The following is a 72,089-nucleotide window of genomic DNA, read 5'->3' on the forward strand; positions in this document are numbered from 1 at the left end:
AAGGGAGGCAGCTCAGATGGCAAGGGGCTCAAGGCCAGCACAAAGAGTGTGGACTGCACCTGGTGGTATACAGGGAGCTGTTCATTAGACCTCTGGAGAACAAAGGTAAACTCTGTGTCAGATTAGTCATGCCAGAGTGAGGGTTTTAGCAGTGTGACCTTGTAAGGAGGTAAGCCAAAAAACTAGCACAACTGGGTGGTGGTGGTGTTATTTTCTTTAGAAGATGGAAGATGAGACAGCGAGCAGAACTCTGAAACTTCTCAATAAATATATGTTGAACGAGTACGTAAATAACGGGCAGAAAGAATAAAAATATATATACAACATGGTAAGCAGCCCTACGAAGGTATTTTACCAAAAGGAAAAGCAGATAAGGTCACTATTGTTTTCTTTTAAACCTCTTTTCTTTCTCATGACTGTTTACCTGTGTTTGCATGTAGAATCAAGTAAAAAGGCCATAACCTTCCTTTTCTGTTCTTACACACTTGAGCCTCTTCCTGGCTGTTCTCAGGGCATTGAACAGTGTCACCCTTTACCTCCAGCAGGGACTTCCAAGCTGATACAGAAGGAACCTAACAGATGATTGAAACTGATTTACTCATGTCGTGGAGGAGGAAAGCAAACTCCACAAATGCCTTAGAATTCAGACATTTGCCCAAGGTCACTGTGCATGTTCCTCCTATCTGGACATTTCCTACCGCTCATATTAGCGTTTACCTTTAGTTCTTTAGAGCTGAGATATACAGAACGTGCATATATTGAGAAAAACAAGCAAACATGCTTCAGTGTCTCATAGATCTTGAGCATTGACTCTTCCTAAAAGAAATAGACTACAAAATTGAGAAGTGAGGGTTGTGCCACACGAGGTAGAAGATTGGACTGATTAAGTCAAAGAGACACACAATAATCCTATTCAATCCTTAGGAGGTAATAAAACCCTTGGAATCCATTGTTTCAACTGGGTGACCTACCCAAAGACAGCCCACCCATTTACAGATGAAGCCCACAGATAGTGAATGTCCCACAGATAGTGAATGTGGAGCCAAAGTTGTTGTTGTTTTTTTTTTTTTTTTTTTTGAGACGGAGTCTCGCTCTGTCACCCAGGCTGGAGTGCAGTGGCCGGATCTCAGCTCACTGCAAGCTCCGCCTCCCGGGTTCACGCCATTCTCCTGCCTCAGCCTCCCGAGTAGCTGGGACTACAGGCGCCTGCCACCTCGCCCGGCTAAGTTTTTGTATTTTTAGTAGAGACGGGGTTTCACTGTGTTACCCAAGATGGTCTCCTGACCTCGTGATCCGCCCGTCTCGGCCTCCCAAAGTGCTGGGATTACAGGCTTGAGCCACCGCGCCCGGCCGGAGCCAAAGTTTATACCCAATTCTTGTGATTCCAATTAAAGTCTTCCCAATGTTCTTCAGGTGAGAAGACCTAGACAGACAGGGAGGAGAAAGGAACATGTCCCAGTCACCATCAATGAATACAATGTTCATTCATTTATTTATTCATTCCATTAGTTTTATTGAGAGCTTACTTTGTGGCAGATACCACACCAACCATGTAGAGGTGTCTAACCTCAAGAAGCGTGTAGAGGTGCCTAACCTTACGAATGCTTTGATGCATTTTCTACAGTCTTTTTATATAAACAATGAGACTCTTGACCATCTCTTCTATCTTCCAAGTTAAAATGAGACCAAATTGCCCTCTTGAAAATTCATTCTCATCTCTCAAGAACACCAAAATATATTTCATAAGGCCTATTTAATGTGTCAGCACCCAAGGCTCTTTCTCAACTATCTATGGACAGAGTTTCTTATTACTGCATTAGGGCCACTACCTGCCAGTCAAATCATCCATATTATCTAGCTAATCATCTAGCAATATTGGCCAATCATCTAGTAATACTGAGGGTCTGTTAGGAAAACATGCAAATATACATGAAGAAGTAAAACATAATACTTTTTATACCCTAACAGGCATTCTAGCTATTCCTCCAACATACTTGATCATAATAATCCTCCAGGATAATTGTTAAAAGTAGAAATTCTGGCCGGGCTCAGTGGCTTACGCCTGTAATCCCAGCAATTTGGGAGGCCAAGGCAGGCAGATCACCTGAGGTCAGGAGTTTGAGACCAGCCTGGCCAACATAGTGAAACCACATCTCTACTAAAAATACAAAAGTTAGCCGGGCATGGTGGCAGGCACCTGTAATCCCAGCTACTTGGAAGGCTGAGGCAGGGGAATCGATTGAACCCAGGAGGCAGAGGTTACAGTGAACCGAGATCATGCCATCACACTCCAGCCTGGAGAACAAGAGTGAGGCTTCATCTCAAAAAAAAAATTTAAAAAAGTAGAGATTCTAGGACACTGCAGGAATCTTCTTTTATTTCAGTCTGTCACCCAGGATAGCATACAGTGGTTCAATCTTGGCTCACTGCAAGCTCTGCCTCACCATTTCAAGAGATTCTTGTGCCTCAGCCTGCCGAGTAGCTGGAATGACAGGTGTGCACCACCACACCCGGCTAATTTTTGTATTTAGTAGAGACATGGTTTCACCATGTTGGCCAGGCTGGTCTCGAACTCCTGACCTGAAGTGATCTGCCCGCGTTGACCTCCCAAAGTGCTGAGATTACAGGCATAAGCCACCATGCCAAGCCAGTGCATGATCTTCTGATTCAGACCTGCCAAGAGAGGGAGTCTCTGGCAAGTCCAGAAAAGCCTGGAAAATCTACCTTAGACCATGTCTACCATTATAGAAATCAGAAAGGAGAACTCCAGGTATTCAACTCAGGATCCTCAATTTTGAGGAATATTTGGAAGCAGGAAACACCACAAGGTGTTTGAAGTTTATAAGTCAGGTGGATGATGGGCCTGGACAGGTCGTCAAGGCAAGACAGGGTGAGGAGAGGGTCTTGTGAATGAGGCAGGGAATGGGAAGGACCAAGGAGGACTCAATGAGGATGTGGATGTCCTCGTTGATTCATTGAATGTTCTCATGGATTCAGGGAGCTGGGAGGCCAGGCAAGAGGTCCATAGCTCTGGAGCAAGCAGTTCAGTTGGCCCACAGCCACTTTACTCATATACATATTTACTGACCTAATGAAAAGTCAGGTAGTCCAAGCCCACCTGACCTTGAGCTGCTCGTAAACAGAAGGGCTGGCTTCATGCCCACTGTTGGCACCACCAGGAACAAAGTCAGCCCTTGGTAATACAGGGAAGGCCATTCAGAGTTTGTCAGGAAACCTAAGCTCCTTTGTGGCCCTCTCACAAGCCTGTTCCTTTTGTGGCAACTGTGAGGAAAACTGGTTGGAAGGTGTTTACGAAGGCTCTTGTCAATAATTCCAAGGCTCCCTTGCCTGCTTCTTGCACCTTTAAAGATATCAGAAATCCTCATTGTCTCAGCCCTGAAACAGACTTTTTGGTTTTTAAAGGAGCCCTCAATGCTTTGGTTTGATATTATCCAATAGTCACAGCTGACTTAGGAATTCTGAAGCTTTGCAACCTTGACAAATCTATAAAAATGGAGTATATCTCATTTTAAGAACAAAAGCAGGGAATAATTTTAATTAATCAACTTAAAAAAAAAAAACGCACGTGCATGCCTGTAAGACTGCAAAGTAAAATCTCAGAATATTAAAGAAGGAAGTAAATCTCTTCATGGATTCCCCAAATACTCCCAATGTATTTATATCCCTTCGCATTAAATCATCTGAAAATTACTTTCACGTTAAGAAGCTCACTTAAAAATGAGGTAGAACTCATTATTCCCAATTTACAGAAGATGAAACTGCAGTTCAGAGTGGTTATGTAACCAGAGTGGCAGATAGGACGATTTGAGCTCAAAGAAAGAGGTACCCCATGTGACATAACTTGCAGGATTTCCCAGAAATACTGAGAGTGTTCTGATAACTGCTGTCTCCAACTTGATCATGAAAGTAAGCAACTTCTCTTATGTATCTTTGCCTGCCTAACAGTGAGCTCTGAAAATGGTGACTGAATAAATGATTTTAATGATTGTATCCTTAGCCAGTCTCTGAAAGTCACTCCTTTGTTTTAAGGCTTTTGGTTGATCCTCCCAGACAGTCTCTTCTCAGGGCTTCACTCCCACCAAATCACTTGCTACCAGAGAGGAATCCAGTGAGCCCTCTTCTCTCTTTCCCACATATGACTCAATTCGGCAATATCTAATCTTTCAAAATATCTCACGTGGCATCTCAGAGGCATGCCCTTTGAGATATGAATAGTCAAGTAAGTCAGGCCACCAGAATGTTGTAATACTATGGCATTGACAAGTAGGCAATTAGACGAGTCACTGGGCCATTATTGTGTGATGTCCGAGCTCCTTTGCCCAATCATTGGGTCCCGGATGGGTGGTAGTTATGCATAACTGAAAGTCAGCTGCAAGATAACTTCTTGGCTTGCCTGTAAGAAATCCCTTCCTGTTGGATGGGTCCATGAAGCTGCTTCTGTATGTGAAACCTGGCGAAAGAGAGAGATATGATCTCAGTTCCTTCCTTCAGGGGCTGGAGGACACCATTCATAGTCAGGCAAACTGCTCCTGAAGGAGCTTCCCTTATGAGGGACTCTGTAGCTGCAGTCCACCACCTGGGCTTATTTCTGTCAGTTTCCAGCTTTGTCACTTTTGTTGAGTCATAGCAATTTTCTAAGCTTCAGTTTCCACATGTACTTAAGAAAAAAAAAAAAGAGGAATTCTAATGCCACTTTTATCATTGGGTTGCCATGAAATTTAAAGGAAAGAGTTTGTGTGGAAAGGCTGATAGCCCAGCGCTTGACACATTATATGCTTTTGACAAATGTCACTTATTTATTATGGATTTTTTTCAAATTTAATGGATTATCTGGTAAAGATGTGCTACTTAGGCCGGGTACAGTGGCTCACACCTGTAATCTCAGCACTTTGGAAGGCCAAGGCTGGCAGATCACTTGAGGCCAGGAGTTCAAAAGCAGCCTGGTCAACAGGGCAAAACCCTGTCTCTCCTAAAAATACAAAAAGTATCTGGGTGCGGTGGTGCACACCTGTAATCCCAGCTGCTTGGGAAGCTGAGGCAGGAGAATTGCTTGAACCCGGGAGGCAGAGGTTGCAGTGAGCTGAGATCGCACCATTGCACTCCAGCCCGGGCAACAGAATAAGACACTATCTCAGAAAAAAAAAAAATCTGCTATTTATCAGTTAGACAACATTAAGTAGCGTGTGTGAGACATTTTTGCTCTTTCCAGGCTCATAGAACCTGAACTCCAGGAGTAACCTCAGAGAACCCCCAGAGAGCACTTTTTCCCTAAGAGGAAGCAGAGGTCCAGAGGGGTGGCACTGTCCAAGTCACATCAGTGACACACCAGGATTAGCATTTGGCTTTCCTCATACCTCATCCCCATTTGTTCTCCCACACCATCTTCTCCTTTCATGGTTCACACTGTTTAGTTTCTAAGGAAATACCTCTTTGGAACCTAAAAACTTTGTTGCTAGCAATGAAAACTGTCAAAGAATAATTTCTTATATGCTGTTACTCTTATAAATCTAAGAACTAAACTCTTTAAGAGTTTTAGCACAGATTTCTGATAGGCAAACCATAAAAAAATCATAAAGTGGGGGGGGGCATACCAGGAATGTTTGAGGATAGAGAATGCACACGTCTCAACTTTCCATTGAGACATATTGTTTAATCATATTTTAATCCAATATTTCAAACCAAGGAGATGTATGACTTCATGACATTGTTGGGAGTGTGAGGGGGGTGGTGATTACTTTGTAGAAATGCTTCACTGGGACAGGTGTGAGCATTAGAACATTAAGATGTCACAGTGCCTTCTCTCATACTGCAGCATGACCTGAAGTGCAACTGTCCTGCAGAGAGGAACCTCAGCTGTAGACCTCAGGGCTTGCAGGTCCTCTCTGCCCTTGTGTGGAGATAGTGCCTCCATGGGGATACGGGTTATGCCTGGCTTTTCTACTACTGCATTTCCACAGCCTAAAGCAGTGTTGTCTGATAGTGAGTGGTCAAAAATAATTGCTGCTGTTGTTGCTGAGAGGCAAGTTTTAGGATAGAAGACACTTCTTAAACATTTGGTCTCATCATAGAACTTAATAGGTCAACAAGAACAAAAACAGCAACAGCAAAACAAACAGAAGAAAACTTGGCTCACCAAGTCTGGACTCTGTCCTCCATTCTCCAGGCTGCTGGGTTTGTCTGCCTGCCTTGGCAGATCTAGGTAGCATAATTGTTTGGGTGTGTCACTCCAGCCTGTTTCTGGGTGTCACGCTATCTTCTAGGAATTCACACAATGAACAGGTTTTGGAAGAACACCAGCTTGTTCTCAGACTTCCTTTTCTCATGTTGTTTTTCAGAATTCAGGTCAGTTTCTATCTCCACATCTTCCTATCACCTGTTACTGGATTTCAGCTTTGGTTTTCTCCATGGGACACAGCACAGACATTGTCATTGGGTCACCATCTGATTTAAATCACTTCTTGTCTCATTGTGAAAGGTGATCAGTTTGACTTACACAACAGAAGCGATTGGTGTGGAGTCAAGAAACCTGAGCACAGGCCCCTTTGGGAAAGGGGTTAAGTCTTTAAAAAGGAAAACGAGGGAAGAGAACTCGATGGCAGGCAGTAGCACATTGTTTACATGAAACATGGATTCCATTTTTTTAAAAATCTGTTTGTTGGTGTCACAGTGATTTTTGTCTTTATGTTCATGGAGAAACCCAATCCTGTGGTCAAGATGGCTGGGAAAAAAGCCTTTCAGTTTCAGCCTTCAGGTGGGTTGGGGAACAAGGTGTCGAAGAAATTAGTCGGAATTTCTAGATACTTAAAAGGTGGTCTTGTTCTTAAGCTTCCTGACAATGATGTTTTGGTTTCATTATCTCCCAGCTCACTGCTTCAAGCTCACCCTTTCTGGCTGCAGCCTGAATGTTTTGGAACAAAGTTATTCTCATGACTTCTGGAGCCAAGTTCCTCATTCAAAAATATTTTTGAGTGTCTTGTATATGCCAGGTACTGTTCTAATTGCTGCAGGGACCAAAACAACCCCGGAGCTTTCAGTCTCTTCAGGAGGAGACAGACAATGAATAGATGAACAAACAAATGAATGGGAAAAAGACAGGCAATAAGTAGATGAACAAACAAGTAAATATTGCAAGTAGTGCCTGACACAGTGAAGAAGATACACAAGGAAAGGGGAAGGGAGTGGCAGGTTGAGGGTGGTCTCCTTTGAAGAGGACCAGGAAAGGCCTCGTCAAAGGATAGCATATGAGCTGAGATAGGGATGATGCAAGAAGCCAGCCACCAGAGGGCCAGGGAGACAGTCTTCCCTGCAAAAAGCAGGTGCAAAGATTCAAGATGCAAAAGAGCTTGGCAGAGTACACTGGACAATAGGAAATGAGGAGGAGAGGCGAGGGGAGGAGCCTGAAGAGAAGCAAGGAGCCCATTCATCAGCCAGCTGGGCCCTGCGCAGAAGGAGGGCCCAATGCTCCTCTAACTCAGACCCGCCCCTGAAAATTCTATCTGAGAAGATGGCCCCTCACATGTAAACATGTCATAGAAGATGACTGGCTGGTGAGGTCTTGAGAGAGAGACAGACAGATAGAGAGAAAATAAAGTCTAGAAATGTCTTAGCTTTGTTTTGTTGTTTACAAAAATTAAAAATTGTTTGTGGCCAGGCATAGTGGCTCACTCCTATAATCCCAACACTTTGGGAGGCTGAGGCCGGTGGATCACCTGAGCTCAGTAGTTCAAGACCAGCTTGGCCAACATGGTGAAACCCCATCTCTACTAAAAATACAAAAATTAACTAGGCATGATGACATGCACCTGTAGTCCCAGCTACTTGGGAGGCTGAACAGCGAATTGCTGGAACCCAGAAGGCAGAGGTTGCAGTGAGCCGAGATCACGCCACTGCCTGGACGACAGAGCAAGACTCTGTCTCAAAAAAATATATATTGTTTGAACCCCAAACGGCAACAATCCTCCCCCAAATCTTATGTATCTTAAGATTCTGGTGAGTGGCTAAATAGAGATGTCTTACTAAAATTAGTGGAATACAAAGCTGAGCCTGGAATAAAAGAATTTGACTTTTTAATGCTCCTCTGAAGTGGCAAGATAGTGCCATAGGAAAAGCAGCTTGGCCATGTTCTGCCTTTTAACTGCAGTGTGGCCTTGAATAAACTACTTAACCTCTCTGAGCTTGTTTCCTCTTTTGTAAAATCCTCACATGGTTATTATGTGCAATTCCATGAGATAATAGTGGATGCTCTGGTAACATTAGTTTTGGTTCCTCCGTCATCCCTTCTCTGCCATGTAGACAACAGGAGAGTGAAGCTCAAAGAGAAGACTGATACTATTTAACAGAGAGAGAAAAAGGTGGAAATGAAGGCAGGGATTTTGTCCTTGCCCAGAGCTGTGCCTGGAATATAGTATTTGTTCAATAAATATTCCCTGGGTGAATGTATTCTTAAAGAGCCAGAACGCTCTACAGGAAGGACTAAGGGGGTTTCACTGGTGTGGGCTCATTCCCAGTGGGTTTGGTTTGTGGCTTGTGTCACTTTTTCTGGTTTAAGATATAGCCAGGGAGTGATAGGAGGGCAGTGTGGGGAGGAGAAAGAAGGAAAGATGCAAATATTTGCCCTGAGAGAGACCTAACCTCCAGAGGTTATCCTCAAGGCCAGAGAATTATTCGATACTTGGCTCGGTGGACTTGTTACTTTACAAATAATTCAATAACTTTCATTGTTTATGTAACATGCAGAAAATAAAGTAAAATGAAAAAATCAACAATCCTCCACTCAGAGATAAATTGCCATATTCATATTTTGTTTGTTTAAACATCATTGAGATCCCCATGTGATCTCAGTCATGTAACCTGCCTTTTTCAATCACTATGCTGGAATCTGGAAGGTTCTTCATCAACACAATCTTTATGACAATGTAATAGTTCAGGCTATGAATGTAGAATAATGAATTTCACTAGCACCCTCAGGGTGGACATTCCAGTTGTATCCAGTTTTCTTATCACAGACCATTTGCTTTTTTAACATCACATTATGAGCCTGGGGAAAGATATGAAAGAGTAGATATGTATGTAGATGTGAAATTGTGTATTTAAGAATCCAGGATGAGCTCCACCAGCCCCCTCCAAGCAGCAGGCATCTCTTGGTCAGGGCTGCCACTCTGCAAGAGCTGCCTTCATGAAAGACCGTACCTGAGACCAAGCCAAGGACCATTGTCCTGACCGATATTGGAATTCCCAGACTCCTAATGGGATAAAGGGAGAGTGAGTGGGAAAAGGGAATCCAGAGTGAGGTTGCCGACTCAACATCTGCACAGGTGACCTATGTGTCCTGATCGAGCGTTGCTTTCTCCAAGACTAGAGTATGCAGGTAGCCCACCTCTCCTCTGCACTGGGGCTAGACACCTGGGACCTGCAGTTTTGTCCACCACTCTCTTATTTGATATCAAAATGCACTCAAGCTTAGTTCCATAAACGTGGAGTTTCACAAGAGCTGAAAGTACAAAAAAAAAAAAAAAATCTATCTGTAGAATGGCTGTTGTCAAGGTTGGGCAGAAGGTTGATTTAGTGTAACAGCACACTCTGTTCCCTCCCACCTCTTTCTGGCCCTCTCTCCATGCCAGAGAAAGAAAGGAGCACTATAATATTCTTTGCTCCACTTCAGCTCCAGACAGGGTGTGCTACTATGATGATATTGGTCACACTGGACACCTGTACCTATGTTATGTATCTATGGCTTGGGGACTAGAGTTGCTATGTTCCTCTTTACTTACCTAGTGCTTAGCATATTTCTGGGACCAGAGAAGGTTCTCAAAAACTCTTTGCTCCTCTTTATTTGCAAAGGGGAAAAGAATTAAAGCTGATTTTTAAAAAGTGAACACCATGTAAATAAAGTTAGTGCTATGGCCTTTAGAGGTTACACAATTCCTGCAGGCCCATTGATTGACATTGTTCACAAACAGTTTTTCCAAACCATCTCTTGGAATTATCTTCAGAGGCAGCACGAAAACAAATGTGATGACTCAGTGGAATCTCCTTTTTGACGACTGCAGAATAACTCAGCCTGATCCCTCATTCTTCACTCGATTTGGCTCTGCACAATGACCAGTGCTGTCTAAAAGCTAAAGTTTAAGAATTTGTTGGCATGTAAGTTATTCTGCTGCAGGGCTTTCCGGGAATTCCCAAAGTGTTTGGAGCACTAGCAGCAGGGCTGGGTTAATGGGAAATTTCCCATCCAATCTGCTGGGAAGGAGTCCAGGTCCATATGCCTGGAACAGGTTGGGAGGCTTGGTGATCATGTCACTCCCATAACACACACGATTTGCCTGCAACTTAAAAACCACTTTCTAACATTCCCCAAATAATTCACCATCAACTTCCACCTAACCTATTCATTCTATAAAGTATAACAGAATTTAATGGGCAACTGCTCTGTCTTTGTTGAGCTAAACAAGACAGCACAATTATACTCTGTCCCCAGGGCCACACCATGAAAAGTAGAGAGAGACACAGACTTATTGCTCTTAATGAAACCCAAGGGAGGTGTCTGGGAAACTCCCTTGGGAAAGAATGACTTTGACAGGAAGTGGCTTCTATGGAAAATAATTCCTCTCTAATTTAAAGCTTCTTTTCTTCTGATAAAAACAAAGCCTTTAACAAAATTGTAGGAGGAATAATTCATGGGCTGTTATGGACTAAGTTGTGCCCACCTCCCCATACTTTTTATGTGGAAGTCCTAACCCCCAGTGCCTCAGAATGTGACCGTATTTGGAGGTAAGGTCTTTAAAAGTAAAACGAGGTTTTTTTTATTTATTTATTTATTTATTTATTTTATATATATTTTTTGAGATGGAGTCTCACTCTGTCGCCCAGGCTGCAGTGCAGTGGTGTGATCTCAGCTCACTGCAACCTCTGCCTCCTGGGTTCAAGCACTTCTCATGCCTCAGCCTCCCAAGTAGCTGGGATTACAGGCGCCCACCACCTTGCCTGGCTAATTTTTGTATTTTTAGTAGAGACGGGGTCTCACCATATTGGCCAGGCTGGTCTCAAACTCCTGACCTCAAGTGATCTGCCTATCTCGGCCTCCCAAAGTTCTGGGATTACATAAAATGAGGTCTTTAGTGTGGGTTCTAATCCAACATAATTGGTGTTTTTATAAGAAGAGGATATTTGACACAGACACGCACTGAGGAAAGACATGTAGAAGACCACCATTTGCAAGCCAAGGAGACAGAATCAGGAGAACCTGCCCTGCTGACACCTTGATCTCAGCCTTCCAGCTTCCAGAGCTGTGAGTAAGTAAACTTCTGTTGTTTCAGCCACCCAATCTGTGGTACTTTGTGATGGAAGTCCTAGAAAACTAATATACCAGTTCTTCTAAATGGCATGTTTGGGTGATAAAAAATTCAGAAGCTCTTTCTTCCTCAATGCAAGCTAAAATAGAAGACAGCCAGCAGGGCTGGACGCGGTGGTTCATGCCTGTAATCTCAGCACTTTGGGAGGCCGAGGTGGGCAGATCACGATGTCAGGAGATGAAGACCATCCTGGCCAATATGGTGAAATCCCATCCCTACTAAAATACAAAAAAATTAGCCAGGTGTGGCAGCGGGTGCCTGTAGTCCCAGCTACTCAGGAGGCTGAGGCGGGGGGATCACTTGAACCCAGGTGGCGGAGGTTGCAGTGAGCAGAGATCACGCCACTGCACTCCAGCCCAGCGACAGAGTAAGACTCTGTCTCAAAAAAAAAAAAAAAAAAGACAGCCATAAGCATTTTCCAGGTTGACTCCAATTTGCCCCCTTGTTTTGAAGGGAACATTTTGCTTTGAAGTGACCATGGTCAACAGACAAACCCAGCACAGAGGGTGGCCGGGAGCTCCCATGCCCTAGCATGGCTGGACCCAGCTCCACAGATTAATTTATGCCTGCAGCTGTGGGTTTTAAAATCCACATGGGATCCCATCCTTCACCTAAATGTAGGAGGAAGAACACAGCACCTTCCTTTGGCTGTTCCTGGAACACTCAGGAGGAGCATGAGGAACGTCTTAGAATCAATGATACAAACCAGTCATAGATTGGTTTATTCCAGCCAATTCCCCTATTACAGAGCATAGGAATATTACTTGGACTCTGTTTCTTGAACTCAATAAAGTGATAAAATCCATTATCTTTATTCAAATACAAAAGAAACCTTGAGATTTTACGACTCCATAACTACTTTTACGACTCCTGGCATAAGAGTCACTTTGGAAATCAGTCTCATGCTCCAGCCTCCCTGACCTGTGGCAGACTCTACTGCATTCCTACAACCAAGTGGCCAGTGAAGATGAAAGCGATTCTTTTGTCTGAGGAGCTGGTCATGGGAGCGTATCAGCCACAGACATGCCCTCAAGTAGGAGTGGCGCTGCCAAAGCATTGTAAATGTGTGTGTGGCATGTGTGGCATGCAGGTGTAGTGTGGTATGTGTGTGAGGGGGTATGTGAGTGGTATAGGGTGTATGTGATATGTGTGTGTGTTGTGTGTGTGGTATAGTGTGTGTGGCTTGTATGAATAGCATGTGTGTAGAGTGTGGGTGTGTGATTATGTGGGGAGCTGAGTGGGTGTGTGGTGTGTGTGAATGTGGTGTGTGTGAGTGTGATGTGTGTGGTGTGTGTCATGTGTGGCATAGGGTGTGTGCAGTGTACATGAGGTGTGTGAGTGGTGTGGGTGATGTGTGTGGTGCAGGATGCGTGTGATGTAGTGTGTGTGGTGTATGTATGTGAGGTATGCGTGTGTGATATGTATGTGTGTGTGGTGTATATGGAGTGTGTGTTTGTGTGGTGTGTATGTGTGTGTGGTGTGTGTGTGTGGTATATGTGTGTGTGATGTATGTGTGCTGAGTGTGTGGTGTGTATATTGTGCACACATCCACATATGTGCACAATAGGTGACTCACTTGTGAGTCAGGAGGACACAGCCATGCTTTTCTTGCCTATATACACCACATACATGTGTGTATATAGCCTCTGAAGGGCAGCAGCCAGCTCACACCCCATGCCCTGGATGGCCAGAAGGCACGGGAGACCACAGAGCATACACATATGTGATGTGTGTATGTGGTGTGCATGGTGTACATGTGGTGTATATAGGAGGGAAGTGTATGTGCTGTGTGTGCTGTGTATACTGTGGGTGGTATATGTGATATATGTGTATGTGGTGTGTGTGGAGTATATTGGGTGTGTGATATGTATGGTATATATTGGGTGTGTGTGTGGTGTGTGTGGTATACATTGGATGTCTGTGTGGTGTGTGGTGTATATAATGTGTAGTGTATGCAATGTGTGTGTATGTGGTGTGTTTGGTGTACATTAGGTGTATGTGTGGTGTGTGTGGTGTCTGGTGTATGTAATGTGTGGTGTATGTGATGTCTGTATATGTGGTGTGTGTGTATATACTGGATGTGTGTGTAGCATGTGTGGTATATGTTACATGTGTGGTGTATGTGATGTGTATTTGTGGTGTGCATGGTGTACATTGGGTATGTGTGTGCTGTGTGGTGTATGTGATGCATGTGTATGTGGTGTGTGTGATATGTGGTGTGTGGTATATATTGGGTGTGTGTGGTGTGTGGTGTATGTAACATGTGTGGTGTATGTGATGCATGTGATACATGTGTATATGGTGTATGTGGTATGTGGTGTGTGGTATATACTAGGCGTGTGTGTGGTGTGTGGTGTATGTAACATGTGTTATGTATGTGATGCATGTGATACATGTATATGTGGTGTGTGTGATATGTGGTTTGTGGTATATATTGGGTGTGTGTGGTGTGTGGTGTGTGGTGTATGTAACATGAGTGGTGGTGTATATGATGCATGTGTATGTGGTGTGTGTTGTATGTGGTGTGTGATATATATTGTGTGTGCGTGGTGTGTGGTGTATGTAACATGAGTGGTGGTGTATGTGATGCATGTGTATGTGGTGTGTGTGGTATGTGGTGTGTGGTATATAATTGGGTGTGTGTGGTGTGGGGTGTATGTAACATGTGTGGTGTATGTGATGCATGTGTATGTGGTGTGTGTGGTATGTGGTGTGTGGTATACATTGGGTGTGTGTGGTGTGGGATGTATGTAACATGTGTGGTGTATGGTGTGTATGTGGTGTGTGTGGTATGTGGTGTGTGGTATACATTGTGTGTGCATGGTGTGTGGTGTATGTAACATGAGTGGTGGTGTATGTGATGCGTGTGTATGTGGTGTGTGTGGTATGTGGTGTGTGGTATATATTGGGTGTGTGTGGTGTGTGGTGTGTGGTGTATGTAACATGAGTGGTGGTGTATGTGATGCATGTGTATGTGGTGTGTGTTGTATGTGGTGTGTGATATATATTGTGTGTGCGTGGTGTGTAGTGTATGTAACATGAGTGGTGGTGTATGTGATGCATGTGTATGTGGTGTGTGTGGTATGTGGTGTGTGGTATATAATTGGGTGTGTGTGGTGTGGGGTGTATGTAACATGTGTGGTGTATGTGATGCATGTGTATGTGGTGTGTGTGGTATGTGGTGTGTGGTATACATTGGGTGTGTGTGGTATGTGGTGTGTGGTATACATTGGGTGTGTGTGGTGTGGGATGTATGTAACATGTGTGGTGTATGGTGTGTATGTGGTGTGTGTGGTATGTGGTGTGTGGTATACATTGTGTGTGCATGGTGTGTGGTGTATGTAACATGAGTGGTGGTGTATGTGATGCGTGTGTATGTGGTGTGTGTGGTATGTGGAATATATTGGGTGTGTGTGGTGTGTGGCGTATGTAACGTGTGGTGTATGCAATGCGTATGTATGTGATGGGTGTGTGGTGTGTGTGTGTGGTAAGGGGGTAGCTGCTCACACTCAGAAGCTGTCTGCTGTCCCCTTCCTAAGGAGGGCTGTACACCAGTTGTCCAGGGCAACTTTCTGGGTGCCCCCCAAATCCTGCACTTTCCCTCAGCTGGGAAGCATAAGGCAGGAAGGGGAGGGGAGGTGGGAAGAACCTGGGACACAAAGGGCCTCTGTTGCCCTTCCTCACTCAGGCACAGTCTGGGGAAGACTTTGGCCACAGCCCACACTAGAAGGCTGTTTCCCAAGCCTGCTGGAGCCTCTGAAGGGCAGCAGCCAGCTCACACCCCATGCCCTGGATGGCCAGAAGGCACGGGAGACCACAGAGCATACAAACAGGGCAAGAGGAAACCATCTATCAATGACCAGGGACCAGAGGAAGCAAAGTTCCAGCATCTTGCTCACGCTCTCCAAGGCGCGGAGGTGAGTCTCCCTTTGCTGTGCTCAGCATTGGATCTGGGTTCCAGGGAAAGTTGTGGATCATCTCAAGCCTCAACTCCATACCCTGATGACTTCACCTCATGATAAGTTCAAGGGCTGTGCAAATAAAAGGGACAGACTTGTTGACACGGATCTGATCAGAATGTGTTACCATGGGAATCAAAACCAGATCAGTTCAACAAACACTCTGTGAGTCTCTACTAAGCATCAGGCACTGGGTCAGGTGCTAGGTACTCAGGAACAAATAAGACAAAGTCACTGCCCAAGAAAATTTCACAAGAAGATGGGTGCATAATCTCCAGATTAGTGTTAATGTGGAATAATGCCCAGGGTGCCTGGGGATTAACCCAGGAGTTTAAGAAAAGCTTCCTGGAGAGTATCATGTCTGAATTCATACCTGAAAGATGAGTAAGACCCGGCCTGATGATGACAGGTAAAGAGGAGAATCCCAGGAGGAGGCAGGGTTGTAAATAAAGGCATGGAAACCTAGAGCCCCATAGCATGTGGGGAATTTCAGCAGCTTGGTCTTACAGGAGCACAGTACGTGAGGTGGACAAATAAAGGGGCTGTGGAGTCAATAGACGGGTCAGAGCATGGGGAGGAGCGTTCAGAGTTGCAACTTAGGGTATTGGTAAGACTGAACTGTGGCAGGTAAGAAGACCACCTGGAAGGCATGGGAACTTTCTGGGTGACAAAGGTAGCAAACCTGCTCAGGTTCACCTGGATACAATGGAGCACTAGACTGCAAGAACTGATGCCTCAGTTTGGATGCTCCTGGAACAAGGGATCAAGTGCATGATTGTCCCCACTGCCTTGGGGAAGAAACTCCGCGAGAGGCATGATGCATGACATCCTCTAAGCTGTAACTGTACAGACTCCAGACACTTCCATTACTCACCCACAAAGATTGGTTCAACTACTGTGTGGGAGAGAACTGCCTGATCACAGGGCCTATTGCAAATTAGCCAACAGAGGCATCGTTCCCATTTAGAACAGGCAGAGAGGAAGGCTCACTTTAAGCCAAGGGGAAAGGCTGACATAGAGAGGGAATTAATGGTATCTCATAAACATAACAATATCTCCATGATGTGAGAAGGAATCAAAGAACTCCTCAGTTAAGCAATTCCCCATTGCCAAAAGCATCCCTCTGGAAAGCCTCAAATATTAATAGAATATTTCTCCTCTCTTTCTCTGTGAGTCCACCCTCCTCTCCATTTGAGATGCCTGAGTATTGGCCCTGATGCTTGAAGAGTGATACATACCACTAGCTGATGCAGGGACATTACTCTGAGCCATTTTTTTCACCTGCTTTTTCTTTATGTTTCTGGAATGACTCTGGAATCCCCTGCAGCTTCTCTCTTAATCCCCCAGGAAATACTGAACTTATCTCTCAGTCTCTATTTTCACTACTTAGTCAAAAGTAGGCCAGCTTTTCTTCTTCTTTTTTTTTTTTTCTTTTTCCAAATTTATTCCAGTGGAAAATGAACATGTAACAAGGGATAAGTGTTTATAGTCATGTCAACCAAGTCAATAGGAGACAAGAAAAATGCCAGTGTTTGGTAATGTTGCTAAAGAAATGATGACACCAATACAAAGAGGTGTCTAAAACACCCATCTTTCATCCAGGTAAAACAACAACCCCAATCATCGATTGTCTACCTGAATGAAAAAGTTACTGATTCATTAGTACAGTTCAGTCAGTTGGTGCACTACATACACGACATAACCCTCTCTGCCTAGCCTTTGTCTTGTGACTCCTTAGTGACATTCAACAGAAGACCAAGTGGCTTTGACTATGTGAGACTCTGAGCACCTTCAGAGAGGGGGACAGACCCAGAGATTAAGGCCATGACAGAGTCAATGGGTGTGAAGCCAAATTAGTCACTGATAGTTTGGTTGTGTCCCCACCCAAATCTCGAATTGTAGCTCCCATAATTCCACTGTGTTGTGGGAGTGACCAGGTGGGAGGTAATTGAATCATGGGGGCAGGTCTTTCCTGTGCTGTTCTCCTGAGAGTGAAAAAGTCTCATGAGATCTGATGGTTTTATAAAGGGGAGCTGCCCTGCACATGCACTTCTTGCCTGCTGCCATGTAAAATATGCCTTTGCTTCTCCTCTGCCTTCTGCCATGATTGTGAGGCCTCCTCAGCCATGTGAAACTGTGAGTCCATTAAACCTCTTTCCTTTATAAATTACCCAGTCTCTGGTATGTCTTTATTAGCAGCATGAGAGCAGACTAACACAGTTATCAAGAATGCCACCACTTAGAATCCTTCAGGGAGCCTCATGTCATCATGGCAAAGTTGCCATTTTCTGCTTGCCAGCTCCATCCTTACTCAAGTTTCACTGTCCATCATTTGAGTGACAATATTAGAGGCTTGTAAGGAAGTGCCAGGCATTTTCTAGTCATGGAATCTTGAATTCAGGACCCTGCAGTTTTAAAAATCAGTAAAGAGTTTGAAAAGTCAATCACGTTACTTTTCTGGGGAACATCCAGTATCTTCTTGTGGCTATGTGGAGCGTGAAAGAAGCTGAGCATATGTGGCACTGTGAGACACCATAACCATGAGAATAATTGCACCTGTTTTCTGGGCTCCTCCACGTGTCAAACACCACCCAGAGGTTTATATTTATTAGCTTGTTTGACCCTCATCACAGCCCAACAACAATTATATTATTATTTTCTTCACTTTATAGACTAGGAAACCGAGTTGCAGAAAAGTTGAGAAACATGCTAAGCCTACACCTTAGTCAGTGGTGAAGCAGGGATTCAAAACCCCACAGTCATGCTCTCAACCAGTCCTGGTTTATCTGCTGCATCTGCCATTCTCCAGGTGTCACCTTGAGAAATGTTCTTCATCGTTTCAAGCCTCTATTTGCTCATTAACATCACTGGATAATTAAATTTCCCTCATTGATCAGTTGTTAGGATTGGAGGGGATTATGCATGCTTGGCACAGGGGGCACCCCCATATTGACCCCCCAATACATTACCTGTTTCTATCACTGTCTCTAGCTGCCCTTTCCAGAGTGCCCAGGCACATCATGGTTAAGGTGAATCACAGGTTTGAATCATCCTGACTCCACGCAGCAGGGTCACAGTGCCTGCTGTCCATGGGCTTTGGTCCTGTGACTTCCAATCCCAGCATGAGTATGAAACCACTGGGCATTTCCTCTCTCCTGGCCCAGCTTAGGGTTCACACCAGCCTCTAGCGATGTCTTAGTGGCAATGGAGGTGACTGCCTGTCCTTTAAGGGGCTTCTTTAAAAAACCTGAAAAAATGTGGGGGTTATGTTTCAAAGCCTATAATTTTAAGTTAGATGGTCTCAAAACTCAATTTCTGAATTTAATAAATTGTTTTCCTCAGTACCAGCTGCTCTGAAATGACTCCCATGCCTCCTGATATAATTTCTGGCTCACTAGATAGCCTAAATATTGAAGTACATCTATACCTCTCATACTCCCCAGATTTACTGAGAATCCATCCAGTCATTTGTGGATGATGATAAAATATTTATTTATATGAATAAGTTATTTATATAAATATGTAAGATAAGCACCTTAAAATTTTTCTCAGTAGGCTTAGAGATGAACAGAGAGAGTCGGTGACAGAGCCTTGTATACATTCTGTAATGAAGTTTATAAAGACCCAACATTGGTTCTTCCAAAAACAATTATTTAAAAATAACATGTTTTTCCCATAGGCATCTTTTCCTTCCCATTTTTTGTCACTGTAATTATTTATACTCCACTCCCTTTAAAAACAGCACTCTGCTTCTTGGTGGATACCAATGCACTTTGAGAAGAAGCAGGAACACATGTATTTCTAAATAATGAACTTTGGAGAAATTAACAGGCAAAGGATCAAGTACTACTAATATAACAATGAAAAGTGAAATTAAACCCAAAGAGAAATGGCTACTTGGCTGGTCTGCCTAAAAGGGAATCAGTCTCACTTTAAATCAGATCACTCATTTTTTCTTCAATATGTTAAAATGTAAAAATTTAAGATACAAATTCAAAGAAGTAAATCCATCTACATTTTCAACATCCCACTTATATCTTAGCCTATTTTAAACTTACTTCTAACTCTTTACAATTTTTTTTAATTATGTTTTCTTACTTAAACAAATACACATAACTAAAAGAATTCAGACAATTATGGAAAAATACATACATAGATAAAAGTGAAAAAAATATTCCTTCTCTTAGAATTGGCCACCATGAACCTTTAGGAGGTCACTAAGCACGTCAGAAAAGAGCAGGAGCCAGGCAGGAGCCAGCCTGACTGCTTCTGGGTCTCTCCTGGTCCAGTCACGTGTGTCCAGGCAGGACACAACGATGTCTCAGTTTCCTCATCTGTAAATGAAGATGATGATGATAGTATTTACACCACAGGGGTTACTGTCATGAGCCAACCCACGTAAAACACCTAGGATATATGTGACGTAAATGTTAAATATTATTACTATTTTTAATATTATTGTGACTGCAGGTATCTTTCTATGCATATGCAGAGCTAAAAGGATAGCGAGTTAGGAAAACTGTTCTAAATATTAGACCATTCTATAGATTGTATTTTTATCAAAATTATTGTATTAATTTTAGCTGAATTTGAATTGAAGTTGAAAATGAAAGGACTAACTAGAGAGGCACTTCCCTTTGAAATAAATGTCTCTTTACCACAGAAGTGTTATTTCCAAAAAGACGTTTCTAAAGTAAAAAATGAAGATTAAGGAAAACAAAGTAACAGTCAGATCCATTTAAAGCAAATCTTTATGCTTCAGTTTTAGACGTGGGCTCGTAGCAATTCTGCCAAGATCCAATTGTTTGTTATTTTAGAACATTTTAAAATAATTTTTCAGGCACATCATGTCTGCAAGATGATCTGAACCCATAATTCTTATGATTATTAATAACAAGTTTTATACTTAAATGGATTCAATCCTTACTACAAAGCCATTTAATATATTTTCTCCTGCTCACTTTACTTTTTTAAAAAACGCTTTGGTTAGATGAGACTTACACAGAGCTATTTGTTGTTTGTTTTGGTTTTTATTTTTATTTATTTTTAAAAATTGTTCATTTATTTATTTTTATTGAGACAGAGTCTCTCTCAGTGCCCAGGCTGGGGTGCAGTAGTGCCATCTTGTTTCACTGCAACCTCTGCCTCCCGGGTTCAAGCAATTCTCCTACCTCAGACTCTTGAGTAGCTGGGACTATGGGCAGGCACCATCATGCCCGGCTAATATTTGTGTGTTTTATACAGACGGGGTTTCACCATACTGCCTAGGCTGGTCTCGAACTGGACTCAAGCAATCCACTCACCTCAGCCTCCCAAAGTGCTGGGATTACAGGCATGAGCCACTATGCCCTGCCTTGTTTGTTTTTTAATTTCCAAAATGGTTCCAAGATGTTCACTTGAGTTCTTTCATGTTTGACAATGTTTCCTTATTACTTTTTGATTTTGAAGGCACCTTGACTATGAATAACCAAGTGACTCTTTTAGGAGTCTTTTTGTCTTAAGACTTCGTATTTTTTTGGTACAAGCAATCAGTGTAGAAAAGCCTGAGGCCAGTTGAATTTTTTTCTTTGTAGTAAAAATTTTACTTTTCTGCCTGGATTCATGGGAAAAAGAGTACTTATAAAACACAATAGCTTAAGTAGTTAAGTGTCTAAGTATTAAGAATTCTGGAACGATTTTTTAAAAATATGGTCGTTATTTGTTCTTTCAGAAAACGTTAAATATCAAATATATTTTTCCATTTGTAGGGTTTTTTGTTTTGTTTCAGAGACATCACTTTACCTTATGTTGAATGGTATGCAAACATATTAGTTTCTCTCCTATTTTAATATTTTTGCCTTTATCATTTACATCACTCAGTGACATTTATTAGGTCTTTTCTTCACATCACTAATATGATATTTTAGACTTTTCCCTGTTCTTTGGTGTTTCTAATTTATTTTTTTTTAATTATTTTTCATTTTCTTATTAAGGCATTATTTACATGCCATAAATTCACCCTTTTAATGCAGAGTTCTTTACGTTGATAAGCAGTCACGTAACCACGACTGCAATCAACATATAGAACAATCATTCATCTTCAGAATATTTGCTCACACCCTTTTGTGGGCCCTGGCAACCACCAATCTGTTTTCTGTCTGTATCATTTTGCCTTTTCCAAAATATTATATAAATGTGATCATATATTATGTAGACTTTGGCTTCTTTCATTTAGTGTACACATTTGATATCCATTCATGTTGTTGCCAGCACCAGTAACTTGTTCTTTTTATTGCTCTATACTATTACATTTTATGGATGTACCACAGTGTGTTTATCCATTCCTCTCTTGAGAGACATTTGAGTTATTTCCAGTTTGGGTTGATTGCAAATAAAGCTACTATAAACATTTGGCTGTAAGTTTTTGTGTGAACACAGTTTTCATTTCACTTTGGTAAATCTTTTGCCTCTTTTACAATTGGATTTCTTGTTTTCTTATGCAATTTTGAGTACTCTTTACATATTCTGAATATAAGTTCTTTACCGCAGAAATGATTTGCAAGTATTTTCTCCCAGTCTGCAGTTATCTTTTCATATTTTTAACCAAGTTTATGTTTGAGTTCAGTAACAACTGGGTTTTTGCTTATGTCCTGCGATCTGAAAGTTCTCTTCTATTTAACTGCCTTTGATCATTTTATCTTGAGCTAACCCGAATGTTCATTCTTACTAAATCGCTCTGTAACATAAAACGATTGCTAATAATTTCCTTTCATCCCATGTTTTCTTCTAGCTTGGCTTCCTCTAATTTTTCACACCATATTCCTGTGGTCCCCACCCCCACATACATGGTACTTTTGCACCTAAAAGAGGTTGACTTGGTCATCATATTGCATTTTCCATCTGGCTTATGTTTGCCCAACTCTGATTAGGCACGTTGTTTGTTCTGATAAAGTCTTGGTTACTGTTTTCTCAGTGATCTATAATTTTCAGATGAATGAATATATCATAGTCCACTCATTTTCTCTACCCCAAGAACATGTTAGAAGTTCAGGGAATGCTAAATGAATGCTGCTTTTTAATTTTCCTTTCTTTCTTCTTTTAAAAAGAATGCCTGCATTCAGCTCTCCTTTGAAGCATTTGTTAAATATTCTTTACCAGGACTCATTTCATCTGGTTGGTATGGGAGTAGGGGGTGGTCCTACTCCCACTGAGAATACCCCCAATTCCTTGTGTAGCTGCCATGTCCTCTCTTTGGATAAAGAGAGTGACTGCTCTGTTGATCACATGTCTAGTTTCACACCTGTCTCTCCAACAGCCATCTCCACTTATCTGTCAGATAAAGAGCTCCTTTTCTTTATGTGGTACACATAAAGAAAGATGTGGGTACTCAGTGAGAATTTTAAGGGTTCTGACAGCTTAGTGTGGCTTCTGAGGGTGGAGAGGGGTTATTCGGAACCATCCCCACTGAGGTCATCCTGTCCTCTCCAAGACTTTCTGTTTTTTGCCTTTGCCATCAAGCTTTGGACCTTGTGGCTCCAGGTTAAGCTTTACTTCATTTGGTTACTGTTGGTCCAAAACTTCAAAATGATTTTTATTACTCATTTGTGCCTTTTATTAGACTTAGGAAAGGAAAATTGCAATTCACTCCTTACTTCTGGCATTAATAAATTCAAGCCAATGCTTAAAATATTAAAATACTTCTGCACCTATTGGAAATAGTCACTGTGCTAACCCCACCCATGCAACCCCCAGAATCCTTCTCCATAGCCTTGGCTGCCCTGGCTTTTGCCCCCTAGAAATTCCCTACCTCACCTTCTGTTGATCCAGCTCCCAAAGGGCTGATGCCTGGACCATCAAAGGACTTCTAGGGCCCTGTACCAGTACTGCTGGTCACTGATGAGTGTGCCTGCATTGGCTGGTACACAAGTGAGACTACATGCTAAACATTTTCAGTGTCACCCCTACCTGTGATTACCTCTCTCATGACACTCTTTTACCCAATTCTGTCATCACACCTTTGGCTGTCTGTCTTCTCACAGTCTGGAATATGAGTTCCTTGAGGGTAACACTTCAAGTAGAAAAAATTTATTTAACCTCTTTTACATGCCATGTTCATCTTCCATTTAACTTTTCCCAAGTTATAGCAAAGTTGGTATCCTTACCCCATTTTACAGATGAAAAGCCTGAGGGCCAGTGAGTTTTGGCAGCCTGTGCAAAGTTATTTTGCTAATAAGGGCCTAAAACAAGATTTAGATTCAGCCATGTTCCATCAATTGCCTAGGAAAGATATTTCCAGTGGAATGTTTTTATAAATAATACTATGGAATAGGAGCAGCCTCCATATGATAAACAGGGTGACATTAATTTCTTACAACATGCATGCACCTGAGACTTTTTTTTGAGGACTTAAAAAAAAATCTTTATATCTGTTAGAACATAGCAGACTGCATGGTTCCTAGTTGGCTCAAATAAATGATTGTAAAATTAAGGCAAGCAAGGATGAATGAATGGATGGATTTACTGATTGATTAGTTGATTAATTACTGTTTCAGAAGGCACATTATTGGGAATATGCAAAGGCAGTGTAGTTGAATTGAGAGGCAGTATGTACAGCATTTTAGAGCATAGACTATGGACTTTCCCATAGTGTGAATAAAATAGAATTTATTTGATAATTCTCTATTAATAGACACTTAAGTTGTTTCCATTTTATATTATTCAATTAATAATGATGAATATCTTGTATATATTTTGGGAAGCATGTGTAGATGTTCACATAGGTTACATTTCTAGAAACAGAATCATTTGCTCAAAGGCATATGCAAGTTGAACACACTTTGATACTTTCAATTTCCTTCCAAAGTGTCTCCTACCATTTTATACTGCTGCAAACAATTTGTGAAAGAGCCATTTACCCACATCTTTACCAAGGATGGTTACATTTTATCTGTAATTTTTTGTTAAAAATATCAGTGCTTCTTATACCAGTCAGAATGACTAGTAATAAAAAGTTCAAAAATAACAGATGCTGGCAAGGTTACAGAGAAAAGGGAACACTTGTACACTGTTGGTGGGAGTATAATAAATTAGTTCAATCATTGTGGAAAACAGTATGGCGATTCCCCACACAGCTAAAAGCAGAACTGCTATTCAACCCAGCAATCGCACTACTAGGTATATACCCAGAGGAATATAAATCATTCTACCATAAAGACACATGCACGTAAATGTTCATTGCAGCACTATTCACAATAGCAAAGACATGGAATCAACCTAAATGCTCTTCAATAACAGACGGGATTAAGAAAATGTGGTATATATACACCATAGAATACCACACAGCCATAAAAAGCAACAAGATCATGTGTTTGCTTGAACATGGATGGAGCTGGATGTTTTTATCCTTAGCAAACTAACACAGGAACAGAAAGTCAAATACTGCATATTATCACCTATAAGTGAGAGCTAAATTATGAGAACTCATGTAAACAAAGAAGAGAACAACAGACCCGGGGGCCTACTTTAGGGTGGAGGGCGGGAAGAGAGAGAGAAGCAGAAAAAAAATAACTGTTCGGTGGGTACCAGGCTTAATACCTGGGTGATGAAATAATATGTACAACAAACTCCCATGACATGAGTCTACCTATATAATAAAATAAACTTTTATTTTATTACCTATATAACAAAATAAAACTCAAAATATACCTATGTATAATAAATATATGTATATTATATATAATATATGTATATTATATCTACATATGTTATATAATATATACTGTCTATATATTATATATAATATTCTACATAGCTAATATATTTCTACATAACTAAATATATACTATACATATGATCATATATTTATATATAATACATATATAATACATATGATTATATACATTTATAGATAATATAAATATACATTATATATAATATGTTATATAATATATAATCTATAACGTGTATATTATATATACACACATATATTCATGCCTTATAGCATTAATTTACATTTTCTGGCTTACCAGTGAGGCTGAACAAAATTACCACTATTAATATTGTTCTTTTTTTCTGTTAATTGCCTATTTATACCTTTTGTTCATTTTTAACTCAGTTGTTTATCATTTTATTAATTTATATTATGGATGTTAATCAGTTGCAACCAATACGTTGACCCAATGATGCCCCTGATTATTCCTGTTATTTTACTTTGTTAAAAAAAGTAAACATTTTTAATCTAATGATTGTTTTAGGGTGCAGAAGTTTTTGGTATTTTTTTTTTGTAGCCAGTTGATCAGTTTTTTCCCTTGTGGCCTCTGAGAAAAATAGTGATTATAAAAGTATTCTTTTAAATTTTCTCCTAATAGTTTCATAGTTTTGGCTTTCATATTTAGATCTTAAATCCATCAACATCTTTCTTTGTGAGTGTGTATGTAATGAGAGCAAGAGAAAAGAGAAGAAACAGAAATAGATGTGTTCTAATATCTAACTTTATTTTCTAACTTGTTCCAACACTGTATACAGGTACTTTTGCTTAGAAAAAAAAATCAAGAAACCACTGAAAACTAACGGGAACCTTCTTTTTTTTGAGATGGAGTCTTGCTCTGTCACCCAGGCTGGAGTGCAGTAGCGCAAGCTCAGTTCACTGCAACCTCTGCCTCCCAGGTTCAAGAAATTCTCCTGCCTCATCCTTCCGAGTAGCAGAGACTACAGTCATGTGCCACCTTGCCGGCTAATTTTTCTATTTTTAGCAGAGACAGGGTTTCATCATGTTTAGCCGGGTTGGTCTTGAACTTCTGAGCTCAGGTGATCCGCCTGCCTCAGCCTCCCAAGGTGTTGAGATTACAGGCGTGAACCACCGTGCCTGGCCCTAACTAGAACTGTCTAACAAGAGGGTTTTTAATGTAGCTAAATATAAAAGGCTTTCATTAAGTAGTCATAAGCAATCTGTAATTAATGAGAGTGTTATCTCTGTCCAGTATCTAATTATTTTTTGTTTTTGTTTTGTTTTGTTTTTTGAGGTAGAGTTTCACTCTTTTTGCCTAGGCTGGAGCTAATTGTTATCTTTGTAAATCTTGACTTACTGCCTTGAGCAGGGCTCAGTGCAATATTAAACAGCAGCACTGGTAGTGTACCTTTGGTTTATTCCCCATGGATGATAAGGCTTCTGTTATCTCATCAGTACATATGATATTTGTTGTAGCTCACTGATTAATAACCTTCCTCCAGTTAAGAAAGTTCTATTCGATTCCTCTAAGGACTCTAAATTCAGAGAGCCCTAGTCTTGACTAACTATTAAATCATACATCTACACTGGCCTCTCTGAAAATGGAAGAATAGAACAGTTTTCTCATAAGTCTTCAGTTAATTGCCTATTGAAGACTTACTCTCTCCCAGGGCCTCCCTGAAATCTGGGATAGGAATTAATCAGAGGTTCTGCAGGAGGGCTTTACTCCCACCTGTAGGGCTCATGTGTCCTCGGCTTTGCTGTTTTGTGTTCCACCTTCCCTTTATGGCTTCCAGCTTCAGAGATTCCTCACTGTTCTCATCTGCAGGGAACATACCTCACAGCTTTTGGCATGGCATGACTGTGTATTTATTTTTACTCCTACGTTGCTTCTGTGACAAATGGTGGAGTATGATTCAACAGTTTTATATATTGTAAAAATGTAACAAAGTATTCTAGATCTCCCTCTTCTCACAGTGTATCTCAGAAATCTAACTACATAAGAGCTGCCTTGTTCTTTTTAATGACTGCATAGTATTCCCTTGTATAGCTGTCTCACAATTTATAATAAAACCAGCCTCCTACTGAGAGATCACCTTTAGGTTTCCTCCAATATTTTGCTATTACAATCAATCCTGCCACAAAGATTCCTGGGTAAACATTATTTCACACATGTAGAAGTTTATTTGTAAGAAAATATCTATAATGAAATTTCTAGGAAAAAGGCATATGCATTTTTAAGTTTAAAAGATATTGCCAGACTGTCTTCCATGTAAGTCATACCACTTTATAATGCCTATCTGGGAACATTTTTCATTTTCCCCTTTAGGTTGTCTTTATCTTATTGATCTGTAAAAGCTTCATATATTTTTGAAATTAGCTCTTTATTGATCTTATGAATTATAGACATTTCCCCTGTATTTTTTAATGTTTCGATTATTTTTAGCTATGTGGAATTTTTCTACTTGTATGAAGTTGAATTTATCAGCATTTTCATTTGGGGTCCCTGCTTTTGTGTCATGCTCCAGAAGGTCTTCCACACCCCAAGATTGCTTTTAAAATTTAAAATTTCTTCTGTGCTTTACCACAAAACCTTTATAATTTTACCCTTTAACATTTAAATTTAATACATCTGGAATTCACTGTAATATAAAGTACAAAGCATGAATCCAACATTTTCTCATTCCCTGAGGGACAGCCCCGATACATTTATTTTGAATGCTTATAAGCCACTCTTACCAGCCCCTCCCTTAGCCAGGTGATCTCCATTTACAGGAGTTCTTGAACAACCCCAATTCCTCTTCCTTAACACATGCAGTGCCTGCTAATTAGTCCAACATGTGAATGATCTAAGCTATCACTCCTACGTCACCAGTGTGTCTTTCTCTCCAGAATGAATTCTATCAGCATGAAAAATGTGGTCATATTGCCCACTAAAACACAAACACATTTAAATGAACTCTGCCACCACCCGCCCCCTACCCACCCCAGGTTTCCTCTGATTGTCCACTCACCTTTATAAGATGACTCTTTGAAAGAGTTGCCTATTGTCTGCACTGGGCTGTCTGTGATTCCTCTCCTCTGACTACACTCTGTCTCCCGAACCTGGAATCAAAACAGGGCTTGGCAAGGCCACCAATGACCTCTCTAGGCTAATGGTCTCCAGTGGCTGGGTCTCGGTGGTCTCCACACTACTTGATCTATTGGAAGATCAGCAGCATAAATCTCTCCTGTAGAAATGCTTCTTGACCTGATTGTAGGTCATGGCTCTCCCTTAGCCCTCTTTCTCTTGCCTGCTGTTCCTTCTCAGTCTCCTCTCCCAGTTTCTCCTCATCTGCCTGTTAATTATCTATGCTCCAGGGCTGAGTCCTCAGACCCTCTCCCTCTTCTATCCCTTCTCTCTCCCTTGATGAGCTCATCTAACCTCCTGGTTTTAAACAGCATTTAAATGCTAAGGACCCTCAGGGTGATGTCTCCATCCCAGACCTCAACACTCAGCACCAGACTCCTGTATAATTGTCTATTTGGCATCTCCACTGTGTGTCTAATTGAACATCTCAAATTAACACTTTCAAAAATGAATCTCTATCTCCAGCTCCCAAACCTGCTCCCTCCTTTCTTCCTCCACCTAAATCAATGCCAACTTCATCCTGGCAGCTGTTCAGGAAAAACCCTCGGAGCCATCCTTGGCATTTGTCTTTGTCTCACATCTCATATTCAATCAATCACCAATCCTATTGTGTCTACCCTGAGAATGGATTCAGAAACTGACCACTGCTCACCATGCCTGTCCTAGGCCCCAGGCCCCAGCCTCCAAATTGGTCTCCTGCTTCTGTCCTTCCCCACGGCCAGAATGTGGTCCTTTGCAGGCAGGTCCCAACCTGTCACGGCTCTGGGAATGGCTCCCTCCAGTGGGTCCCATGCAATTCGCATGGCCTCTAGGGCTCTTGAGGGCGTATCTCAGACATCTCTATTCTCACCTCCCATCATCCTCCCCCTGATCCCTCTGCAGCCACCACACGGGACTTCTCCACACTCCTTGGAAATATCGAACACCTCCCTGCAGCAGTGCCTTTGCACCTGCCGTTTTCTTATCCTGGAATGCTCTCCTGAGGTGGCCACATGACTCACTCCCTCACTTCCCTTATACAAAATCCCTGATCTCTGCTCAGCATCAGATTCGAGTGGCCTTCCCTCATCTCTCTAAAGAAGTAGCCTCCGCTCCAACACAGGCTATCCCCTCCCCAGCTCACTTCTCTCCATAGCACCTAGTCCCTTCTGTATCATGTTCCGGTCTGATTTCTGTAACTCCACGGCCTAGATGTGAGCTTCTTGAGAGTTGAACTTCCACAGCTGAATTCCTAGTATCTCAAGCATGCCTGGCTCAGAGGAGGCATTCATAAACATGCGCTGAATAAGGGAAGGAATTCTGTCCAAGGAGCATCTGGTATATATCCTGCCTTCTAAGGCACAGTGAGTAGATGTACAGTCAAAGGGACTCAACTTTTCACAGCTCAGTTAAAGGAACTCTGTGCTAGAGCAAATAAAACTCCATTATATTCCCATATTTGGTATAACCAGGTGGAAGCCTTGGATAAGTCCATTTATTGAGTGTCCAAAATTCCTTGCCAGAAGACGAACTTCATCCTGCAATCATACCCAGTTCACTGGAATTTGGGTAGAAAGTGTGGGAAAGTACATATTATAAAAGCAGACTTTTCAACTCTCCCCTGACCCTAATCCTCCTTTTAGTCTCACTACCTTGTGAATGGTGCCTGGATGGGTACAGCGACCCAGACACCCTTCTCCATGCCTCTCCAGCATCCAAGAAGTCACCAATAGAAGCTCCTTCATTTCTCTCAATTCTATTTTCTTCCCACCTTTCCGGGTACCTCTGTCTTACAGCAGCCTCATTTGTGCAGATTGCTGACAGAGCTCCATAATTAGCCTCCTAACCTCCAGTGGTGCTTCCTTTCTGTTGATGCTTCACCCTGGAGTGCAAATACATCCCAGTCCCTCCCTTGCTTAGAATCCATCAAATGTTCTTGCCTTTACGTCAGGTTCAGTCTCCATGAATGATCATACAAGACCCTCCATGTGGCTGAAGCTTCACTGTGCTCATGTCCTGGCCTCATTACCTACGTTTCTCAAAACCCATGGTGCAATTCCAGACCTCAGTGCCTCAGCCTGTGCCACTCTTTTTTCCCAAAGCAACCCAGCTTGTCCCACCTCCCTCTAATGTCTGCCTTTGCTATCCCCTAGCTCCTGTATTTCCTTCTCTCAAAGCCCTTTCCAGAAGGCTATAATGCTAGCTGAAGTGTCTACCTCCCCAAGCTAGGCTCTCAAAGGAAATAGCTCTTTCTACTCCCAGCCCTGCAACCAACCATTATGGGCACTCGATAGCTGTAAAATGGGCCAGTGAAGGTGTGGAAGCACTTTGAAATGTTTATAAAAAACACTCCCCAGGTACCACTAAGGTATTGTTACTGCAGTGTGGAAGACTATGCAGAGGAAAGGTGCCTGGGAAAGATTGGTATGTGTGCCTTTAGTGCTATGCCTCGCGTGCTTCCAGCCAAAGTCACAGTATCCATTTTGCACTTATCACCTCGTTTCATTTCACGACTGCCCCTTTGCCAAAATATCCCCAGGATGCTCTCTGCAAATCACAAAAGTGGTTATTCAGCTTATTTTGGGAAGACAAACAGAAGCCCATTTAATTTCACTGTTCAAATAAACATTCTACCTACTGGACTTTGATTCCAGCTGGAAATGGACCAGGTAGCTATGTATTCTCTCATGTTTGCAAAAGAGGAAGTTGCTGGCCTTGCCATTTACTCTTTTAGGTCAGCCAAGGACCAGGACAAATGTACATTACACACTGAGTATATATCTGGAAAAAGCAAATATCAGAAGAAAACGCTGTGACCTTAAGAGCAATCCAAAGCACAGAGCGCTGAAAAGCTCCTTGCAATTTGGTTTTTTTCCAACAGAGCGACACATTAAGTTGGACCATTAACCCAAATGAAAGGTTTCAGATTTATTTCATTGGCAGATGGAAATTAAGTTGCAGAAACATATCCAGCACAGGCTAGAGTAGATTTAATTTCATTTATTTTTAATTATGCAAGTAATACATGAATATATTGTCACTATAAAAATTCAAACAACACAGATAAAGTTAATGTTGCTCTTGACCACTACTCCACTCATTCCTCTGCCTGAGAGTTACTGCTGCTATCAATTTGAAGTGTCATGAGACACACACAGTACACACACACATTCACACACCAAGATATGAAAAATAGCTATTTAATCTTAGCTTTGGCTGAGGTCCCAACATAATCAACACTATATTCTAAAGTAAAACACAAGATCATTATGGAGGGCACCAATGGAAGTGGCCAAAAATAGTTATGTGACTCTTAATTCCTGAACTATGTCAAGGACCTGAAAGGACTTTGAGAAGGATATTAAGTGGAGAGAGGTTTTGATGAAAGCGTCAGCCCTTCACCTCCATGGAGGCAGTGAGAGATGACGCATTTTTGTTCTGCTCAAACCAAGAAAAGCTTCAATAGGACAATTCTGAGAACTTGATGCATGTCCCTAACATGGTTATATTTGGCCATCTTTTACTGTATAAGTTTTGCATTTTTGTTTCTCAATAATTCCTTTCTTATTCTCAAGGTCAGAAATATACTCTATTTTACTGACGTTTCTATTGTTTAGGCATTTGATTTGCCTAGCTTTTTGTTTTCGTGGTGTGATAAAGTGACCTAACTTCACTTTTTGCCAAAGGGATAACAAATTATTTCAACATCGTTTATTAAGTAAGTAGCCCTTCATTACACTCTGGTTTGGAGACCACTTTTATCGGATACTAAAATTCCAAATATTCACTGGTCACTTTCTGAATTGTGTTCCACAGCATTGATCTACTTGTCTATTCCTTTAAGAGTGCATTCGTTACAATTCAATTGTGCTTCCTTTTCTAGAGGTTGAGAACAGCACAAAAAATAATGTTCTACTTATCACTGTGTGCTTTCCAGATGATACCAGACAAAGTAAAACCTGGGTTGTGGTGATGGCAGCACCGGTGTCTGACGTCTGATGTAGACCGTTCCATGAAGGCAGGACACAGACTTGCTCTCACCCTCAGCCCCTCTGCATATAATTCTCAGTTTCTCCAGAAAGCATTTTCCCTGTGCTTCAGAGGGACTATTTGTCTCACAAAGACATTTGCCATTTTCCACTCCTTCTTTAGCCTCCCTAGGAGATGCCCGGTGGTACGTCTATGAAGCTAACATGGTGCACCCACGCCTGCACCCCTGTCCCTGTCCTGCCACATGGCTGCCTCTTTTGAGGACTCCACATCGGTCATTGAATATACTCTGGTGGGCATAGTGATCTAGCCTTCCCATTGTTTCTCACTTCTTTTTGCAGCACTGTCTTCCTTAGAATCAGGCATACAATCATGGGACTCCAATGGAAGACTCAGGGGACCCTGGCCCATGGCCCATCAGACAGTCCCTCATGGGCCCAGATACCCCTTCATCCGTATGAACTGAGGACTGTAAGATATCCACAGCTTCAGTTCTCATAGCTGGGACCTCTGCTTTATGTCATAAAGTTTACCAGGAAACAAGCATTTGTTCACTCTTCTGGGCAGTGGGCACAATGCGGCATCTTTATGAGAGTTTTGTGAGGACTAAAGAGACACTATATGCTCAGTTCATTGTAAGGGCTTAGCAGGTGCCACTGACCTTTCCTCCTCACCGAATCAGGCTGACACCCAGAGGAAGCACTGCCTCTCCTCTGAAGCTTCCACTACTGCAGTCTCTGTGCTCATCGCAAGGATCTCTCTGTACTGGCTTATATTTGTTTCTGTTCTTATATTTTTTCTCTATGGACAGACTTCTATTTTCAGAAGATATTTAAGTCACAATATTCTGGACTCTGGCTTAGTTAGACCAACCATCTCTTGATTGTCTGTGGAAACTGAATCAGGAACACCCCAGAGAGCTGTCCCTGGACATAATTCACAGCTTCATTTAATTATTATCATCAAAGTTAATGAAGGCCATAAACTGTTTCATAACATACCAATGGGCAGTATGATTGGAGGGAAACCTCACCATAAAACTTGCACAGCAGAAAGCGCTCAACTAAACAAAACCTTCTTATGAAGAAAAAGACAATGAAACCATATTCAGTTTAGTGAACCTTTCACACTTGGTAACATGAATGTTAAGTCAAAAGAACAATGGAGGTGTGAGCTTTTTTAATCAAATTTTTATTTCAGGTCAAATAAGCAATTTTGTTTGTTTGTTGTTAAGTGTAAAGAGAGTTTTTGGTTAGCTTTTTAGTTATAACTTTATCTTACCCACTTCTAAAAAAGCTTTGAGGCTACTTGAAGTAAAGTCCTGTAGACGAGAGAACCTAACATTAAAAGATAGAAAGAAAACTTAGAAAGATGACAGAAGAGAAATAATTGCACTAGAAACCTGGCCAATAACATGAACAGGCTCCATATAGGGACTCCTCTATATAAATCTCTGTGTGAGTGGATAATATATTCAATAAATGTATTATCTGAACTGCTTTTAAAGTTTTACTCTTGGATTCCTGAAATACTATCTCTATGGATTTGCCTATTCTGGATGCTTCATATAAATGGAATCATTCATTACGCAACCCTTTGTGTCTGGCTTCTTTAATTTAGCATGATGCATTCCAGGTTCATCCATATCATAACAAGTATCAGTATTTTATTCCATTTTAAAGTTCTGTAATAGTTACTATCTAACTATCTATTTGGTATACATATATGTATACGTTAATTTTGCTTATCCATTTATTCATTTGTGAACATTTGGATTGTTTCTACCTTTTCGAATTGTAAATCGTGCTGCTATGAACATGGGCGTACACATACCTGCTTGAGACTCTGCTTTCAATCCTTTTGGGTACATACATTGGGATGGAATTACTGGATCATATTGGTAACTCTATGTTTAACATTTTAGAAAGTGTTTTCCCCACTCTGGGTGGAAAAAACACAAACACAAACTGTGGAAAAAACAAACTTATTTTCCTCTGCTCCCAAACCACAACAATTACACAGAAGACTTCTGTGTCCAAATGTATGTGTGGTTTTGTATTACACACCAAGAAAGCAATCAGTTCTGCAGCAGACACTAGCTGGGTATCCTCTAATTCAATTCAATACTGACACTATCTACATTGAGTTAGCATAGCTCCCACAAATTAAGGGCTCAGTCCTACAAAACTGCTTCCACCCCACTTCTGATACCAATCACAAGCACAGGTTGTTTTGCCCATGCTTCTGAACTGCTGGCTATAAATCAACAGTCACACGATCCCCTCCTTAAATTCGAGTAATATGCTAGAGTGGCTCACAGAACTAAGGGAAACACTCATATTCACCAGTTTACCTTTAATATAAATGATATTACAAAGGATACAGATGAAGAGATATATAGGTCAAGGTATCAGGGAAGGGGCACAGAGCTTCCATGCCTTCCCTGAACATGCTGCCCTTCTAGAACCTCCACATGTTCAGCTATCTAGAAGCTCCCCAAAGTCAGTCATTTTGAGATTTTATGATTAAGTAAACCAATGGACGCTGATGATCAACTTAGCCTTCAACCCCTTTCCCCTCCCCAGAGGTTGGGAGATGGGGATGAAAATCTAGCACTCTAATCATTTCTTGTTCTTTCTGGGGGCCAGCCCCCATGATATGGTTTGGCTGTGTCCCCACCCCCCCCCCACATCTCATCTTGAATTGTAGCTCCCATAATCCCCACATGTCATGGGAGGGACCAGGTGGGAGGTCATTGAATCATGGGGACAAGTTTTTCCTGTGCTGCTCTCATGATAGTGAGTAAGTCTCATGAGATCCGATGGTTTTATAAAGGACAGTTCCCCTGCACATACTCTCTTGCCTGCTGCCGTGTAACATGTACCTTTGCTCCTCATTCACCTTCTGCCATGATTGGCGGGCCTCCCCAGCCACGTGCAACTGTGAGTTCATTAAGCCTCTTTTTCTGTATAAATTACCCAGTCTTAGGTGTGTGTTAATTAGCAGCATGAGAATGGACTAATACACCCCGTTTGAAGCTATCTAGGGGCTGTCTGCCACCAGTCATCTCATTAGCACACAAAAAGACATTATTTTGGAGATTTTAAGGATTTTAGAAGTTGTATGTCAGAAAACAGGTCAAAGATCAAATATATATTTTACAGTATCACACCTACAATAAATGCCTAACAGGAAATTAATCATAAAACAAAAGTATGGAAAAACAAAAGTTTATAAGTAAATGCATGTCACACACACACAGGCTGCCATCTGCCATGTTTTTTTTTAATTTTTTTTTTGAGACAGGGTCTCGCTCTGTTACCCAGGCTGGAGTACAATGGCATGATCTCAGCTTACTGCAACCTCCACCTTCTGGAGAATCCAAGCGATTCTCCTGCCTCAGCCTCCCAAGTAGCTGAGACTATAGGCATGTGCCACCATGCCCAGCTAATTTTTCTATTTTTAGTAGAGATGGGTTTCACCATGTTGACCAGGCTGGTCTTGAACTCCTGACCTCAAGTGATCCGCCCACTTTGGCCTCCCAAAATGCTGGGATTACAGGCATGAGCCACCACGCCCAGCTTGCCATCTGCCATTCTAAATGCCCATGATGGTGACAAGTCCCCCTGGTGTTCTAAGTATAGCACACTCCAGCAAAAGGAACAATAGGGACGGTCTGTTTCACCAACCTTTCATTCCCTCCCAGGCACATGTGATACCAAACTTGGGTTTTTGATGATAAGAGGCGTGTACTGATTTTCCCTGCTGCCTCGAGTTTAGCCAAGAGTAAACTCCAACTCCCTTCATTGCTTCCTACTAACTAAGGGATGAAATGTACAGCATGCTTCCATAGGAGACTGGCATGCTTCCCAGGGTCATTCTAAATGGTAGCCTTCTAGATATGCAGACACCTAAAAAGAAATGGCAAGGGTTTCTCAGGCCAAGGGTTCTAGGTTGGCATGTGACCTCACCCAGAGGGCTGGGCCCCCTATGCAGGCTGCATCCAGGTCACAGGGTCAGACAGAGTTCCCTGTGAAGCAAGCTGATGAGGAACGTGTTGGGGAGTCCTGAAGAGTCTGCCGACGCCTCCACAATCAGGCCACTAACTTTGCTGACTCAGGGAACATTTTAATTACAATAAACATTCTTCCACTTAATATATTTTGGGAGTTTCTTTCAGCAAATCTATTAGAGACAAAATGAAAATCACAGTCTTGAGAGAAGAGAATTAGTCATATACAAAATTTTGATCCTCATTCTTAAGCCGCTGGGCTTATACAGTTGGAGGAAAAGCATGAAGTGTCAGATGGAGAACCCCCTGCCTGGGTCAGCATGATCAACAAGAACTGGATGTGTCCAGTAGCCAGAAATCACTAACATTTCTATCCCTCCCTTTTTCCTATTTCCTGCATAGCTAACTTCCTGCTCCACAGGCATCTTAAGAAAAGTAGACCCTCCCTCAAAAATCACTGTGATTCCTCATTAAGAAAGACTAAAGGTAGTTGAGTCATCTTAGAATCTCATTACAATAAGATAAAGAATCTTAACCTTAGTTCCCCTAATATATTTTTGTGTATTAGAAAGTAAATTTTGAAATGTGAGAGTTATTGTCCTTACTTTTTTTTTTTTACATAAATGCAAGCTCTTGTCTTTCTCAAAAAAGCAAGTACATAGACAGGTGATTTCTGGATCTCAGAATATACCAACAGAGAAAATAATTAGAGAGAAAAATAATTAGAATCAAAGTTTGATGGACAGGTTATTTAAATTAAGTGTCCTTCCTCTGACTCCAGGCACTGTGTAGACTCACAGTGGAGAAGCTGGTCTTACAGCTGTTACAACATTGGCCAGCCCATTTCACAGAGCCTGGCCTAGTTTTTATAGGAAACAAAGCAGGTGAATGTCAGTGTTTAGGAGCCAAGACTCCATTGTTCTCTTCTGTTGGGAAAATCTCTGAGGCATTATTTAACCATATGCAAAGTGGAATTTCTTTCCGATTGAGTCATTCTTTTGTTGAGTCCAGGAAATTAAAGAGAACAACATTATTCCTGTGCTGAAAATGCACAGTACATAGTGATTACATGATACATGAGGAGGCTTTGAATTTGTTGATGTGACGGTAACAGATGACCATATTAATGTGATGTAGTTACAAGTAAATACAACGCAGAGAGCTAAGGCTATTTGGGATATACAGGTAAGCTTCGAGGACCCAGCCAGGAACCTTAGAGACCTCATAGATTCCCCTAGAAGAACAAATGACAGACTCTGACCAGCTTGCCTTAGATACCATGTAGGAGACATATCACCATCTCTGACATGCTATCCAGACTTTTCTACTTTGCCACATTCACCTTTTTATAAAGAGATTGTTTTTTTCTCAGATCTTGGAAAGTTGGGGGGAGTAAGTGATGGATTCAATGCACTGTTGCCTGCATTCTTCCCTTTCCCCTCCACATCCCTGTGGGACTGATTTTCCAATCTCTACTGCAGAACTCTTGTATTTTTGATGTGATGATATACCCATAAGAAGCAGTGTTGTGCTAACTTCGGCAGCACATATACTAAAATTGGAATGGTAAGAGAAAATTAGCATGGCCCCTGTGCAAGGCTGACATGAAAATGTATAAAGCATTCCATTTTTTAAAATAAAATAAAAACTTAAAAAACAGCAGTGTTGATTAGAGAAAACAAGTACTAGTAACAGTAGCCATGATACAAAATAACTGTACAAAAATCACTAACATTCCTATACAACAACAACATCCAACTGGAGTGTCAAACCAGGAACACAATCCCATTCACAATAGCCATTAAAAGAATAAAATACCCAGAAATACAGCTAACCACAGAGGCGAAAGATCTCTACAACAAGAATTTCAAAACACTGCACAAAGAAACCAGAGTTGACACAAACAAAGGAAAAAGCATTCCGTGCTCACAGAGAGGAAGAATTAGTATCGTTAAAATCACCATACTGCCCAATGTAATTTACAGATTCAATGCTATTCCTTTAAAACTACCAACGGCATTCTTCACGGAATTAGAAAAAACTATTTTATGACATGGAACCAAAAAAGAGCCAGAATAGCCAAGGCAATCCTAAGGAAAAAGAACACAGCTGGAAGCATCACATTACTAGACTTCAAACTAGATTACAAGGTTACAGTAACCAAATCATCATGGTACTGGTACCAAAACAGACACATAGATCAATGGAACCGAATACAGAGTCCAGAAATCATGCTGCACACCTACAACCAACAGATCTTCGACAAACTTGACAAAAATAAGCAATGGGGAAGCGGCCAACCGTTCAATGAATGGTGCTGGGATAACTGTCTAACCATATGCAGAAGATTGAAACTGGACCCCTTCGTTACATCATATACCAAAATCAACTCAAGATGGATTAAAGACTGAAACGTAATATCACAAACTATAAAAACCATGGAAGATAACCTAGGCAATACCATTCTGGACATAGGACCTGACAAAGATTTTGTGATAAAGATGCCAAAAGTAACTGCAAAAAATAAATTAATAAACAAATGGGACTTAATTAAACTAAAGAGCTTCTGCACAGCAAATAAATTGTCAACAGAGTAAACAGGCAACCTACAGAACGGGAGAAAATATTTGCAAACTATGCATCTGACAAAGGTCTAATATGTTTTCAGAATCTGTAAGGAGCTTAAACAAATTTACAAGCAAAAACAACACTGAAAAAGTGGGCAAAGGACATGAACAGACACTTCAGAAGAAGACATACACATGAAATACACAACAAACATATGAAAAAATGCCCAACATCACTAATCATCAGATAAATGTAATTCAAAACCACAAAGAGATACTGTCTCATGCCAGTGAGAATGGCTATTACTAAAAAGTCAAAAAATATTCTGCACCAGAAGGTAACTAGAAGCTAAGTACAATGCTGTCAATATAAGCATATAAAGCTGCACCATTGAAAACTACTTCATGAACTACTGCCACACCACATATGAAAATAGTGCTCCATTTGAAGCCTCTGTTTTATTAATTGTCCTCTATTTATGAGAGATGTTTTAGTGAACCTAGAAATTCATTTATACTAATGTCTTAAGGACTGAATGTAAATGATTATTTTTGCAATTATTGGAGGATATTCAGAAAGTCAGTTCCAATGTGTCTTGCAGTCTGAATCTGGCTAGTGGTGCCAGTGAGCATGTCTTGTATATACTGGATGTATCAGAGATTACTTAATTTAATCTTCAAAACACACTGTTCAGATGAGGAATCAAAGGTTCAAACAGGCTAAGTAACTCACCACTGGTCACATCAGTAATAAATGATAGAGTCAGTCTTTCCACCCACACCTAGAGGAGCAGTCCTCTCTTCAAGGCTGGCTGAGAAGCCCTTCTCTGAGTTTTAGCTAGCTCTCAGAGACCCTCTTTGCCAACCCCAAAGCCAAGAGGTTAAGTAAAGCTTGCATTTGGGGTCCTGTTGGAGTCTGACTTCCAAAAAGCAGCTATTGGCTCTCCCTGACTAAAAGCTTCTCATTTTCTAAAATCAGCTTATTTGGGTTTCATTGCAAAGATCAGCTGGGGCTAAAACAGGCAAGCTCATGCTCCACAAAAAAAATACAATCAGATTATTTAGGAAACTCAAGAAATAAGAAGAGGAGCCACATTTAACAGAGAACAATTAGCAATAACATTTGAGAAGGTCTTTGACCTGAATTTCCTAATATATCCGGACAGAACTTGGTGACTCATGACTCAGAATCATTTTCTTTGGAAAAGTAGTTCAGATTTTTTCCAGAAACATTTACTTGTTCTTTTTTTTTTTTTTTTTTTTTTAGATGGAGTCTGGCTCTGTTGCCCAGGCTGGAGTGCAGTGGCTCATCTCGGCTCACTGCAAGCTCCGCCTCCTGAGTTCACACCATTCTCCTGCCTCAGCCTCCTGAGTAGTTGGGACTACAGGCGCCCGCCACCATGCCCGGCTAATTTTTTGTATTTTTAGTAGAGACGGGGTTTCACCATGTTAGCCAGGATGGTCTCGATCTCCTGACCTCGTGATCCGCTCGCCTCAGCCTCCTAAAGTGCTGGGATTACAGGCATGAGCCACCGCGCCCGGCCATTTTTTTTTTCTTTTTTTATGTACTCCAAAACACATAGTTCGAGTTAATTTTAAATGTCAATATCAACTTTCCTTTGGATCTGTGGGAAAACTCCATATAACACAGAACAATAGAATGTGCTTTCTTCTCAGGATCATGGAAAGGCTTTTCTCATCAGCTTCTACATGACACACATCACAGAAAAGACATCCAACCCACTGACTCACTAGGGCTCCTTAAGCGTCAGTAGATAGCTGCCTCTTTCTTTTTATTTTTGAAAATTCTATTGTGAAATATTTCTGACATACAGAAATATGGAGGAAATAATATTATAAATGCAGGGATACTTGTCTCCAAACTTAAGAAATAAAACAGTACAAATACACTAAAGGTGCTATTTTTTTTCCATCCCATCTCCCTCGGGAAAGTCCAACATATCTATACATGTCTTTATACTTTTACCACATTTGTCTGTATATCTAAGCAATATTGAGTATTATTTTTGTACAACTCAAACGTTACATAAACAGTATATCAATGACATTGTTCACAGGTATTCTTCTAAAATTTTTTTCATTTGACAATATGCATGCAAAAATTATCTATGTTGATGTTCATTTATTTTCACTGTAGTATAGTAGTATAATACACAAATATACTTCAATTTACTTCATCATTCTCTTGTTAATATTCATTAATTTATGTGTTAGTCCATTTTCATGCTGCTATAAAGAACTGTCCTAGACTGGGTAATTTATAAAGAAAAGAGGTTTGATTGACTCACAGTTCAGCACTGCTGGGGAGGCCTCAGGAAACTTACAATCATGGCAGAAGGCAAAGGGGAAGCAAGGCACCTTTTTCACAAGGCAGCAGGAAGGAGAATGAATGCAGGAGGAAATACCTAACACTTATAAAACCATCAGATCTCATGAAAACTCACTCACTATCATGAGAACAGCATGGAGGATAGTTCCACGGTCTTATGGGAGTATGGGGGGTGGTTCTCTTATTTTATACTGGGAGAGCTAGAGGAAATATCCAAAAGAAAGTTGGGCATTGAACTATAGTCCTCCAAGTGTTAAACATTTACAAACTGTCTTTATTCATTTAGTGTTACTATAAACAAATACTTGAGGCTGGGTAATTTATAAGGAAAAGAGCATTATTCACCTCATGATTATGCTGGCTCGAAAGTTCAAATATGGGCATCTAGTGAGAGCATCAGACTGCTTCCACTCACAATGGAGGGTAAAAGGGAACCATCTGTGCAGAGATCTCAAGGCATGTGAGGAAACAAGAGAAAGACAGGGGAGGTGGCAGGGCGGGGAGGTGCCAGGTTCCTTTCAACAACCAGCTCTTGTGGGAACTAATAGAATGAGAACTCACTTACCACCATGGAAATGGCACCAAGCTGTTCATGAAGGATCCACCCCCAAGAGCTAAATGCCTCTCATTAGGCCTCACCTCCAACACTGATGATCAAATTTCAACCTAAGATTTGGAGGGGACAAACATCCAAACCATGGCACCAACATACTACTGCATGGACTGGTATAAGGCACAAAGCTTCCAGAGAGGCCTGACTCCTCACTCACCACTCTGCTACATTTTTCTTCCAGAGAGGTGGGTGTGTTCATGCAGAGCACACGTAACTTAAGGATTAGACACTGACCTTCTCTCCACAGGCTGGGTAGTTTACTTGAGCATCTGCAACAACAATTTGTGGATACCACTGAAAATTCAGAAGTAAGAGGTTACAGAGCTCACTTCTGATACTGGCTCCTACTTGACACCTGGGGATGGGACTACAATGATTAAAAATCAAGGGAGCACTCCTGTGCCAACGTCAGGAACAAAGCAAAGCTTCCTCTCTGCCTTCCTACCCGAGGCTTCTTTCCCAGAACTCACCAGTGGTTCTGGGCTGCTCTGGCTCAGGCACATTTAGTCATCCTTTGGGATTGATACGGGAGCTTCTTGGGCGTATTTTTGTGTCATGGAGTCAGGGGTTAATAGACCCCCCCGGGACTCTACAATCAAGTTCCTTTATCTCTTCTTCTCAATTTCTTCATTTAAAAAAAATTTCAGTATGTATTTCCAGGACTTTCAATCCCCCTACCCCTGTTAAAGGTCTTGACCTCCTACATGATGTGTTTTTAAACTTACCCAGATCTGCTGTTAATTTGGTTCCTGAGAATTGTGCTATGTTTTCCCCTGGGGCTCTCTCCAGTCTCACTTCTTAACTCTCCTCAAGTTCCCTTTACCACCAACCCTAATAGAAAAGAAGGGATGGGACAGGCCATCCTCTGGGGACACCAGAATAAGAAACTTCAAACCACAAATGATCAAAGACAACTCACTCTGCAAACGTCTGGACAGACACAAGAAGGAACAAGAATAAAACTACCACTTATCCATTAGCATGCATTTTTTATGATTAAGATGTTTATCATAGCAATAAAATTAAAACAAAATGAAAAATGAACCAACCAAGTGTTCAATAAAAAGGGATGGGTTAAGTAAATCCCGATACATAATTACATTGTAATGCTATATACCACTCAAAGCTATGACATGGAAGAATATTTAATGGCACAGAACAATATTCATGATGTATTGCTAAACAGAAAAAAAAAGTTTACAATATGAGTCCTACACACACATGCAGGAACATGCACATGTGCAAACATGCATGCACACACACAAGTATGCACATGTGCAGACACATGCAAACATAAGTAGTTATGTAGTTATAATATACATAAAGAAAACAAAAGACTGGTAAGAGCCACACATCAAAATGTCAAGTGTATATCATTACATATGATTTTTCCTAATTTTACTTGGATTTTTAATGATCAGATCACATACCATTTTCTTGTTTTTTTTGGAGGGGGGATTTCTCTTTTTTTTTTAACCTTTGAGTTATGAACTATGGTGACATATACCAGTTTTGTTTTGTTTTGTTTTTTTCCCAAGATAGTCTCGCTCTGCCACCCAGACTGGAGTGCAGTGGCCCGATCTCGGCTCACTGTAACCTCTGCCTCCCAGGCTCAAGTAGTTCTCCTGCCTCGCCCTCTGGAGTAGCTGGGACTACAGGTGCAGGCCACCACACCTAGCAAACTTTTTATTTTTTGTAGTCAGGGTTTTGCCATTTTGACCAGGCTAGTCTCGAATTGTTGAGTTTAGGTGATCTGCCCACTTCAGCCTCCCAAAGTGCTGGGATTATAGGCATAAGCCACCTCGCCAGGCACCTGACATATACCACTTTTAAAGGTGATTTGTTTAAAAAAATGAACCTTCAGAGCTGCTCATCCCCCTACTTCCTTGCCTCTCTGAAAAATCTCTTGTGCTTTGAATCTCTGAGCTAAATGATCTTGTCCACCCCTGGGTCATTGCTAAAGGACAGTGACCTCATTATCAATCGCAAAAATCAAGGCACAAACTGCCAGTAGACTGTGCTTTGAGCTCAGAGCTTCCGCATGGTTCCCTCTGTGTGAACACAAGCTATATAACTTCATGTCGGGTCAAGAGAAGCCCACTTTCTTTACTCAGATTTCTTTACTGGAAATGTATGCATGATTTCCAGTTACCTTGCAAGATGGTGCAAAGCTGACTGCTTGGGCAGGCCTAGGCCAGGTGAGGACAGAGAACCTTTAGTCCAAATCACATTGTTTACCTCTGATTCACATGCAATAAAGCCTACTGATCCTGCAGAAATGAGTAGTTCCATTACAAGAATTTACTAGTTAAAACCTAATCTATCTTTAATTCTAAATTTAATTTCAAATTTTAAAAAATTCAAGAGAAATCTTTTAAAAGTTATTTTACACTTTCTTGCCTTGGTAAGCAAATTAAATCTAGTGCATTTATTTTGATGAATACTAATGATAATTAATTCTCTACTCTAAGCGATGCTAACGTGGTGTACAATCTTATAACATGCAGGCCAAAGCACCTTGCCTTTTGTGTCTTTTCTGCATTCATCTCCTCCTTCACTCTTAAGAAGACATTTCATGGCCGGGCGCGGTGGCTCACGCCTGTAATCCCAGCACTTTGGGAGGCCGAGGTGGGTGGATCACAAGGTCAGGAGATCGAGACCACGGTGAAACCCCGTCTCTACTAAAAATACAAAAAATTAGCCGGGCGCGGTGGCAGGCGCCTGTAGTCCCAGCTACTCAGGAGGCTGAGGCAGGAGAATGGCATGAACCCAGGAGGCGGAGCTTGCAGTGAGCCAAGATCACGCCACTGCACTCCAGCCTGGGCGACAGAGCGAGACTCCGTCTCAAAAAAAAAAAAAAAAAAGAAGACATTTCATGTTCTGTTTCAGTCAGATGGAGCTGCTATGACAAGATACCATAGGCCAGGCAGATTAAACAACAGAAATTTTTTTCTAGAAATTCAGGGGTTCTAGGAAGTCCGAGGTCAACATATGGATATATCTAGTGCCTTTTGAGTGATCGCTAGTGGAGACAGTGAGCTTTACTCTTTCTCTTCTTATAAAGACACTGATCTCATTATGGTGGCTCCAGCCTCACAAACTCATCCAAACCTAATCACCTTCTAAAGGACCCGCCTCTTCTTACCATTCCATTGCAGAGTAGAGCTTCATCATATGCATTTTGGGGGGACACAAGCATACAGCCCATAACACTATCTACAGAGGGAAGGTGTTAATTTCTTACCTCCTTTATAATTCTCCACTTTTGATATTATCTTAATTGTGACAACAGAGAAACAACTCCTTAATATTGTTCTAATGTATAAGTAAATAAGTTCTGAATAAAGCTTTAAGGTTTTGCTTGTTAATGTTTTCACCTATGGGTTTTTGTCCATACTTTCAATCTGGTTTGATCAGAATTTTTTTTTTTTTTATTTACTGGTTTTTGTTCATTCTCTAGCTAGTTAAAGTAGAGGATAAATCATCTTCACACACGAAGTGTCCACCTATCTTTTAAATGGACTTTACTGTTGTTTTGCTTTTATTTTTCATCTTTCCTTAAATAAAATAAATGTTCTTCAATGGGAAAATCCGCGTCGTATATTTGGTCCTCTACTATTCTGAACACAGAGCAGATGCTTGATAAACACTGTGTAACTGGCAATTCATAGATCTCAAAGACTCTTAATAACTGCGTAGGCCAGACGTGCAGCCATGAAATAATACATCAAAGGCACAAGTGTGAATAACAGTGTGATGAAAAATTAAATTTCTACGAGAAACTATAATTCCCAAAACAGTGTTTTTTAATCTGTTTGCTTGGGGACTCCCTACCAAAGAACGCTAAAAACTACACACTGAGTGGTACATTTATAATTTGACTTCTAAAATGTGTCATGGTTAAGTTTACAAAGTTACAGAGCATATGTTTTTTGGTACATTGTAACTATTGACTTTTATAAATAAAGCTGATCCTTCATTTTAAATATATCTAGCAGAATCTAGCTACCATGGTGATTAATCTTTCCATCACCCATTTTAAAAATCTACAAACAAGTTCCTCTTTTAATAGACAGAAATTTCATTTTTTCTTCTTGAACTTTTATTTGTATTCCATTCACTTTGCATAATTTTATTTCTCTAGGTTTACTTATTACAGTTATTGATAGTATACAATATATATTCTTCATCAAATTGTATTGAGATGCACATTTAATGGGATAAAGGTTTTAAATTATTTTTTACATATTGCTAAAATGTGATAGAATTAGCTTTCAGGGACCAGGCGCAGTGGCTCGTGCCTGTAATCCCTGCGCTTTAGCAGGCCGAGGCGGGTAGATCACTTGAGGCCAGGAGTTTGAGACCAGCCTGGCCAACTTGGTGAAAACCTGTTTCTACTAAAAATGCAAAGATTAGCCAGGTGTGGTGGTGCACACCTGTAATCCCAGCTACTTGGGAGGCTGAGACAGGAGAATCGCTTGAGCCCAGGAGGCAGAGGTTGCAGTGAGCCAGGATCACGACACTGCATTCTAGCCTGGGTGACAGAGTGAGATTCCATTTAAAAAAAAAAAGAATTAGCTGTTAGTACTATTTTTTACTTTGATAGAACTACCTACTGAGTAAATGTTGTTCACATATGTAAGTAAATAGGAATGAAACGAGTAATATTATAGCAGTGTCACTCTTTTTTTTTGAGATGGAGTCTTGCTCTGTCACCAGGCTGGAGTATAGTGGTGCAATCTCGGCTTCAAACTATATGCCACAAATCATGTAGTAATCCATTTTCAAAAATGTTTTAATGATCTACCAGCTCTCAATTCAATGAGATCCTTCTTCATTGTTGAGATCAGGGAACTAGACTTAAACTACTTGCAAAATGATGTGTTACCCAGACATTCACCTGTCAACACTGATAGTTTACAGTTGTCCTTGCTTGGTGCCCCTGAAGGTCTGTCATACTGGATCCGTGCAGCATGGTAAGATTCTACATGGATGACGGGTGGACAATCTCCTGTAATGTGGGAGAAGGGTGATTTTGAAGGGGGAGGTAGAAGAGCAGCAGAAAACACATTCACGGGCAGATCACCTTGTGAATGGTGCAAAGTTGAATTTTTTTTTTTTTTTTTTTTTTTAGAGAGAGAGATAGGGTCTTGCTTTGTCACCCAGGCTGGTGTGCAGTGGTGCAATCATACCTTACTATAATCTTGAATTCTCAGACTCAAGAGATCTTCCTGCCTCAGGCGTCCCAGAAGCTGGGACTACAGGTGCATGCCACCACCTCTGGCTAATTTTTTTTTTTTTTTTAGACATGGGAACTTGCTATGTTGCCATCATAGGCTAGTCTCAAACTCCTAGCCTCAAGCGATCTTCCTGCCTCAGCCTCCTAAAGTGCTGGGATTACAGACATGTACCACTGCTCCTGGCTAGTTGATGTGTTTGTTGTTGTTGTTGTTTTTAATTGATACCTACTCCCTTTGAAAGTTCAGGTATAGTCCCAGAAGGAAGATCAATGAGGTAGAAACCTTGAAGAAAGCTTCGGGAAGGAGTCTTGAGCTGAGCCTAGTGACAGATGAGATTTAGATAAGCAGAGAAGAATTGGGAGGATTATCCACCTGAGAGGCACAGAAGGAGCAAAGGCCTTGACTGTAGTGTCCTAATGGAAGATGCCTGAAGAGAGTAGCCTAGAAATACCCACCACTAAACCCTTGGTTGACTAACTCTCATCACAGAGTCTACAGAGATAAACAATATGAACATGACTCTAGATCAGAGATTTCAAAAAAAACAAACAAAACTCAAATGCTTATAGGAGGCAGGCAGGTCACAAAAAGCAGAGCAGCTACTGGGAGTATGTCATAGTGCAAACTGTGCACCGAAGGAAGTTGTCCCAACCAAGTGGTCAGCCTCTGCTCAGCAATAGTGGAAAGATGGATGCAGCATTGCAGGTGTTTCTATGTTTTCAAGAGAAGTGGAAATCTGGACTGGAATGTGAATCTTCCACAATGGCAAGACACAACATATTTCTGCCCTGTATCTGTCCTGTGAACATCACTTTGGTACCTCTGCTCTGAACTCTAAATTTTAGCCACAGATCAAGCCAGAATATCAGAAAGCATCAAAGCTGAATTATTTGAATTATTTTGCCCTGTATAAGGGGAGATGCCAAGAACAAAATAGATGGTCAATCCATATTTGGCAGCTGAATGGAAGTCTACCTTTAGAAGGCCCTCCTTGACTTCCTTCTAATTCAGAGGTGGCTTGAGACTCATTATGCTGAAGAGTAGAGTCTAAAGTTGCAGCACCAAGTGTCTTTTGCCTGCAGCTGGTTCCATTTTCTTCTCCTTTAGACTAGCAGGAAGAACAGCTGCAAATACACCCACCTTCAGCTCTTCTGTAGGAGTTTGTTCTCTGCAGTTCCTATACTAACATTTCCGTAGAGCTACATGTTTTCTTCTTACTGTTATTTGCCCCTGCCTTGGATTTCCTCATGTATTTGTTTTATCCCGATGTGCACTGTGTATTTTGCAAGGCTGCTTGAATCTTTTTTGGAATGACATAGGGTATAAATAAATAAAAGCGCTATCTCTGGAGTCCATCTCTTCTCCTACCAGAATTTTCAGGCCCTGGGCCTATGGGGATGCCACTTAATAAATTACTGATTGCATGTATCCTGAAGGTAATGGAGCTTCCAAAGGTGCAGAACAAACCACGAGAGAGTTGTTTAAGCACTAGGAAAATCTGGCCCGATACATTATTCCAGATCTATATTTATGTTCATGGCTTGCAAAGCACCCCAGGGCCTTTTGGGATAAAAGAAACTGCATGAATCTAAGAAAATATTATTATATAGATTTATTTGGGGTTGCTAAAGAGTGTGAGGCCCTCTGGAGAACCACAGGAGAAGAATGAATTATTTTCTGCAATTTCCAACACTTGTCTTTTTAAGAGTCTCTCACTGAACCCCTGGTGCCCACCCTAATAGTTCCAGCTAATCTTGTTGCTATAGTTACAACAATTAATTATATGCTTAACTAGCCTTACTAGTACATTGCAGCAATTCAATTAAAATCTGATTTTATTCTTCCTTACTTTCAGGTTTTTTTCAGCCTCCAGCTCTGAAAATTGCCTATAATATGGATTGAAAGAGTCCTCGAGGCTGTTCAGTCCATTTCCCAGTGAGATCTTTGGCTAGAACTTGATGGAACAGGGCACTGTTGTCCTGACATAGACCTTGCTACAAGAGCCAAGACATTTGGGAGCTTGAACTCAACGGTGGAGCAAATCATAAAATAATATCCGACGAGTTTAAGGCTGCTATGAAGAGATTTTTCCCCCTTCTTAATTTGAATAATGTATTTAAATTGGAATGGAGATACACAGGATTCCTAAATTAGTGGTTGTGCCCAACCACTGGTTTGACATCTAGAGACACTTCCAGTGGCCCCAGCAGCTGTGACATATGGTGGGGAGCACTTCTCCTGGGCAGCCCTGGAGACCAAATGGAGACTTAAGAGGCAGCAAGATCAATGTAAGCTCCAAAGTTCATGGAGATTGTTGGTCTCCAGGTATCTGATGGAAACACATTGATTGGAAAAGCTGGATTACTGCCTCTTCTGCTCACTACCAGTGTCAGACTAAAAGCCCAACACCTTCATTTACTAGGAGACAAACACAGCTTGAGAGAAGTCTTGTTCAATTGTGCATGCTTTCAAGGACAGAGCTGGTGGTAAAACCCATTCAGGTAAACCTCTAGAGGTTGCAGTTTTTTTCTTCCTTTCTTTTTTTTTAATCTCAAAAGACATTCTGTCAATGTAACTGACACTATGGTTTTCTGATATGGCTCCATATTTTTAATTGTTCCCCTTCCTTTCTTAGCCCCTAATAATGACAGATAAAACTGATGAATTTCTATGTACCAGGTACTGTGCTGAGGGATTTCCCATGTTATCTGATTTCGCAGATATGGAAACTGAGGACTGAGAACCCAAGGACACAGAGCTAGTAGCAGGATAACTGCCACACTCTGACCTGCCTGGCTCCCATCTGAGTTCTGAGTGTTTATTCTCTCAGCAACTCCTAATGCCTTTTCTATGCTGACCCGCTTTCGTGGATGCCCTCATTACTCTGGTGCTTCAGTTTTCAACTCTGGAGGGGTCCCCCATCTCCAGCCCTGACCCTCCTTCACCGGACTGCAATACATCCTTTGTCTTCCTGTTGTCTCTTCAAACTCACTGTGTTACAAACAGAACTTGAATTCCCCTCCCTAACTCCCCAACATCCATCCTCTTTACTGCCCTACGTCTGTTATGTGACCCACTGTTCTTCCTGTTATAGGACCCTGAAACCTAAGGGTTCTCTTCCATCTTCAACTCTTCATCTGCTCCTAGGTCCAAAGGAGCACACTGGCACATGGAAGAGGGCTGGTTTTAATCCCTTTGCCATGAGCCAGAGTGTGGGTTTGGCAAGAAATGACAACACACTTGCCAGCTTTCTACACTGCTGTGGTTTTCCCGTGTCATGCATTCCCTTCCATCCCTCCTGGGGGTTCAGGGTTTTTGTGCCATCCTGCAGGGCAGGTATGCAAAGGGGACATCCATCTGTCCTTCCTGGATGCTGGCCTTCTTCTCTGGACCATTACTGCATCCCAGTCCCTCAATCAAACATGACCTTCCTATGACTACACAGGGACAAGGCAACCACAAATGTCTTTTGGAGCTGTATCTTGTTCCAAGTACAAAGTCAGCACATGGTAGGCATTTCAATTCTAAATTCAAATTTGCTTCTTTAGAATTTTTTTTTTCAGCAAACATACCCCAATTGAAAGGAATGATTCCAAAATACAGGCCAGGCATGGTGGCTCATGCCCATAATCCCAATACTTTGGGAGGCTAAGGTGAGCAGATCACCTGAGGTCAGGCGTTCAAGACCAGCCTGACCAACATGGCAAAACCCCATCTCTACTAAAAATACAAAAATTAGCCAGGGGTGGTGCCAGGCAACTGTAATTCCAGCTACTAGGTAAACTGAGGCAGGAGACCCTCTTGAACGCGGGAGGCAGAGGTTGCAGTGAGCCAAGATCTCACCACTGCACTCCAGCCTGGACAACAGAGCAAGCCTGCATCTCCAAAAACTAAACTAAACTAAACTAAAACAAAATAAAATAAAAATGTGAGTGTGCCCGTGTGTGTGTGTGCAGATAGATGAGAGTGGGAAGAATATTTACAGACACAGACATAGAAAGGGGATTGTGCTTCATGTAGTATTTGGATTTTCCCAGTCCCAGGCACAATGTAATTTAAAAGAGATTGAGTGTTTTATATCTGCAAGGCACTGTGTTAGGTGCAAATATTATGTATCCCCTAAATAAATATTCATCAATGAGTAAATGAATGGGCGAATGAGAGAATGGATGTATCTATTTATTTATTCATGTATTTATTCATCGTGGAGACCACATTGGGCTCTGAGAACAAAGTGATATTTTCATTATTCATGCATTCCACTAATGTTTCACACATGTCTTGTATGTGCCAGTCACCATGCCAGACCCTGAGAATATAAAGATGAACAATATTATGTATACTAGATCGCTAGGGAAGGAGGTCAAGTCCAGTGAAGGGGGCTGGGAGGTGGAGGCCAATGACAGTGACCCCACTGGGGCCTGAGCCTTCCCAGAACTCTGCTGGCTCTGCCTGATGCAGGAAAGGCCCGAGGATACTGCAGCTGAGAGACGCTTCCCTCAGGGTTCCTCTTGGAGCTGGCTGACCCCATGTGGCCTGCCACTTGATCCATCTATGAAACTATGACCCCGATTTTATGAACACCACAGCCCCCACAGTTCAGTAACAAAGAGACACATCCATGAGCCAACAGAGAATCCTAATCTATCCCACTTAATCCACGGAGGTGGTAAAAACAGCCCATCACCACCCAGGCTTCCCTGGCACCCGGCTGGCTGTCACTGGGAAAGGCAGTGAAAGGATTTGCCTGGGTAAACTCAATGATGCTGGTCACGTCACAGCGCTGTCCTCAGCCACTGCAGATGCTGCAAGGGGGCTGGAGTCCCGCATTTAGCTTTCATTAATCGATGCTCATTCGGGAACAGACTTAATCTAACCAATTCCACTAAAGGAAAATAAAATATGAAGAATATCCCGGGAACAGCTATCCCTTACACAATCACCATGGAAACACTGCCATCACAGGGGCTGTCTAGGCCAAAGCTGTGCAGAAAAGAGGGTGCTTGTGGTGTGATTGTGCCCTCACCCTCCAGGGCACAGCAGCCTGGGGACATGAATAGAGTCACAGGCAAATTATAGTATTCTCCTGCCTCTGTCCCAGCTGCTGCTAGAAAACTTGGTGCACCTTCACATACCTACCCAGCCAACTCTCAGGATGCTCAGGAGTGTCTCAGCCGAGATGAACTCATCCCTAGACCTTTTCACAGTCATTGCTGGGATGAGCCCTATGCTAGCACCTCCCAAAGACACCAAGCAAACCAGATGCAGAGATGTCCTTCTGGCAGCAGGCTCGGCTGTTGTCTTGTGGTCCAGAATGTCCCTTGGGCTAACACTGAATCCAAGTTAGAAACTGGCCCTGTAGCCCATCTGTTCTCCTCTCTCTGGGGCAGTGGCCATAATCCAAGTTCCTACTTGATATCAGCATCTTAGAAACAGGGTAAGCCCCTTCCTTCAGCCTTTTCTGCCATCATACATCCACAGTCCCCTACTCTTACCCCCAGATGCTGAGGGATGCTCCCCAGCTAACCCCCTTCTCCCTGCCCATCTACCCTAAATCTTGAATCAAGCGTCCTTGAGTCCATCTGCCTGTGCCTCTCTGCTCTTGCTTCTCTATTGCGAACTCTTTCTATGAAGAACCCCTAGTTTTTCACATACATAAGCCTCTGAGAGGTCTTCCCCTCCTTTTCCACACCTGCTGAATCCCTGGATGAACACATTTGGGTAACTTTTGGCTTAAAGACAATTTATTCAAGCAAAGCCATGCAACTGGGTGACTTTTAGGAACTTCCATTGGTTTGCTCAATTTTTTACTGCCTGAGCTTTACAGAAGTCTTGGCCCCTTCACAAAGACATGGGTTGGAGGCTGGTGCCGGATTGAATGAAAGATACTGCTATGGACTAAGTTGTGTCCTCTCACAAAAGTTATAAGTTAAAGTAAGTTAAAGTCTAATCCCATTATCACTGTATTTGAGGTAAAGAAGTAATTAAGATTGAAGGAGGTCATAAGGGTGGAGCCCAAATGTGACAGGATTCATGTTTTTATAAGAGGAGGGAAACATCAGAGAGCACACTTTCCCTCTCCACCATGTGAGGACATAGCAAAAAGATTGCTGTCTATGAGCCAGGTAGAGAGCCCTCACCAGAAACCAAGTCAGCTGGAACCTTGACCTTGGACTTCCCAGCCTTCAGAACCATGAGCCAGGTAAAGACCTCTCACCAGAAACCAAGTTAGCTGGAACCTTGATCTTGGACTTCCCAGCCTCCAGAACCATGAAAACATAAATGCCTGTCATTTAAGACCCTTAGTCAAAGGTATTTTGTTATGGTGGCCCAAGCAGACTGAGGCATGTATAAACGGCTGCTCAGACAGTAGGCAATGTTTATGGACCATCTGGAAGGCAACTTGCTGTCTAGGTACAGCCACTTGCACTGTTTATTTAATCCTCACAGCATCTTCCAAGACCTGCACTGATATCCTCAGTCTACCCAGAGAACCCAGGGCCCATGAGGTTTAGCTGTTGGCCCAAGTGGCAGGGCTGGTGTCCAGACTTAGGTCTAGAGGATTCCAAATGCTGGAGTGAGGGGAAGGGAGAGAAAATGTTGGAAAAAGGTTCACAGTCTCACAGAAAGGGTCTGTCATGGTTCACTATCCATTTGCTCATTGCCCTTGTTCCCTGGGGCGGTCCTGGAGATTGAGTGTTCTCATTGCCAGACCCAGAAGGTAGTGGAGAATTAGGTTTGGCATTATTTCCAGATTGTATACCTCAGGGACAGTAGAGCTGTCCATCTTCCTTGTCAGATGATAAGCCAGAACCAGGAGCCTCATTCACATCCATCCACCCCTTGGCTCTAGTCCTTCCTTTCTGCACATCTGGGAGCATTTTCTTGAATTCCTGGGCCATCTACCCTTTTCATTCATATCAAACCCTATCCCTGCTTCTCCTAATGTATTGCTGGAGCAGACATAATTTATGACAACAGAGTGTCTTTAATTTGTGGCAGGCATGGAGATGCACCACCCAGATCATCTTCAAGAAAAGACTTGCCACAAGCAAGAACAGTAGTAAGCTGAGAGCTTCTAGCTCCTTCAAGGTCTGCCTCAGCTTGTGAGCCATGGTCATGCTATTCTTGAGCTGCCTTCAAAAAGTAACAGGAGTGGAGGAACAAGAGGCTAAGGACAGTTACCCCAATAAAAAGTCACCCTCTTGCTCAATTTCTGGAAGTGTGCTTATTTTCAAATCTGAAACTTACTCGAAAGGCTGGCTGTGTCTTCTTGGAGAAAGACTGCAACGCCATGCCAAGTATCTGCTGTAATTTGCCCAGTCCTTCCCCCCTTTACTAGAGTAGCATAACAGAGAGAAACTATCTTATATTCTGGGGACCACTGGACACAGGCCTAGGTTGACATTGATTCACAGAGACCTGAATTATGTTGGCTTCTGGTTACAGTGGAGGTTTATGTAGAGGTAAAGCAACAACAGAATTCTGGCCAAATTTCAGCTTACACTATGTCCACTGAGTCCACAAACTCACCTGATGGTGACTTCTTCAGTTTCCAAACTTATAATTGAATTAGACATACTTGGCAGTTAGCTAAATCCCTATCTTGGGTCCTAAGCCTTTGTAACAAGAGCTATCAGAGACCAAGAAGACCAAGTGGCCTTGGCCAGATAGTAAATCGAACATGGATGGTATCACACCTAGGGGAGGGAGGATAGCAGGTAGTAGTACCACCCTAAAGGCACTAATTGGGTTAGTGGTTTCTACATATCTCCATGTAATTCACCAGTTTGTCCCCGAAGAAGCGATACATCCTGGAAAATGATTGTGGATAATCTTGAGCTTAACCAAGTAGTAGCCTCACATACATGGGATATGGCCACTGATGCAGCAAATTAATTTTTTTCTGTCTCACTCAAGGAAGAGGATCGGACACAGTTTACACCTACATAGAATAGACACAACATATGTTTACAGTTTATTCCTTGGGGCTATTTTAATTTTCTCTTCCTCGATTATTATTTATTTATTACTATACTTTAAGTTCTAGGGTACCTGTGCACAACGTGCAGGTTTGATACATGGGTATACATGTGCCATGTTGGTTTGCTGCACCCATCAAATCATCATTTACATTAGGTATTTCTCCTAATACTATCCCTCCCCCAGCCCCCAACCCCCCAAGAGGCCCCAGTGTGTGATGTTCCCCGCCCTTTGTCCAAGTGATCTCATTGTTCAATTCCCACCTATGAGTGAGAACATGCAGTGTTTGGCTTTCTGTCCTTGTGATAGTTTGCTGAGAATGATGGTTTTCAGCTTCATCCATGCCCCTGCAAAGGATATGAACTCATCCGTTTTTATGGCTGCATAGTATTCCATGGTGTATATGTGCCACATTTTCTTAATACAGTCTATTATTGATGGACATTTGGGTTAGTTCCAAGTCTTTGCTATTGTGAATAGTGCCATAATAAACATACGTGTGCATGTGTCTTTATAGTAACATGATTTATAATCCTTTGGATATATACCCAGTAATGGGATGGCTGGGTCAAATGGTAATTCTAGTTACAGACGTTGAGGAATCGCCACACTGCAGTGATGGGCAATAAACAGTATGGAGATTCAGGCACCTGCAACTTCAGAGACCCACTGCATCTTGCATACCCTATCACATCAAATGCAAAGAAGCTTTGCTAAATATCATAAAGGGAAATAAAAGGATGAGTTGGAGAGAGTATCAATGAAATTTATTTTGATTAAAACACCATCAGATTCACTGAATTTATAAATCGAATTGGAGACAATGAGCATCTTTACAATTTTGAGTATTCTAATCCACAAGTATGTATGTTAGCTTGCTAGGGCTGCCATAACAAAGTACCACAGACTGCGTGGCTTAAAAGAAAGAAATTTATTCTATCACAGTTCTGTAAGTGAGAAGTCTGAGAGCAAGGTTTCAGTAGGGTTGATGTCTTCTGAGGTTTTTCTCCTTGGCCTGTAGTTGGCCACTTTCTCCCTATGTCCTCACATGGCTTCCTTTGTACCTGTTCGTGTCCAGATTTCCTCTTCTTTTAAGGACACCAGTCATATCAGATTAGGATCTATCCTAATGGTTCCATTTTAACTTATTTAACTCTTTGAAGACCATCATCTCCAAATATAGTCACATTTTTACTATGGGGGTTCTGTTCTGGGGGTTAAACTTCAACTTAGGCATTTTGGGAGAAGCCACAACTCAGCCCAGAACAATAAAATATTCCTCTATTTATTCATGCCTTCTTTCTCTCAATTACATTTTACAGTATTTAGTGTTGAAGTGATGCCCTTTTTTTCTAGGTATTTAATTTATTCCTAGGTATTTGATGTTTTGATACTCTTTATAATTGGTATCATTTTTAATGCCATTCTCTATTTGCTGCTGGTATATTAAAGTATTGAATTTCATACACTGACCTTTTATTCAGTGACCTCATTAAATTCATTTATTAACTGCAATAGTGTATTTGCAAATTCCTTTAGATTTTTCTACTTCACAACCATATGGTCTGAAAATAATGTTATTCTATTTCTTTCCTTTTAGTCCTTGTACATTTTATTCATTATTCTTACCTTATTGCACTGACTTGGACAACTAGTACAATAATCAATGGTGTTATAGTTAATATTGACTGTTGATTTGATTGGATTGATGCAAAGTATTGTTTATGGGTGTGTCTGTGAGGGTGTTGCCAAAGGAGATTAACATTTGATCTCCTTTGTGGACTTGGAGAGGCCGACTAACTCTCAATCTGAGTGGGCACCATCTAGTCAGCTGCCAGCACTGCTAAAATAAAGCAGGCAGAAGAAGATGGAAAGAGCAGACTTGCTGAGTCTTCCAGCCTCCATCTTTCTCCTGTGCTGGATGCTTCCTGCCCTCGACCATCAGACTCCAACTTCTTCGGCCTTTGGACCTTTGGACTTAGACCAGTGTTTTGCCAGGGGCTCTCAGGCCTTCATCCACAAACTGAAGGCTGCACTGTTGGCTTCCCTACTTTTGAGGTCTTGGGACACTTTGAGGACTTGGGACCCTACTTTGAGGTCTTGGCTTCCTTGCCCCTCAGTTTGCAGATGACCTATTGTGGGACTTTACCTTATGATCCCGTGAGTCAACACTCCTTAACAAACTCCCCTTCATATATACATCTATCCTATTAGTGCTCTCCCTGTAGAGAACCCTAACACAAATGGAAATGATAATAACACATTTTGTCTTATTTCCGTTGTTTAGAAGATGCCTCCTATGTAGCACTATACATTATAAAATGTTTACTTTGATTTATTTGAGCTGCTTCTTATCAGTTTAAGGAAGTTCTTTTTGCTGTTTCTTGTTTGCTGAGCATTCTTATCAGCAATTGGTAATAGATTTTATTAAATTTTGATTCTTCACCTGTTCCTTGTAGGAACTTTGTTAATTACATATCAAATTTATTTAGTAGATAATAGAAAGAAATGGTAGTATTTAAATAGTAGAAAGACTTTCTCCTATTTTTAATTCTGTTTGAGAGGTTTTCCTTTTTAATTAAAGTATTTGGTTCATTTACATTTAACATAATTGCTGATATAGTTTGGTTTTTATCTGTTATCAACTACTGTTATCTATTTTATCTGTTCTGCATGCCTTTTATGCCTTTCTTGAAACTTTTTGAACCAATAAAACATTTAAAAATGTATCTCCAGGTCCTTTTCTCTTACCTTGTTAACTATAATTTCTTTTATCCACCTTTAAGGGTTACACAGTGATTACTCCAAACATTGTTGATTTATTAGATTCTAATAAAACTTGGTACTTGGATCACTTCCCAGGTAGTAAAACAACTTCACAAATTTTAACTTCATTACCTTGCTTCCATCTTTTTGTGTTGTTTTGCATATTTGTTCTTCATATATTTTAAATCATTATTGTTCTGTATAGTCAATATTTATTTAGATCTATCCATATATTTACATTTTTTCATTCCTTTTTATTTTTTCTTGCATTTCCATGTTTTCATCTGAAATAAGTCTTTCTCTATCTTAGGAAATACTTTAGGATTTCTTTTGGTGTGTGCCTGAAGGTAACAATTGTTTAAATTTTGGTCTGTCTGATAATGCCCTTATTTTTCCTCCATTCTTAAGGAATGGTTTTCCTGGATAGGATTCTAGCTTGGCAGTTATACTCAGAAAATCTATTCAGCAATATTTGTCTGGTACCTAATATTTATCCAAAACCTGTTTTGATCAAGTATTGCCACTTTTACGAAATCAGTGAAAATAAGTTAAAATGCAAAAAAAAAGCAGCTGCATTGCATCATTCATAATAGGGAACAAGTATAAAATGTAACATTTATGCAATGGTTAAATAAATCATGACACATCCACAATGCAATACTGCAAGAACATTAAAATTATGTTTTATGAAGAATTTTTAGTGAGCAAAACACACTATTATTATAAGTGCAAAAAACGAAATGCACATTTCAATATATTGTGTGATTTTGGCTAAATAATAAATGTACAGGAAATGCCTAAAAGGAAATACATAACTCAGTTAACTTTGCTTATCTATAGATGTAAGAGTTACAGGTAGTTATTTTTTGTCATGTAATTGGAATAAATGATTCCCATATTTAACTACAGTAGCTTCACTGTTCTTTTCCATTTAAAATTATAAATGAAATAATGGTAAAATTATAGCTCATTTAAGGAACATTTAAGAGGTTGAAGTTATCATAATTGTCTTCCACACAGAATTTTCCATGAGAACAAAACATAGAAATATAATGAAGAGACCCGTTTAAACTGTCATAAATGGTCCCCACCCTCAAATCACTGACTAAAACTTACCTCACACAAGACGCCTGCTGTGGACTAAATGATTGTGTTCCCTCAAAATTCTTATGTTGAAATCTTAATCCCCAATGTGATGGTATTAGGAGATGAAGTCTTTGGGAGGTGATTAGGTCCTGAGTTCTCTCTCATGATGGGAGCTGCCTCAGAGAACTGCCTCATCCCATTCACCGTGTCAGGATGCAATGAAAGATGGTGTTTACGAGCCAGGAAGTGGGCCTCACCAGACGCCAAATCCGCCAGTGCTTTGATCTAGGATTTTCCAGCCTCCAGAACCATGAGAAATATATCTTTATTGTTGATAAACCACTCAGTTTTTGGCATTTTGTTACAGCATCCCAAATGGACTCAGACTGTGCCATAAACACATGATCCCTAAGCATAATTCTTTCTGTTGAAAATTGCATCCCACACACATTTCATCCAGAGTGAAAAGAAGAGTATATACCATCCTTCATACACAGTACTAATCACTTCCTAAACCTCATTAGGGCTGGTAATAATGCTTCCCCAACAGGAATTAATTTTATGCTAATCATATATGTCAGTGACTCTCACAGCTGCTCCACAGAAGCAACGGTTTTGCAAATTAGTTGCTTTCTTATTTGGGAAAGGTGTGGGATGGGCCAGAAGGAGAGGCATCACTGGAACTCACATAATGTTTTTAGACTTGTTAATTAGCCTCACAGTCTCGTTTTATCATTTCATCCGAAGATGGTTTGGGGCTTAAAGCAGTCCTGAGGTCATCAATTCTGACTCAGCTGATTAACACCAGGCTTGTCAGATAATTGGAAAGGTCAAAAAACAGTGTCTAGTCTTTCTCCTAAAGCTAAAATTACTGTCAGAAAAATTTCTAAGAGATATTCCAGCCCTTGCAGGAAGGAGCTTAGGAATTAAGTAGATCTTAACTTAGATCTTTGGTCCCTGCTGCCTTGCTGTGTGGCCCTGAGAACAGAGCTTATCTTTGTGAACCTAAGTCTTCTTCTCTGTGAAAATGAAAATTAAAATGCCTCTTGCATAGGGAGGAGCAAGAAGCATAATAATGTCCAACACACAATGGGGGAAAGATAAATGCTCATCTACTCAAATCTTCTTTCTATACTTACTAGAAATCCTTGTTTATTTGGGAGGATCAAGATACAACTACAAAACTAATTGAACATTTTTCACTTTGAGGATAAAACTGATTAGGTTACTTTCAGCTTAAAAGTGGAATGTGATAGAGACAAGGAGGTCCTGTATGGGTAGAAACGGTGGAGGGAGTTAGGCAGACACCATGAGAATCCAGGCAAAGCACAAAAACCTGAAAAGGGTCCCACAAAAGAGATGATAAAGGTTAGTTTTATTCATTCGTGTAATTAACATTTATTGAGCACCTACTACATTATAGGCACAGAGTTTGATGTCGAGGCTACAGTGGGGAACAAGATAATCTCCCTGCTTTTGTCAGAGAGCTTATACTCTAGTGGGGAAATCAGGTATGGAGACAGAATGGTAAGGGCTGTGATGCTGAATCCCCTGCTCCCCACTCTAGAATAGCCCTGAGTCAGCCTGCCGACTTTCCACCAGCAATGCTTGTACTGGCAGACTGTAGAGTCCTGGGGAACAGGGCCATGGCTGGCAGGGCTTGGAGGTAGCAGCATGGCATTGTACAGGGCAGACATTAGATATTTTATTCTGTTATGACCCAGTCTTCAGATATGGGTTGCTGCCTTCTCCCAAGACACAGGTAGTGATCACAGAAGTTCACAACTGTAGCAAATCACCCCACATATACCAATCACTGGAGAGTCATTGAGAGGAGCAGCTTCTGCCAGGAAAGACCCCCTCTCTAGGGAAGGCTAGCTTGCCCGTATGTCAGACCCAGCCTATCCCTGAGCACATCTTCTCTGGCCTTCCCTATGATTCCTCTCCAGCTCTCACATGGCCATGCCAGGATAATCACTTGCCTGAGTGCCTTCTGGGAGGTTAGGATCAACTGAGGGCAGTGGAGAGCTCAAAGAAGCACAGTGCACTTCTTCCCAGGATGGTGGGTCACACAGAGCAGGAAGGAGAGATCAGATTATACTCTAAATATATTGAAGACCTTGCTGGTTTAAGAACAGAAAGGTAAAAAATCCCCTCATGCTTCCCTTCATTCACTCCACGAATATTTGATGAATGCTCATTATGCGTCTGGCACAGTGCTCGATGCTGGAGGTACACTGGTGAGTTAAAATAGTTCTAGTCCCCACACTCATTGAATTTCAGATCAGTGAGGTAGAACTTAAGTAAATCAAGTCAGAAATTAAATGTGACAACCATGACTGGTGTTATGTAAGGACCACACAGGATGCCATGAGAGGGGGATTTTACCTGGTCAGGGAGGGCATCCCTAAGGAAGTTGATACGGTTTGGCTGTGTCACCACTCAAATCTCATCTTGAATTGTAGCTCTTATAATCCCCACGTGTCATGGGAGGGGCCCAGTAGGGGGTAATTGAATCATGGGGGTGGTTTTTTCTCATGCTGTTCTCGTGATAGTGAATAAGTCTCATGAGATCTGATGGTTTTATAAAGGGCAATTTCCCTGCACATGATCTCTTGCCTGCTGCCATGTAATATGTGTCTTGCCTCCCCTTAACCCTTTGCCATGATTGTGAGGCCTCCCCAGCCATGTGGAACTGAGAGTCAATTAAACTTCTTTTCCTTTATAAATTACCCAGGCTTGTGTATGTCTTTATTAGCAGCATGAAAATAGACTAATACAGAAATGATCCATAAAATAAGTAGGAGTTGAACAAATGAAGGGAGGAGAAGGCAAGAGAAACAGTATATGCAAAGTCCCTTGGCAGGAGAAAGCACAGTGCACAAAAGGGAAATAATTCAGTGCCACTGCAGTAGAAAGTTGGGGACGAGGGAGAAGTGGTGCCAGGTAAGGCTGCAAAGATGAGGAAATTTATGGTGGGAACTTCTGGGATCTTGACGTCAAACTAAACTCAACTTCTGAACTCACTGGTTTTATAAATATTGATTATTGTGTCTCATATTCCTTTAAAACTTTTTAATTAAGCTTTTTGAGATAATTGCAGATTCACATTTGTTTGTAAGAAATGATATAGAGAAGGCCCTGTACTATTTACCCAATTTCCCCCAATGGTAGTGTCTTGTAAAACTGTAGTACAATATCACAACCAGGGTACTGACTTTGACACAGTCAACACACAGAATATTTTCTCCCCCACAGGGATCTCTCATGTCGCCCTTTTCTTACCACACCTACTTCTTTCCTGCCCCTAACTCCTCCTTAACCCATTATTCTCCATTTCTGTGATTTTATTATTTGAGAATGCATGTAAGTGGAATCAAATGGTATGTAACCTTTCAGCTTTTTTCACTCAGCCTGATTTTTCAGAGATTCATGTGGGCTATTGTGTGTATCAACCATTTGTTCCGTATTTATTAGTGAATAGGATAATTCATGTCCCATGGCATGGATTTGCCACAATTTGTTTAACCATTCATCCATTGAAGGACCTCTGGGCTGCTTCCCAGTTTGGGGCTACTACAAATAAAACTTCTGTAAACACTCATATGCAGGTTTCTGTGAGAATATAAGTCTTCATTTCTCTAGGATAAATGACCAGGAGTGCAATTGCTGGCTCATATGGTGGTTGCATAGTTAGTTTTATATGAAACTGCCAAACTGTTTTCCAGAGTGTCTGCGCAATTTTTCAATTCCATCAATAATATGAGTGATCCAGTTTCTTCACATCTTCTCCAATATTTGGGGTTATCAATATCTTTTTATTTTAGCCATTCTGATAGGAATGTAGTGATAGCTCCTTGTAGTTTTGATTTCTAATTCCCTAATGGTTAATGACTGGACATCTTTTCATGTGATTGGTTGCCATCTGTATGTCTTCTTTGGGGAAATATCTCTTTGTTTTTCATTCACATTCTAATTAAATTGCTTCCTTTTTCACTTGAGTTTTGAGGGTTCTTCACATAGTCTAGATTCTAGTCCTTTATTGGATATGTGGCTTATACAAATATTGTCCCAATCTGTAGTTTACCGTCTCATCCTCTTAAAAGGGTCTTTAACAGAGCAAAAGTTTAAGCTAGTGATGAAGCCCAATTTATAAGTTTTTCCTTTCATGGATCACACTTTTGGTTTCAAGTTTCAAAACGTTTTGCCTAGCCCTAGATCCCAAAGATTTCATTCTTTTTTAAATAAAAGTTTTAATTTTTTTTTTTTTTTTTTTTGAGATGGAGTCTCGCTCTGTCACCCAGACTGGAGTGCGGTGGCCGGATCTCAGCTCACTGCAAGCTCCGCCTCCCGGGTTCACGCCATTCTCCTGCCTCAGCCTCCCGAGTAGCTGGGACTATAGGCGCCCGCCACCTCGCCCGGCTAGTTTTTTGTATTTTTTAGTAGAGACGGGGTTTCACCGTGTTAGCCAGGATGGTCTCGATCTCCTGACCTCGTGATCCACCCGTCTCGGCCTCCCAAAGTGCTGGGATTACAGGCGTGAGCCACCGCGCCCGGCCAAAAGTTTTAATTTTAACTTTTAATTTTGAGTCTGTGATCCATTTTGAGTTAATTTTTGGAGACAATATGAGACTTAAATTGAGGTTATATTTGTTTATTTTCCATGAATGTACAATTGTTCTAGCACCATTTGTTGAATCATGTTTGCATCTTTGTAAAAATCATTTGGGCATATATGTGTAGAACTATTTGGGATTCCTTATTCACTTACGTTTATCTTTGTGTCTATCTTTCCATCTTTGCCACATAGTCTTGATTAATGTAATTATATAATGTCTCAAAATTTAGTAGACATATTCTTTTCACTTTATTATTTTTCCAAATTGTTTTAGCTATTGTAGTCCCTTTGCCTTTCTGTAAAAATTTTCAAATAATCTTGTCTGCAACTACACAAAAATCTTGCTAAGATTCAGAACAATTTTTAAATTAATATATATTTATGGGCTACCTGTAGTATTTTGCTACATGCATAGAATGTGTAATGATCAAGTCAGGATATTTAGGATACTGATAACCCTAAGTATTTATCAATTCTATTTGTTGGAAACATTTCAAGTTGTTCCTTCTAGCTATTTTGAAATTTACAATCCACTGTTGCTAACTATAGTCAGCTCACTCTGCTATTGAACATTAAAACTTATTCCTTCCATCTAACTGTATATTTGTATTGATTAATCTCTTCATTCCCCCACCCACTCCCACACACATACTCTTTCCAGCCTCTGGTAACTATCATTCTATTCTACCTCCATGAGATCAAGTTTTTAACTGCACTTATGGCAAGAACTTGTGATATTTATCTTCCTGTGCGTGGCTTATTTCACTTAACAAACTAACCTCCAGTTTCATCCATGTTGCTGCAAATGACAGGATTTTATTCTTTTTATAAGCAAACAGTATTCATTGTGTGTATATATATATACAGCATTTTCTTTTTCTATTCATTTGCTCATGGACACTTGTCTCCACATCCTTGCCAACATCTGTGATTTTGTGTCTTTTTTATAACAACCATTCTAACAGGGTAAGGCATTATCTCATTGTGGTTTTGATTTCCATTTCTCTTGATGATGAGTGATGGTGAGCATTTTTTCACATACCTGTTGGCCATTCATGTCTTCTTTTGAGAAATGTCTACTCATGTCCTTTGCCCACTTTTTAATTGGATTATTTATTTTTTTTGCTGTTGTTTGAGTTCCTCGTATATCTAGATATTAGTCCCTTGTTCACTGAACAGTTTGCAAATATTTCCCCCATTCAACAAATTGTCTCTTCATTCTAGTGATTGCTTCTTTTACTGTGCAGAAGCTTTTTAGTTTAATATAGTCCAATTTGTCTTATTGTGTTATTGTTGCCTGTGCTTTTGAGGTCTTAGCCACAAAATCTTTGCTAAGACCAATGTCCTGGAGTGTTTCACTTATGTTTTCTTCTAGTAGTTTTATATATTTGACTCTTACATTTAAGTTCTTAATCCATTTTGAGTCAATTTTTGTAAATGGTAAGAGATAGGATTATAATTTCATTCCTCTACATATGTATGTCTAGTTTTCCTGGCACCATTTAGTGAAGGGGGTGTTCTTTCCCCACTGTATGTTCTTGGCACCTTTTTCAAAAATCAGTTGGCTGTAAATACAGGAATTTATTTCTGAGTTCTCTGTTCTCCTCCATTGGTCTATGTGTCTATTTGTATACTAATGCCATGCTGTTTTGGTTACTATAACCTTGTAATATATTTTGAAGTCATGCAGTGTGATGCCTCCTCATTTGTTCTTTTTGTTCAGTATTGACTTTGTTATTTGGATTATCTTTTTTTGTGTTTCTTTGGTGATTTTCTATCATTGTAACATTTGAGTACTTTCTCTTCTTCATTTGTATGTTTGCTCCACCAGTGAGTTTTACACTTCATGTATTTTCATGAGGGTAGATATTGTCCTTTCACTTCCAGGTATAGGACTCCCGTAAGCATTTCTTGTAGGGTTGGCCTAGTGGTGATGAATTCCTTCAGCTTTTGCTTGTCTGGGAAGGACTTTATTTCTCCTTCATTGATGAAGGATAACTTTTTTGAGTATAGTGTTCTTGTCAAACAGTTGTTGTCTTTCAGCATTTTGTATATGTCATACCATTCTCACTGGGCTGGTAAGGTTTCTGCTGAGAAATCTTCTGCTTGCCTGATGCATGTTCCCTTATATGTGAATAGATACTGGTCTCTTGCTATTTTTAGGATTCTCTTTGTCTTTAACTTTTGATTATCACGTGCCGTGGAGAAAACTTCTTAGGGTTGTATCTATTTGAGAGTTTCTGAGCTTCCTGTATCTAGATGTCTAAATCTCTTGTCAAACTTGGGAAGTTTTCAGCTATTATTTCATCAAATAGATTTCCTATGCCTTTGGCCTTCTCTTAAACTTTTGAAACACTCAAAGTTTGAATATTTGGTTGCTTGTGTCCTATCACATAGGTCATTTCTAAAGACCTGTCTTTAAATTCTAAAATTATTTCTTCTCCTTTAGTTCATCTTTTGTTGAAGTTCTCAAATGTATTTCTTATTCATTGAATTTTTCTGTTCCAGAATTTCTGTTCGTTTCTTTTTTATGATAGCTATCTTTTGAGTGAATTTCTCCTTAATATCTTACTGTATACTAAGACACTAATATCTAATGGTAACATACTAAGATATATTAATATCTTTAGTATACTAAGTATTATAATCTGTAAATATGGTATGTCTCTCCATTTATTTGGACATTATTTCATTACTTTCATCTGTGTGTGTAGTTTTTGTCATAAAAGTCTTGTACATGTTTTGGTATATTCACACATAAGTATTTCATCACTTGTGATTTTAAATGGTATTGTATTTTTAGCTTTAGTCTTCACATGTTTATTGCTAGTATATCAAATTACAAGTGATTTTTGTATGCATGTCTTGTATCCGGTGACCTTGCTGAAATCTTTTTACTTTTAGGAGATTTTTGTAGATTCTTTGAAATTTTTGATGTAGATAATCATGTCATCTACAAAGAAGGACCCTTTTTACTCCTTTTATAATAGGTATGCCTTTTTTTTTTTTTCTTGCTTAATTGCACTGGCTAGAATTGTAAATACTATATTGAATAAGATTCATGACAGCAGATAACCTTCTCTTATTCCCAGACTTAGGGAGAAAGTATATATTCTTTCACTATTAAGTATAATGTTTGCTTTGGCTTTGTAAAGACTTTTTATCAATTCAGGAAGTACTCTGGTTTCTATTTTATCTGAGAGTTTTTATCATATATGAGTGTGAAATTTTGTCAAATAATTTTTCTTTATTCATTGATACAATCATGTGATTGTTATTCACTAGCATATTAATATGGTGGATTACACTGATTGATTTTCAAATATTAAACCAGTTGAAACACTGTTGAATATACTGCTTAATTTAATATGGCTAACATTTTATTAAAGATTTTTGGGTATATATTCATAAGGAATATTTGTCTGTGGTTTTGGGGGTCTTTTGGATTTTGTTTGTTGTAGTTTTGTGTATGGGAGTTCTTTGTTGGTTGATTGTACTTTGTATGATTTTGATATCAGGACAACATTAGCTTTATAATATGTATTAAGAAATGTCTCCTCCTTTTGTATTTTCTGGAAGAGATTATATCAAATTGCTGTTAATTCTTCTGTAAACATATGATAGAAATCTTCAGTGAAGTTATCTGGGCCAGGAGATTTAGGTTGCAAGGTGCTTAAATTCATAATTCAATATCCATAGTAGTTATAGGCTGATTCAAGTTACTTAATATTGGATGAGTTGTGATAGTTTGTGTTTTTTAAGAGAATTGGTGATTCATTTCATCTAAGTTGTCAGATTGACATATACAGAGTTGTTTGTAATAATTCCTTATACTTTTGATATCTGCAAATTCTGCAGTGATAGGTCCGGTTTAATTTCTGATATTGGTAACCAGAAAATTCTAATATTTTCTTTTTATCTTTATCAGCCTTTGAGATCTGTCAATTTTATTGATCAAAGAAGCAGCTTTTTCTTTAAATTTTCCTGCTTTCAATGTTATTAATTTCTACTCCTCTTATTATTATGTTTGCTATTATGCTTATTCTTTCTTATTTCTTTATGATTCTTTATTCTTTACTATTCCTTTCCTAAGTTGTTGAGGTAGGAGTTGAGATTGTTGATTTGAAATGTTTCCTCTTTTCTAGTGTAGGCAATTAGTGCTATAAATTTTCCTTTCAGCATGCTTTATCAGTATCTCACAAATTTTGATATTTTATATTTTAATTTTTCTTCCATCTAGTGTAAATTTTATTACCCTAGAGACATCCTTTTTGTTTCATGGGTTCTTTAGATATATTCTTTATTATCATTTGTTTGAATATTTTCCTATCTTTCTGTTTATTGCTTTCCAGTTTGATTGCATTGTGGTCAGAGAACACACTTTGTGCGATTTTGTGTCTCTTCAATTTGTTGAGGTTTTATAACCCAGGATATCTTCCAACTTGGAACAAGTTCTGTGGGTGCTTAAAAAAGAATGTGTTGAGTTTTTCATCAGTTTTTGTTTTGCATATTTCAAAGCTCTGTTGGTTGGTGCATACATATTTACAATTACTATGTCTTCTTAGTGACTTGACTTTTTACCATTCTGTAAGGTTCCTCTCTTCTCTGGTAATTGTATTTTCTCTGAAGTCTACTTTATCTGATATGAATATAGCCATTTCTTTTTTTCTTTGACTAATGTTTACATGGTATATCATTTTAATCTTTACTTTCAACTTGCCTATGTCATTATATTTGAAATAACCAGGTCTGTCCCCCAACATTGGGGATTACAATTTAACATGAGATTTGGATGGGGACACAGAGCCAAACCATATCATTACTCCCATGGCCCCTCCCAAATCTCATGTCCTTCTCATATTTCAAAACACAATTATGCCTTCCCAACAGTCCTCCGAACTCTTAACTCAAAAGTCCAAGTCCAAAGTCTTATCAAGACAAGGCAAGTCCCTTCCACCTATGAGCATGTAAAACCAAAAAAAGTTAGTTAATTCCAAGATACAGTGAGGGTACAGGCATTGGATAAATGTTCCCATTCCAAAAATGGGGCTACAGCCCCCATGTAAGTCCAAAACCCAGCAGGGAAGTCATTACATCTTAAAACCACAAAATAATTTCCTTTGACTCCATGTCTCACATCCAGGTCACACTGATGCAAGGGGTCAGCCCCCAAGGCCTTGGGAAGCTCCAACCCATGATTCTACAAGGTACAGCCCCTGAAGCTGCTTTCAAGGACTGGCATTGAATACCTACAGCTTTTCCAGGTGTGTGGTGCTAGCTGTCAATGTATCTACTAATCTGGGGTCTGGAGCATGGTGGCCCTCTTCTCAAAGCTCCACTAGGCAGTGCCCCAGTAGAGGTTATCCATGAGGACCCCACCCCTGCATCAGACTTCTGCCTTGACTTCCAGGTGTTTCCATACATTCTTTGAAATCTAGGCAGAGGCTTCCAAACCTCAACTCTTGCCCTCTATGCACCTGCAGGCTTAGCACCATGGTGAGGTCACCAAGGTTTGGGGCTTGCACCTTCTGAAGCAATGGCCCAATCTGTACCTTGACCCCTTTTAGTCACAGCTGAGCTGGAGCAGCCATGATGGAAGGTGCCAAGTCCCGAGGCTGCACAAAGCAACTGGGGCCTGGCTGCTTCTAATAGCATACAGTCATATGCATGCACTAAGAGATTATCTGAAACTGGAACTTATATTTAAAAGGGAAACAGAGCATAAAAGTTTGAATAATTTGCAGCCTTCCCATGTGGTTTAAAAGAAAACTGCATTTTCTGGGGTAGAAATTAATGCCTGCTAAAGAAATTTGCATAAGAGGAGTCAAATGTTAATAGCCAAGACAATGGGAGAAATGCCTCTGAGTCATTTCTGAAATCTTTGCAGCAGCCTCTCTCATCATAGGCCTGGGCCTAACAGGGAAAAATGGTTTTTTGTATAGCCAGCCCTCATCTTGAATACTTTGCTGCTTAGAAATTTCTTCCACTAGATACCCTAAATCATCTCTCTCAAGTTCAAAGTTCCACAGATATCTAGTAATGCCACCAATCTCTTTCTTTGCTAAAGTATAGCAGGAGTGATCTTTATTCCTTTACCCAAAAAGCTCCTTATCTCCACCTGAGACCTCTTTAACCTGGACTTCACTATCCATATCACTACAGCATTTTGGAGACAACCTTTCAACAAGTTTCTAGGAAGTTTCCAACTTTCCCTCATTTTTCTGTCTTCTTCTAAGCCTGCCAAACTGTTCCAACCTCTGCCTGTTACCCAGTTCCAAAGTTGCTTCCACATTTTCAGGTAACTTTATAGAATTGCCCACTTCTCTGGTACCAATTTTCTGTATTAGTTCATTCTCACACTGCTATAAAAATCTACCTGAAAAACTGGGTGATTTATAAAGAAAAGAGGTTTAGTTAGCTCATGGGCCCTCCTTCTCTGATCCTTCCTAGGCTTCCATAACCTAAATGTTTGATCTTTTGTGACAATATCCACAGGTCCAAGGGGCTCTATTTGTTTTCTCAATTGCTTTTTTCTCTGTGGGTTACATTGGATAGTTTTGATTGTTCTATCTTCCAGTTCACTGATTCCTCTTTCCCCCCTGTTTTGCCATTGATCTCATCCACTGATATGGTTACTTTAGCTTTTGCACTTTTCAATGCTACAATTTTCATTAGGTTTTTTGTATCTTCTATTTGTTTGCCAAGTCTCCTTTTTTCACCTATTTTAAATATGTTCATAATTGCTCACTGAAATCATGGCTGCTTAAAAATCTTCATTAGAAAAAAAGTTGTTAGATATTTCTAACATCTCTGTCATCTCAATGTTAGCATTTATTGATTGCCCTTTTTCATTTGGTTCAAGATACTTCTAATTATTGACATAAAAAGCAATTATTATTGAAATGTAGGCTTTTATATTATGTTCTGAAATGATTTTATTTAAATTTCCTGCTTTATATGGCTCTCTTTGAAACCACTCTGTCAAGGGAAGGGTTACTGCCACCTTGTTACTGCCAGGTAGGAGTAGAAGTATGGGTTCTCCACTTTGTCTCCATGACACTCAAGGCAGAAAGGGCTCCTCACTACTGACAAGTGGAGATAGAAGTTCTAACTCTCCCAAGGGTCTCCACTGACATTGTGTTGGGTGAGAGCTCATTTCCAGTGGGAATGAAGGTCCTGGCTTGCTATTTGGCCTTTTCTGATGCCACCATGGTGAGGCTATTGGGGTATCTAATTACAGCCTCATGAGAGTGAAAGTGTGAAAGTCTAAGCTCCCCATCCAGACTTTGCTGGAGTGGTTAAGAGTGAAGTCATTGTTTTTGCTTTGGTGTTTGGGTGGGGTAGAGTGAAATTTTGTCTTGCTAGGTTGCCCTGTTTCTGGTCCTTTGGTTAGAAACAGAAACCTTTTCTTGGAACTATTTTATCTGTGCCTAATGGTGCCCCCAGGTTACCAGTTTTTTCAGCTCCAATTAAAGGGCATATAAGGCAAAAAGAACATCTAATAAACTCACCACCACGTCATTCCTCAGGTGCTAAAGCCACCTTTCAGAGTCATCTTATGTTTGTTTTATATGTAACATCCAAGATACTTAATGTACTTACTGTAGGAAGAAGAAAAGTACATCTACTCCATCTTCTCCTGTATCATGTTCTTTAACTGGAAAATCCTTGAAAATGAGACCTGAGGAGATTTTAACATTTACATGAACTCATTTTGTTTTACATAAGTAAGAAGCTAGAGAGGTTGAAAGTTTATCCAAATTACACAGCTGGTCACTGCTGGATTTGTTTCTAGAAGCCAGGTGACCTGATGTTTAGCCAGAATTCTGTTATCTTTAAGTCACACCCTAAGATAGCTCTTCAACACCAGACATGTTTGTGATATGACCAAAACTTCTGTGCTGACCTCAGCAACTCCAATGAAGTCAGACTAAGGTGATCTGACTTTGTGGTACCAAGCTCTAGGCAGCCAAGCCAAGCAAAAGCCTGTCTACACTCAGCCTTAGATGCTCCTGGGGAGAGTCTTGGGTTGGAAGACCCCTGGAGAGGGGAAAAGGGAATCAACTATTAATTTTTCCAGAACAAGGAAAAATAGCTTCAATGTGTCCTGTGTCTCTACCAGCTCTAAGGGTATACCAGTTGGTGATTACTTTAATGGTCATAGATGCCAAAGGCAGAAAATTCAACAGATACTTCTAGCCTTGTAGAGATATTAAGCAAACCTTTTTCATTAAATTTCTATTCTCTGCTGTGGTCAGAGTTTTCAATATTCTAGTGAAACCATCTTAATTATTTTCAGACAGACAAACCACAAGCCCAAACCAAAGAACATGTGGGAAATGTTACAAGGGTGTATCTCTCAATAGCCCTCCCTAAAACTAGCAAGGGCTCTTGTTGGAGTGACCATTTAAAATTATTTCTGCATTAATCCAAACAAAATGGCAATGCCGAAACTTTCAAAGATGCAAAGTTGCTGTCCCCCAGAGTAGGAGTTTCAGAGAACCAGAGCAAAAATACAAAGCTTAGTTGTTCTTTCTGTACTTTATGGTTGTTCTGACTCAGATAATCATAGAGTTGTAAGGGTCAAGGGAGTCTTTTAACCCCCAACCTAGGGGTGAGGAAGGTGCAGGAGCACTCACCATTATGGCATGTGCAATGATTCCTCCCAATTAGTGAGGTGTTAATTTCTTTTTGCCCTTCCTGTCCCTCCCTTAGTCC

General features: G+C 40.6%; 1 long non-coding RNA gene and 1 other non-coding gene across 2 annotated transcripts; one reads left to right on the forward strand and one right to left on the reverse strand.

Annotated features, from left to right (window-relative positions):
• Positions 1-18,812: 18,812 nt before the first annotated feature.
• LOC123574486 (uncharacterized) lies at positions 18,813-29,392 on the reverse strand. The gene is made up of 3 exons (XR_010588312.1): positions 28,820-29,392; positions 28,052-28,142; positions 18,813-19,665 (listed from the first exon to the last, which is right to left on the reverse strand). It is a non-coding gene; the product is annotated as an uncharacterized lncRNA (long non-coding RNA).
• Positions 29,393-37,676: 8,284 nt separating this feature from the next.
• Positions 37,677-37,782, forward strand: LOC123574758 (U6 spliceosomal RNA). The gene has a single exon (XR_006699959.1). It is a non-coding gene; the product is annotated as a U6 spliceosomal RNA (small nuclear RNA).
• Positions 37,783-72,089: the final 34,307 nt, after the last annotated feature.

The sequence above is a fragment of the Macaca fascicularis genome, chromosome 7, assembly GCF_037993035.2.
Source record: "Macaca fascicularis isolate 582-1 chromosome 7, T2T-MFA8v1.1".
NCBI classification, from domain to species: Eukaryota; Metazoa; Chordata; class Mammalia; order Primates; family Cercopithecidae; genus Macaca; species Macaca fascicularis.